General features: G+C 33.2%; 3 protein-coding genes across 3 annotated transcripts; 2 read left to right on the forward strand and 1 right to left on the reverse strand.

Moving 5' to 3' along the window:
* The first annotated feature begins 20416 nt into the window (after window positions 1-20416).
* On the forward strand, window positions 20417-22497 carry LOC139844071 (uncharacterized). The gene is made up of 2 exons (XM_071834285.1): window positions 20417-20786; window positions 21811-22497. The coding sequence occupies exons 1-2, from the start codon at window positions 20482-20484 to the stop codon at window positions 22463-22465; spliced, it is 960 nt and encodes a 319-aa protein (XP_071690386.1). The 5' UTR covers window positions 20417-20481; the 3' UTR covers window positions 22466-22497.
* An 894-nt stretch (window positions 22498-23391) lies between these two features.
* On the forward strand, window positions 23392-25638 carry LOC139840109 (glycine-rich RNA-binding protein RZ1A-like). Its single transcript, XM_071830335.1, has 4 exons — window positions 23392-23485; window positions 24161-24277; window positions 24765-25290; window positions 25384-25638. The coding sequence occupies exons 2-3, from the start codon at window positions 24167-24169 to the stop codon at window positions 25272-25274; spliced, it is 621 nt and encodes a 206-aa protein (XP_071686436.1). The 5' UTR covers window positions 23392-23485; window positions 24161-24166; the 3' UTR covers window positions 25275-25290; window positions 25384-25638.
* Window positions 25639-28274: 2636 nt separating this feature from the next.
* LOC139840049 (26S proteasome non-ATPase regulatory subunit 2 homolog A-like) lies at window positions 28275-35803 on the reverse strand. The gene is made up of 25 exons (XM_071830273.1): window positions 35541-35803; window positions 35355-35455; window positions 35018-35138; window positions 34867-34926; window positions 34679-34746; window positions 34420-34462; window positions 34176-34241; window positions 34035-34073; window positions 33865-33947; window positions 33630-33744; window positions 33350-33424; window positions 33044-33202; window positions 32856-32963; window positions 32666-32770; window positions 32428-32568; window positions 32237-32341; window positions 31904-32125; window positions 31625-31738; window positions 31315-31530; window positions 29946-30005; window positions 29738-29851; window positions 29526-29611; window positions 29322-29430; window positions 28734-28912; window positions 28275-28645 (listed from the first exon to the last, which is right to left on the reverse strand). The coding sequence occupies exons 1-25, from the start codon at window positions 35643-35645 to the stop codon at window positions 28570-28572; spliced, it is 2670 nt and encodes an 889-aa protein (XP_071686374.1). The 5' UTR covers window positions 35646-35803; the 3' UTR covers window positions 28275-28569.
* Between the last annotated feature and the right edge of the window lie 36286 nt (window positions 35804-72089).

Below are 72089 nucleotides of genomic sequence, written 5' to 3' on the forward strand. Positions count from 1 at the left end.
GACCACGACCACGTCCACGCCCATTACCATTACCATAAGGATGGTTTCTACCATAGTTATGGCTTTTGGCATGATGATGGTGATGGTTATTATAACCACGACCTTGCCCGCGTCCTTGTCCCTGTTTATAATTATTTGCAGTATTTGCTTCAGGGATTGCAAGTGTACCAGTAGGACGGGATTGCTGATTTTTCATTAATAGCTCATCATTTTGCTCTGCAACTAAGAGATATGAATTAAGTTCAGGATATGTTTTGAACTTTAGCATTCTCAAATTTCTTTGCACTGTGATGTTTGCAGCATTCATTGTGGAGAAAGTTTTCTCCATCATGTCTGCATCACTAATTTCATGTCCACAGAATTTAAGTTGTGAACATGTATTATACAGAGCTGAGCTGTATTCATTTACTTTCTTAAAGTCTTGGAACCTTAATGTTCTCCATTGTTCCATTGCAGCTGGAAGTAAAATTTCTCTTTGATTATTGAATCTGCTTTTGAGACCTTCCCATAAAACATGGGGATCTTCTACAGTCACATAATTATTTTGTAAGCATTCATCAATATGTTGATGAATAAAGCAACATGCCTTAGCTTGTTCTTTTTCAGAACAAGTGTTGTTTTCATTTATGGTTTCAAGAATGCCCATTGATTTAAGATGCATTTTTACTTTTATAACCCATGGCATGTAGTTGTTTCCAGTTGATTCTAAAGGAGTAAATTTAAGCTTTTCCAGATTCGACATTTTCTATTATCAAAAATTAAAACAAACATCATGATAAATTAGAGTCAATTTATATTCATAAGTATATAAACATTAAACATAAATTTAATATAACATAAATGATAAGTAGGTGACAGTGTCGACCATGTGTAAGCAATCATAAATAAATGTTATATAACAAAAATATAAATATTAGTAAACATAAATGAAAATTTGGCGACAGTGTCGACCATATATTTTTTCAGGTGGTATAACCGACCTATATCATTCTGGTGGTATAACCGACCATATATCATTTTGGTGGTATAACCGACCATATATCATTTTGGTGGTATAACCGACCATATATCATTTTGGTGGCAGAGCCAACCATATTTAGTATTAAGATTATCGTGCTGATAACGTGTTATAATTCAGTAGGCTTATAACTACCTTTAGTGGTTTGATTCTTGATGTTATAATTCAGTAGGCTTATAACTACCTTTAGTGGTTTGATTCTTGATGTTATAATTCAGTAGGCTTATAACTACCTTTAGTGATTTGATTCTTGATTTAGAATACTAATAATGAAGTGTAAGAACAAAGATGATAATGGAGAGAAAGAAAGAAACACTTTGTAAGTGTGAGAAATGGTGCAAGTTTAATGCTTGCATTCATGAGTATTTATAGCCTAAAATCTCAATATAAAAATACATACTTTGTGTACCAAAATTGACTATATGTATACACCAAAATTGACTATCCATATCTATATTATTATTATTATTATAACAAATTAGTATTATTAATATTATTTTCAATATATAACATATAGATATGAAGTTGATATACATAAATTGTTATAATATTATGACAAAATTTCATTCCTCGTCCCTGAACTTTACATCGATTTTGACTCCCTGTCCTTTTTCTTTTTTTTTGTGCATTCCCCGTCCCTAAACTATCAAAAGAGTACATCCCTCGTCCCTCCGTCTATTTTCTGTCAATTTTTCCGTTAAATGAAGTCATGTGCTAAGCATGTGAGGGTATTTTTGTCATTGTTTTGTCTTCTTCAAACTATAGGACGAGGAGCGTAATTATGTGTTCTTCTTCAATATTCAATTTAGTCCCAAAATTATAAATCATAAACCCTAATAAAATCAAATTCAAATTCAGACAGTTCATTTACATCTCAGATTACAGAAACCTCAACAAATATCATAATCATGTCCACATTCTTCTTTCATCACCATGTACCATCAGCTCAAATCACACTTTACAAACTGAGATCAAATTCATGATTCCTATACAAAGCCTAAGTCTCGACAACAATCAAAACAACTTTACATCATCAAAATTCGTTCAGATCTGGAGTTCTTTCTTAAACAAGCATAGAATAACATGACAGCAGTTCTGGAGTTCTTTCTAAATTCGTTCAGATCTGGTACGATTTCGACATGATTATACCAAATTAATCATTGATTCACGTTTGTGTTCATTCATTACAAATATGTGCAGCTTCAATTTGATTTGAATAACATGACAGCAGTTCGAGATTCGAAGTTAACACTTGAACAAATTTGGTCAACATTCCAATTGGAGTGATTTTTCGATTCTCAGCTGTTATAGATGCTTCTCGAGTGAAAGTTGAAGAATTTGGAACATCTTTCATGTATAGATTGAAGCTTGAAAACAACTAGAGCATCACATTCAATTTCATGTTCATATGAAACTTCACGTGACCTGTTCATCATGAATCTGATAGATTTTGAGTTGCTATGGTGATTAATCTTTCACAAATAAGGTTAATCGGTGCATATAGATGCTTCTGGAACTGATTTCTAGCTTCGATTTCGTATTCAGATTCGTTTTTGGTGTTTTAGCTTGAATATGATGAACTATGGTGAGGAACAACCTACTGGATTTAATAACGGATTTAATAACTGATTTGAGTTTGCTTGACGCGGATGTAATTGTTGGATTTATAGGTGGGTTTGAATGGATTCATAGATGATGGTGTTGGATTCATATCAATGAAGATAGGTTTGATCTTGATTAGAGTTTTTAATTTGGGGATGATTAAAATGAGATGATAAGGATGATAGTGAAAATATAAGTTAAATAATAAAGAAAAAAATAAAATAAAAAGACTAAACTACCCTCACATGTTTTGCACATGCTTGACTTAACGGCTGAAATAGACAGGAAGTAGACGGGAGGACGAGAGATGTACTCTTTTGATAGTTTAGGGACAGGGAATGCACAAAAAAAAAAGAAAAAGGACATGGAGTCAAAATCGATCTAAAGTTCAGGGACGAGGAATGAAATTTTGTCTAATATTATTATTACTAATATTATTATTATCATTAATAATATTAGTATTATTTTAATTAATATTATTATTATTGATAATATTATTTTTATAAACTTTATAGTTATTATTATCATCATCATTAATAATAATATTATTATTATTACTATTGAAATAATTAATATTATCATCATCATTAATAATAATATTATTATTATTACTATTGAAATAATTAATATTATTATTATTACAAAATAATACAACTTTTGGTTCATTATTATTATTATTATTATTATTATTATTATTATTATTATTATTATTATTATTATATTATTATTATTTAATCAAATAAATATTTGATACAAATATATATTTATGATACATATCACTACATTTGTATCATTAAAATGATATTATATAAACGTTATACAAATTATAACACTTAATATATAAAAATATATTTTTATCATATATCTTTATCGTTAATACATTATAATAAATGATGAAATAATTTAAGAAATATTTTCTATATAAATAGTAATTACTTAAAATATGTAGAATAAATATAAGTTATTTAATTATTAAAATAACATATAATTCATTAAAATAACATGTAAGTTACAAATAAATATACATAAACTAGTTACATTTGTGATGCCCCGTACTAAATCATCATGTACGGACCATCAACAACAGGATCATTACAAGGTCAAACACTATATGCATTTTCAAAACAAGTTGCATTCATAACAAAAGGAGACGTCATAACTAACATCAATTGTTTTACATCAAAAGTATGCTTCAATGAATAGAAGCAAAGGTAATAGCACGTGACCCTTAGGTCGTTACAATTCTTAGTTCAAAAGTAATTAAGTTTGAATGCAAGATAAAGTAATTCATGCGGAGATAACTCTAGAGCAGCGGGTGTCTACAGCAAGACTAGTACACAGCGGAAGCTAACCTTAAGCACCTGAGAAAGACATGCTTAAAAAATGTCAATACAAAGATTGGTGAGCTATAGTTTAAGTATAACAGTAATATAAGTAGGCCATGAGATTTCAGTGCTACAGAGAGCGTTTCAAATAGTAATCCAAATTAGTATGTTTAAGTATATGCTCAACCGTAGGCACTCGGTAACTAACTTAACGTTTATACCCCCTGAAAGTACACTTGGCAAGTGCGTATGTCTACGAAGTATTAAACACTCGTTAAATGCTAGCGCTACTAGCCCGAGTGGGGATGTCAAACCCTATGGATCCATATCTAAGATTCGCGTTCACCGGTTCAAAAACCAATGAATAAATGTTACCGAGCTAAAGGGAATGTTTTTTTCGTTATATAACCCACACATATATAAGTTTAAGTACTCGTGCCTAGTATCTAAAACATAAAATCTGCATGTATTCTCAGTTCCCAAAATAAGTTAAAGTAAAAAGGGAATGCTATAACTCACCATGATAAGTAGCGGTTAAGTTGAGTCGGGAAAGGTGTGCAAGTAATCGGTCCGAAATTCCTCAACCTAAGTCAAATAGTACTAAGTCAGTAAATCATCTCAAAAGGTTTATAAGTATGTAAATAAGGTCTTAAAGGTCATCATCATTCATCATCAAATAAAAGGTAACAAATAAGTTTCGTTTATGAAAGTAGTTTAAAACAAAGGCTGACTTTGATCAGTCACCACGGCCTCTACACAAACCGAACAGAGGTGAGACCAGTGGCCATGGCTCCGTATATGAGTCATTTAAGTGTGGTAAAAATTTCAGAAGCAAAATCATCTTAGTTTGACCGTGGCGAAGGTCTAAGTGCGAGTAGGTCAGAATTTTCTGCACAACGTTAATGGACATAGCGACGATCGGAGGACCATAAATCCTAACCGTAACTCGGATTAAGACGAGTCTTATATGAAAAATTATCTACACGAACTGAGATATCTGAAAAACAAGGTTACAGTAGCCCAGGTGTACTGGTCTGGTACAGAAACCAGAAAACAGAAACTGTAAACAGGAAACAGAAAAATAAATGGACATAGTGACGTTCGGAGGGCCATAGACTCTAAACCGTAACTCGGATTAAGACGAGTCTTATATGAAAAATTATATAATCGAAAAGATATATTTGAAAATAATAATCATAACATCCCAGGTCTACTGGTCTGTTACAGAAACAGAAAAACAGTAAGCAGGAGACAGAAAACAGGAAAATAATGGATTCCGGTGAGTTTGGTGCTTGATGTTCATCATGGTTCTCATCCTTGATGCCTATAGCTTCAAGTGTACAACTCATTGATGTGTTTACATCATATTGACCATGGTTTGACCATCATAACCCAAGTGCAAATCTAAGTAAAGTTATTAAGTTAAATCATAAGTACTAACACTTGAATCTTTACTTTAGTGAAACCATAAGTTACAAAACTTTGATTATCAACTAGTAAAGTGTATGTAAGCTTTAAAGCTCTTGTTTATGACAAAAATAAGAAGACCATAAGCTATATAACTTAGATCTTACAAAAGTATTTGAAGTTATAACTAGTAAGTTAAACTTCTATGTTCTTGAAGTTATAAAGTTAACTTTTGTTCAAGATAAATGAGATCAAAGTTAACTAGTAACACTTGACCAATCTTAACCAACAAACATGAAATTAAAGTGCATAAAATGAAGTGATAAACTAAGTAAACAAGTAAAAGGTTCATGGTTTGTTCATACTTTTAAAGATTCAACCAAGGTTTGATCTTTAAGTAAAGTAAACTTTAAGTTTACTTCAAGAACTACAAGTATGAGTTACAACACAAGAACTTTCTTTCTTTAACAAGTATTAGAGATCATAAACTAAGAAGTTTATGTCTTGTGTGTTCTTGTTAGAACAAGATAGATAAAGAATCAAACTAATAAGTTTGCTTCATAGAAGGTCATAAGTAAATAACAAAAACAACTAGTAATTACAAGTATTTAAACATTAAGCAAGAACAAGTAAACAACACAACAATTGATGATGATGTTTAAGGGTGTGAATGCCACGGTTTTGGCAAGAAGAAAAGAAGGAAGAGATGCTCAAGTTACTTACCAAAACTAGAGAGAAAAGAGAGAAAATGAAAGCAAGTCTTGTGTGTGTTTTTGAGAGAGGAATGCAAGTGTATGAGTGATGAGAAAAATGAACAAAATCACCCCATATGGAGCCCCCTAGCCCACGGTTCAGCTGCAACAAAAGAGGGAGGGCTTGGTTCATTGGTCACTAGCATGAAAGCCTTACAAAAGTTGGTTAAAAGTGGTGATTACATGGGGATTACATGCAAACTAGATTCCATGAGCCATAACTTAACTAGTTACAATTTAAATACTACTTACAAGTGGAAGGGTGGGCTAGTTGGTCCATAAAAGGTAGGGTGGGCTCATAAGCCCAATATCATGAGTCCATTTCACTAATAAAGCCCAAGTACAAATAATTAACAAATAAATCCAATTAAAGCCCAAGTAATTAACAAGTAACCTTTGTTAATTAAAATGATTATTAAAACTAATAATGAATGCAAATAATATCCTAAAAATATTATTCGTGAAGTTTCGTGTGTCACAAAGACGTTTCGGGCACTTAAAAGTCAAGTACGGGCAATCAAGGTAACATGTAAATGTAATAACATACATTTGTTTAATCACACGTATTAATAATAATAATTATTAATAAATAAATGTTGGAAAATCCATGGTCGTTACATTACCCACCTGTTTAAGAAAATTTCGTCCCGAAATTTTTAAGGAGTGTCCAATAATGGTACCGTATTCGAATAAGAAGGAGCGTATCATAGTTCCGTGAGACCCGTGGGCTCAGAAGTAAGTTATTTACCTTGAAAGGTACTTCGACATATGGAAGTGAGGACAGGTACATGCCGTTAATTAAGTCTCTTATCCTAAGAGATCAACAAATTGATTTCATTTCTGATTAACGTGAGTATGTCATCTGAATGTACATCCACAAAAGGAAAGATGGTGTGTTTAGCCTTACAGGCATCTTCAGTGAGCTGGATGCGTGAAATGCATCATGAATGTTTCTAAACTCATTTAAAACATTGAGCATTTATGTCGTAATAATAATCTGACAGGTAGGATGGAAAACATGGTGATCACAACCACGCATTTTGAAGTCTGGATAGTGTTAGCCACGGATTGTACTAATCCCTTGATTTTGAAAGGAGGCCAGAGGCATAAAGAACTCGATATTTAAGAACGTTTCATTTGAATAAGTGAATTGAAACTTTAGCTGAAAGTGACCAATCGGGCTTGCAAGCCATAATTATTCATAGTGTCTTCAGAACGGTCTGAACGAACAATGAGGGATATCACCTAGTTTACCATACTGCAGGTGAACCTAACCTTGTATGAAATGAAAGCACAGTTCCGTAATGTAACTTCATCTTTTCAGTTATATGTTGAAGTTAGGGTTAATGTTAACTAGAGCAACATACAGTTGCAACCAATGAAGGAAGAAAATATATAGAGTATCCACATCAGTGTCGTAAATATTTTAAGCAGTCCCCTCCCAAGGGGTAACAGGATTCATAGTTTCTCAAAGTTTCTTATGTTACATTTCCGAAAGAAAGTCGCACGTAAGGCGTGGTCGTTGAACGAGGGTGAACTCTTCGAGTGGTTCGTTCTGAATTTATCCGTGTACTTAAGGGGATGTGCGGACGAGAAGATACGTGAACCCTTGGTCCTAACGAATGGTTTACTCCGGGTGAAAAGAATCTCCAAAAATGATTCCTGTGTCTCAACATACTGTTTCATAGAGATGAGGCTTACGAGGGGGTTGTGATTTGTCGTGAAGTATTGAGAAAACTGATTTATCGGCCCGTGTTTTGTCATGTCTAGCTTTAAAAGAACATCTTATGGGTGCAAAAATTTTCTAACAAAATTTTATAAGACCGCCATCCAAAGTAGCTCAAGAGTTTTTAACAAAGATCTTAATAGTAAGTTTCATCTCTAACAGAGGGTGAGAAAAAGTGTGATCCATATATGGTGTAGTCTAATACGAAAACCTTTAATAAAATCAACCAAGGGAGTGTTGAAAATCAAACCTTTGAATGCTAGTTGTGACAACGTAAACGGAACGAAGTTCCTAGTAAATTTAGAAGTAGGTACAACGTGTACCATTTTGCTCAAAACTATATGACTTAAGTTGAATAGCTCGGTAAAGGAGCGGTTTTTAAATAATTTGAAGATATAACTTAGTATCAAAATAAGTAAGTATAAATTTATACATATATGATTTTATAAATCGTTTAAGTGACCGAAAAGTTTTTAGTACCTTCATTGTCTGTAAATCTTGTGAGGACTGTACAAATAAACAACGTGTAATTTTTTTTGATAAACATAGTTTTTCGTATTTCAAAGGTTACGAGTTGAAAAGATTTGAGTGAAAAAGCTTGGAATCCTTGGGTGACCAGTTACTAGGTAATGAAAACTAATGATATAAATGCAGTTTTGGTAATTATCAGGATACAAGTCTTTGGGCCAAAAATATTTACGTGCGAAGCCGTTACTAAAAAGTGAGGTACGAAGGATAGAACACGAGGATGATAAGTTAATCGCTTCTTGAATTTGCAAAATGCCAAACAGGTCGTGACTAATAATGATGTCAGAATACCGATGGTGTTAATGTTACTAAATGAGAGTTTCTTGGAATGAGTTAGGACTTAGAGTTATGTAAGGAAGAGCATTGTTCTAACTGGTGTGGTGAAATAAATCCATGGGGTAACGCAATAGTTTTGAATGGTTTATGTGGATGTCCGAAGGCCTTGCATGACGTGGTAGTCAGTGACTTTATCACATATACATGAATCTCTCGATTTCGACGGTTATAAAGCCTTTATGATGACTTGGATACGGATAAGCAACAAAAATTTTATATAATAAGCAACGAAGATTTTATAAAAATCGTTTATGGTGACAATGTAAGAGAAGGAATGAAGTTCTTAGTAAATTAGGGTTATGTACAACACGTACCGTTCAAAGTATAATATCCTTTGAATAAAATATTTGATTTGTAAAAGTGAAGGTGAAGTTTCATATGTACTTGTCAAAAATAAGTACTCATTTACTTTATTTTATATAACAGATACGATTTCAAAAAAAAATTTGCATGAATGGCAAACAAAATAAATTTATTTTTATAAAGCTTTGAGAGGATAGCACAGTAAAATAATGTGTGTAAAGTTTTGGCAAACAAAATTTCATATTTCGGAGGTTACAAGTTGGAAAAGATTGATGAGAATCGAGTAAAAGACTTTTGAAAATTTCAAGTGATATTTGAGGTAATAAAAACCATTGAGTTTATATGTGTTTGAAGACTATTAGTAGGGCATAAGTCCTTTGACCAAAAATGCTTAAGTGTGAAGTTGTTGCTTATAAGTGAGATACGAATGGGAGGGTATGAGGATAAGAGTTAACCTCTCAATGATTTTAGGAAAATTTCAAACTGGTACGACTAATATCGAAGTAAGAAGGATGATGTTGTGGTTATCATCGAATAAGAAGTTCCTCGTAATAAGTTAGGATTTAGAGTTGCGTAAGAATGAGTTTCAAATGAGATTCTCGGGAAATCTTCAATATAGAATTTGAATTGTTGAAGTGACGGAATACAATTCCTTTAAGTATCGTTGTGCAAGTTTGTCCATTGTATCGGTTTCTTTCATGGCTAGAAGGAGAGCAGTTTTGGCGAGATGGTCAATAATAACCCAGATGATGTCCTAACCGCCTTACCGTCTCTGGTAGTTTAGTGATGAATTTCTTCCCATTTTCATTGTGGGATTTCGGGTCGTTGTCATGTAACTAATAAGGTTCAGTTTTCGAGCTACAACTCTTCCCATAATAGTTTCACCATTCTTGCGAGGTATACGAATAAAATTTCCTCATTATAAATAAATTCCGCTTTCATCCTTGAAAGTTAGTTCGTTCCAACTATTTCGTCAAGCTTCCTAACTTGATGAGTATTAAGTTAATCTTAAAGTTCATCCCAAATCAAATCTTACTGTACTACTGTGAAAAAAAATTCTATCAATCTTCTCAAATAACATATACCTGTACGTAGGTAACTAACCCTTCTCAACTACTACATTAAAACTCCCAAGTTTGGTTAACAGAAGGTCATCTCCAAATGACCCACCTGTTAATCTTAGAGTACCACCTTAAATTATTCCTCTATCTCCGCCAGCTTACCATTTGCTGGTCCTATAGAATACCTAACTCTCATGGTTGTTGATGGCTTATTATTCATAATGCTAAGGTGCTTAGATATAAGGTTTCTATCGTTCTAGTATTAAACAACTCCGAAACAATAAAACATTGTGATGGAACGTACCCTAACTAAAATCAGGATCCATGCGAGTTTCTATAACTGAGATAACGATTGCTCTACCACAAGTTAGTACAAAGTTTTTCCTATTTGAGAACTTTTTCCTTAAATGTCCAGGGTGTCGATCTCTAATACAAATTTTCGGGTTATCAATTCTGCAATCAAGGCCCTTCTTGTACAGTATCTGGGCTACGCGGTTATTCTTTCCCTACCTTTAACAGGATACAATGTGTATGCTCAAATGATTCCTAACAAAATTTTCCTGGGTCACCCCATATTCCTCATGTAGTAACATTGGAACTTCTGCATGATTTACTTCAATATAATCACACTGGCCTGGCATCATTATATTGTAATAAATCGTACGTTCATTCCAATATCAATCCATATGGTCAATGTAACGTGATCACTTCCAATTATACACAATTTCATCTAACGGTGCTTTATCTGTGCCATCAAAATAGAATCGACATAACTAATCTCGCAGTTTCTCGACGTGGGTGCGTAGGTTCCGTAGACCATGTATTAATGCTTAAGTGTCCCGAAGTTTCTTCAAAGGTTTGGATTCAGGTAACGTTGTTAGGTTCCTTCTAAATATTCAATCCGGGTCTCACGTCGGGTTGTACGTGTAGCAAGTAGTAATACGATGTGTTTGAGCATCAGTAGAAGGTACTATGACCTTGTGAAAGGAGATGTCCTCCCGACTTATCCAATGTCTAGGGGTGGTAGGGACTTAAGTGCAGAAGTGTCGTTAGATCGTTGAGCAGTCGTGAAGAATGAAAGAGTTAAGTGACGGTCATGAGAGCGTACAGTGTATGTGTCAACTAAACAATCTTCTCGATTGCATGAAGTAATGTTTCGATCTCTGGAACGGTGGAACAGTAGTAACAGGTAGATTGCACTACTAGTTCTTAGGGTTAGACAAGTGGGAAAGTAGTTCAGGAAAACATCTGAACCGGGAAGGATAAGTTCTCCAAGTCGGTATAACGGATAGTAGATAGGTAGCAAGAGCATAATCAGGCATAACAACTACAGCGACCTAGATCATTTACAGCAGCACGTGGCATGGCAATAGTAACAGTATTATACCGAGGTAACATGCTAAAGGCAGATAGTAGCATGTAGTAATATAACACAGTAGCATGCAATCAAAAGCGAATAATAGCATGCAGTAGTGAAATCACATAGTAGCATACGGCATATAGCAGTAAAAGTAAGCAGCAACATGCAGTAAGTTCAGCGGAAACAAGGAAACTAGCAAGTTGTAGATTAGTCCTATTAGTGAATCCTACTCGGGTCGGTCTTAGACTCACTAATGCAACCTAATTCCCTACAACCAATGCTCTGATACCAAATGTGACGCCCCGTACTAAATCATCATGTACGGACCATCAACAATAGGATCATTACAAGGTCAAACACTATATACGTTTTCAAAACAAGTTGCATTCATAACAAAAGGAGACGTCATAACTAGCGTCAATTGTTTTACATCAAAAGTATGCTTCAATGAACAGAAGCAAAGGTAATAGCACGTGACCCTTAGGTCTTTACAATTCTTAGTTCAAAAGTAATTAAGTTTGAATGCAAGATAAAGTAATTCATGCGGAGATAACTCTAGAGCAGCGGGTGTCTACAGCAAGACTAGTACACAGCGGAAGCTAACCTTAAGCACCTGAGAAAAACATGCTTAAAAAATGTCAACACAAAGGTTGGTGAGCTATAGTTTAAGTATAATAGTAATGTAAGTAGGCCACGAGATTTCAGTGCTACAGAGAGCGTTTCAAATAGTAATCCAAATTAGTATGTTTAAGTATATGCTCAAGCGTGGGCACTCGGTAACTAACTTAACGTTTATACCCCCTGAAAGTACACTTGGCAAGTGCGTATGTCTATGAAGTATTAAACACTCGTTAAATGCTAGCGCTACTAGCCCGAGTGGGGATGTCAAACCCTATGGATCCATATCTAAGATTCGCGTTCACCGGTTCAAAAACCAATGACTAAACGTTACCGAGCTAAAGGGAATGTTTCTGCCGTTATATAACCCACACATATATAAGTTTAAGTACTCGTGCGTAGTATGTAAAACATAAAATCCGCATGTATTCACAGTTCCCAAAATAAGTTAAAGTAAAAAGGGAATGCTATAACTCACCATGATAAGTAGCGGTTAAGTTGAGTCGGGAAAGGTGTGCAAGTAATCGGTTCGAAATTCCTCAACCTAAGTCAAATAGTACTAAGTCAGTAAATCGTCTTAAAAGGTTTATAAGTATGTAAATAAGGTCTTAAAGGTCATCATCATTCATCATCAAACAAAAGGTAACAAATAAGTTTCGTTTATGAAAGTAGTTTAAAACAAAGGCTGACTTTGATCAGTCACCACGGCCTCTACACAAACCGAACAGAGGTGAGACCAGTGGTCATGGCTCCGTATATGAGTCATTTAAGTGTGGTAAAAATTTCAGAAGCAAACTCGTCTTAGTTTGACCGTGGCGACGGTCTAAGTGCGAGTAGGTCAGAATTTTCTGCACAACGTTAATGGACATAGCGACGATCGGAGGGCCATAAATCCTAAACCGTAACTCGGATTAAGACGAGTCTTATATGAAAAATTATATAAACGAACTGAGCTATCTGAAAACCATGGTTACAGTAACCCAGGTGTACTGGTCTGGTACAGAAACCAGAAAACAGAAACTGTAAACAGGAAACAGAAAAATAAATGGACATAGTGACGTTCGGAGGGCCATAGACTCTAAACCGTAACTCGGATTAAGACGAGTCTTATATGAAAAGTTATCTACTTGAAAATATCTATTTGAAAATAATAATCATAACAGCCCAGGTCTACTGGTCTGTTACAGAAACAGAAAAACAGTAAGCAGGAGACAGAAAACAGGAAAATAATGGATTCCGGTGAGTTTGGTGCTTGATGTTCATCATGGTTCTCATCCTTGATGCCTATAGCTTCAAGTGTACAACTCATTGATGTGTTTACATCATCTTGACCATGGTTTGACCATCATAACCCAAGTGCAAGTCTAAGTAAAGTTATTAAGTTAAATCATAAGTACTAACACTTGAATCTTTACTTTAGTGAAACCATAAGTTACAAAACTTTGATTATCAACTAGTAAAGTGTATGTAAGCTTTAAAGCTCTTGTTTATGACAAAAATAAGAAGACCATAAGCTATATAACTTAGATCTTACAAAAGTATTTGAAGTTATAACTAGTAAGTTAAACTTCTATGTTCTTGAAGTTATAAAGTTAACTTTTGTTCAAGATAAATGAGATCAAAGTTAACTAGTAACACTTGACCAATTTTAACCAACAAACATGAAATTAAAGTGCATAAAATGAAGTGATAAACTAAGTAAACAAGTAAAAGGTTCATGGTTTGTTCATACTTTTAAAGATTCAATCAAGGTTTGATCTTTAAGTAAAGTAAACTTTAAGTTTACTTCAAGAACTACAAGTATGAGTTACAACACAAGAACTTTCTTTCTTTAACAAGTATTGGAGATCATAAACTAAGAAGTTTATGTCTTGTGTGTTCTTGTTAGAACAAGATAGATGAAGAATCAAACTAATAAGTTTGCTTCTTAGAAGGTCATAAGTAAATAACAAAAACAACTAGTAATTACAAGTATTTAAACATTAAGCAAGAACAAGTAAACAACACAACCATTGATGATGATGTTTAAGGGTGTGAATGCCACGGTTTTGGCAAGAAGAAAAGAAGGAAGAGATGCTCAAGTTACTTACCAAAACTAGAGAGAAAAGAGAGAAAATGAAAGCAAGTCTTGTGTGTGTTTTTGAGAGATGAATGCAGGTGTATGAGTGATGAGAAAAATGAACAAAATCACTCCATATGGAGCCCCCTAGCCCACGGTTCAGCTGCAACAAAAGAGGGAGGGCTTGGTTCATTGGTCACTAGCATGAAAGCCTTACAAAAGTTGGTTAAAAGTGGTGATTACATGGGGATTACATGCAAACTAGATTCCATGAGCCATAACTTAACTAGTTACAATTTAAATACTACTTACAAGTGGAAGGGTGGGCTAGTTGGTCCACTTAAAAGGTAGGGTGGGCTCATAAGCCCAATATCATGAGTCCATTTCACTAATAAAGTCCAAGTACAAATAATTAACAAATAAATCCAATTAAAGTCCAAGTAATTAACAAGTAACCTTTGTTAATTAAAATGATTATTAAAACTAATCATGAATGCAAATAATATCCTAAAAATATTATTCGTGAAATTTCGTGTGTCACAAAGACGTTTCGGGCACTTAAAAGTCAAGTACGGGCAATCAAGGCAACATGTAAATGTAATAACATACATTTATTTAATCACACGTATTAATAATAATTATTATTAATAAATAAATATTGGAAAATCCAGGGTCGTTACAACATTGATTTATCTAAAATTTCCGAATATGACAATTTAGTAAGTTATGTAATAATTTGAGTTTTATAAATTATCAATTTATTCACCTATCAAGACTTATACGTTGATAATATAATTATATAATAAACAGGTATAGATTTTGAAAGTCATTTTTGGATTAGATGACTTTTGTTGACTCTTGCATGATAATCTCGAGCATTAGGATTGTGATACACTACGACTTGACCTAAATTGTTAGACAGATATTGACCAATATATATATATATATATATATATATATATATATATATATATATATATATATATATATATATATATATATATATATATATATATATATATATATATATATATATATACTTAATATATATATACTTAATATAGGTTCGTGAATTCGAGGCCAACCATACACTTGTTCAATGCCGTCATATGTATTTTTACTACAAAATACAGTATTGTAAGTTTCATTTGCTCCCTTTTTAAATGCTTTTGTAATATATATTTTTGGGCTGAGAATACATGCACTGCTTTTATAAATGTTTTACGAAATAGACACAAGTAATCGAAACTACATTCTATGGTTGGATTATAGAAATCGAATATGCCCCTTTTTAGCTTGGTTGCTTAAGAATTAGGAAAATGACCCCTAATTGACGTGAATCCTAAAGATAGATCTATGGACCTTGACAAGTCCCATTCGGGGTACGAATGCTTTAGTACTTCGATTTATCATATCCGATGAGAGTCCCGGAATGATGAGGATATTCTATATGCATCCTGTTAGTTCGGTTATCAAGCGTTCACCATATGAATGATTTTTATCTCTATGCAGTTTGCGAAATGCCTGATATGAGATGATGTTTATGAGAAATGGAAATAAAAATCTTATGGTCTATTAAATTAATGGAAATGATTGTTTATGTTAAACTAATGAACTCACCAACCTTTTGGTTGACACTTGAAAGCATGTTTATTCTCAGGTTTGAAAGAAATCTTCCGCTGTGCATTTGCTCATTTTAAAGATATTACTTGGAGTCATTCATGGCATATTTCAAAAGACGTTGCATTCAAGTCATTGAGTTCAATCATGATTATTATTAAGTAAATGACAGATTAGGTCACTTATAGTTTGGATATTTTGAAATGGTATGCATGCCTGTCAACTTTCGATGTAATGAAAGTTTGTCTTTTAAAAACGAATGCAATGTTTGTAAAATGTATCATATAGAGGTCAAATACCTCGCAATATAACTATATGTTATTGTATTCGTCCTTGTGGATTAGGACGGGTCATCTCATATAACAATATGAATCAGATAAAATTACTTAAATACGTATAATTATTTAAGACCATTCGGTATGCATAACAACGATGGGGTATTGTTGTTCCACGACAATGACAATAGCCCCTATGGCATCGTTGTCAATGGCATTGTTGTCATTATTGTGGGCAAACCACGATGTGCACAACGATAGTTGTGATTTCTGATTAGTCAACTTTTTTTTTTCTTTTTTTTTCTTTATTTATCCGATACCAATTATTTTACTATATCACCACAACACCACAACAATACAATTTTCCAGAACGCCCTCTCAATTCTATAACAATGTCACATCAGCAAAAATCTCTCCCGCAACACCACAACAGCACAACAGTTTCAATTAGCGTAAAGAATGGACTATTTAAAAATAATCGTAACCTTGCAATAAATCCATTTTATACGATGCACTTCGTGTCTCCACGAAATCAGCCTATAGCCCTGACAAAGTAATAAGTCTCTAGATCGTTAGTAAAGTCACATTTGGAGATTACATGTACATCGTTTTTATCATGGTTCAATTGAATTCTATCTGTAACGACCCAAAATTTGGTATTTGGAACGTCGAGAGTTTGATGTGTAAAAGTTTGATGTATGCTGCTAGGTTATGCGCGCGTTCACCGTTTGGGCCATAACTTACTCATACGAACTCGAATTGAGGCAAATCAAAAGCCAGATGACCGTAATTCGAGCCCGGATGTTTTTAATTTCTAGTGTTGAGCTGAAAGGCTCTAGGAGTGCCGCTTTTGGGCTATGAGCGCAGCTTTTAGTCCTGATTGGGTGTTGTTTGTAATTTTGAAGAGTTAAATGAGGGGCAAATTGGTCCTTTCACTTGGGGACGGGTTTTAAGCCACAAAATGGCAGATGGGAGCTCATTTCAACCTTATCCTCACCCACACAATCCTCTCATCTTTCTAGAGTGAGAAAGCTCCATTTTTAGAGAGATAAAGCTTGGATTGGAGAATAAGGAGGTGAAATCTCTTCAAGGTGCAAGTGTTAATGTTGTTCATCTTCCTTCTAGCTACATTTTGATGGTGATGGTAAGTTCTAACTCCGATTTTCATTGTTTGATTCTTGTTTGGGTTAGGGTTTGAGTTGATGATGATTTATAGAACCCATTTCTTATGAAATTTGGAGGTTTTGGTGTAAGCTTGTGATTATGAACCCTAATATGGTGGGATTAGGGTTTAATGACGAATTTGGGTATATTTGTCTTGATTTTAAGTGATAATCACTAGATTGGAGGAGTATTGGTGATTTTGGTGTTCTTAAGAACAAGTTTGAAGTCATGAACACAAGGTGTTTAATGAAATGCCTCAAAGAGGTGAAGTTGTTGTGATAACTAGGTTTATGATCTAAAATCTACCTTTGATAGTATGATTAATCAATTGGATAATATGGTGGTGATTTGGGTGTGTTTAAGAGTTTGATTTTGGTCAAAATTGGGTGTTGACTTAGATTTAGTGTCAAACTAAGGATTTAGGTCAAGTTTTGTGAAATGGATACTTGAGTACTTGATTAAATTAGATAATAGATGTTTTGGAAACTTAATCACTAGTCATTATTGGCATTGGGTGAACTCAAGTGAATTTGACTTAAGTCAAAGGTGGTCAAGGGCAATATGGGTCGTTATTGCCTAAGTTTGGGTGATTTGGGCAAGTGATATTTGTATGATCATTAACTAACTAGTGATCTAGTGTTGAGACCTAGGTTGGTCTATTTGGGTTTAATTGTGCCTATTGGTGTGGATTTGAATTACCACCCGAAGTGGTAATTGGTTTGTGTCCATTAGATGATTACATGGACGGGTTTTGGTGAGCAAGTTGTAGACCCTAGGCTAAGGGTGTTGGTATTGGATTCTCTTTTAGAGAATTGATGTTTATGTGTTTGTATGTCTATATTTATATAGGTGATTGCTTGCTCGGATGCGAAGGCAATGGTATTGCATATTAACTTATGCATGTGCTCCCAAGGTGAGTGGAATAATTAAACGTGTATGTATATAATGTATTTATTTGCGTAGGATGCGATGTGGGATTAAAGTTCGGGTGTGCGATACCACATCGTGTTGGCATGGGATGAGGGCGTTCGATACCTCATCATCATGTGTGGCATGTGTTATGGGTTTAAAGTTCGGGCGTTCGATACCATATCATATGTGTGCGTGGGCTTGAAGTGTGGGTTTAAAGTTCGCGCGTTCGATACCACATTTCACGTGACGGGTGGGTTTAAAGTTCGGGTGTTCGATACCACCCAGGTGTTAGTGATATATGTCGTTGTACACTAATGGTTGTTGTGAACACCGATGGTCATTCGCGAGTACCATTCCCTTGTATTTATGGTTAACCATGGTTGTGTGAGTTTTGTATTAGCATATTAAATTGTGAACTATATGCTATTAGCGATGTTAGCTTATTGTGAAATGCGAATATTTAGTTTATGCATTGTGATTGCATGGTTGTAGAATTGCTAGCTCGTATGCAGTATTTGTGTAAGTGTCTGCAAGTAAGTATATTATATGTGTATATGTATAATTATTGTATTCACTAAGCTCCATGCTTACTCCCTCGTTGTTTACCTTTTTGTATAGGTACTGTTGGTTGTATTGGAGAATTCTAGTAGCTTGGCTAGGTTGCTAGAAGTTGGCTTATGACGGAGTAGCGTTGGATTTGGATGTGGGTTGGGGTTTGGTAAAATCCCTGGAATCATGCTCATGGTATTGGGTTAGAATGTCGAGTCTTAATCCTTTATTTTGGTGTAATTGGGTCGAAATTGTCACCTTAATTGTAACGGGTCGTTTTGTTGCAACTAATGATTGGTCATGGTTATGTAAGACAAATATGTGTAAACGGTGATATTTTGTGTCATAATGAACTTGGGTTTGGGTTCTTGGAGTGTAAACTTATGTTTGGGTAATTGGGTTGGAATGACACTTAGTCAAATTTCGAATCTGCAACATTAAGGTGCAAGAGCGCCGCTTTTAAGAGTAAAAGCGCCGCTTCTGGTCAGTAACTGGTGGTCTTTTCGAACAGTCGGCAGAAGTGCCGCTTTTTGGCAACAAAAGCGCCGCTCCTGAGTCACAAAAGCGCCGCACCTGTTGGATGGTGCGCCGCTTCTGTTTAAAAAAAAAAAAAAAAATTTAGTCGGTTTTTAATTAAACGGTTTGGAGTCGTTTCACAATCGCACATATGACAAAGAATCGTCAAATGCAATAATAGTACTTTTTGCGAGTTGTTTTGATCGGTTTGGATGTATAGATTTCAAGGTTCCTTCATTTATTGATGGAGATTTTCTAATTTTAATAGTAATATTTATTTTAGCAAAAAAAAAAAAAAAATCAAATGCAATAATATTACTCCGTAATATTTTTTGTGTGCAAAAAGGTTGATAACCGACAACCCGTACCAGTGCACAATCGACTGCCTGTTTTATAATGGGGGCATACTTGACTCGCTCAACGGTTATGGCTATGGGGGCGGCAAAAATCAAATCCCTGGCCTCTGCTTGTTTGTGGCAAAATGCCCCCACACTTACCAACTGAAGTATGTAGCATCGGCAATAATGGTAATAGTAATATTGACGACTGACAATAGAAATTCACATTTTCTTCATTACAATATTTTTTTAAGGACAACTTTACACACTCATTACACGAATATGTACAATAATTCATGAATATGTCCACAACAAGACTTGGGTCACCACGATACCACTACGCTAATGACCTCTCGATTTTCATTACCATATACGTATACGCTATGATTAAACTAAAAAAACAAGCTAAATTACTAACTATACTAATTGTGGACATTGTTTAATTACTCTGTTTTTCCTGTGAAAATTCGCAGTTTCAAGGCCGTATACACATGGGTATATTAGTACAACAACAACAACAACAACAACAGACCCAATCCCACATACGTGAGGAGGGGTATTTTAGTAATAAAGTAATTTTTCTATTTTAGTGTTTTCAAATTCATTCGTTTCTTTTATTGCCCAGTGAAACACTCTCACACCCCTCGTTTGATCTAAGACGATTACTATTAGAATTAAGATACCTTCATCAATAAATGAAGGAACCTTAAAACCGATACATTTAATTCAAACAAAACGGCTCGCTAAACAACTAGATATAGTTAACTCTAACCGAGTCACATTAAATACACAACACAACACAACACAACACAACACCTAAACTAAAAAAAACATAACCAAACGTAACGAATCAAGACATCAAAGGAACTACGAATTTTCGGGTTTTAGATCGCTCCATCTATTTGAAAGAAAAAAAAATAAAAAAATACCAAGACGTGCGTAGTATTTTATGGCTAATGTAATTCTCTCTACACTTTCACTGACTGACTGAATAATAACACAACTGATTATTATGGCTCCAAAAGCCATAGTCATCACCGTTCCGACGTTAATTCTCTCCGTCGCCGGCGCCGGCATCTTTCTATTTTTCCTCATTTCTTCACTTTCAAATTCCCCTCCCACCTGTTCTTGTCCCCCTACTCCAGCCACTCAACAACAACAACAACAGCCACTAAATCATCAGATTTCAGCAACATCTGATGATATAAATTGGGTTAAAACTCAGATCCAATTGAACGGACTTCATATGCAAGATAATGTTCTTCGTAAAGGCATTAATCCTCGTACTCGTGCTCAACAGCTCCAGGATTTAATCCAGTAATTCTCCTTTTTTTATTTATTTATTATTATAATATAATTTTTTTTTTACTAATAGCTACACTTGCAATAGTATTTATGAATTAGGGTTTTAAGATAGGATGAGTTACTACTAAATTAGTTATTATGAACTAACTCTAGCTGATGCCAATTGTCATCCAAATTACACTTAAACTTAGTTATTATGATTACTTCCGCTTCTAGTATTGCTGGATTTAGAAGTTTACTGTTAAAAATGGATTAAATTAAAATATATATAATTAATAGAATGAAAAACTGGGCTAGTTATAGTTTAATGCTAGGGATCTTGATTAAGTATTCAAAATCCCCAAAAAAATGTAACTTTGTAGCTATGATTCTAAAAGTTGGATTCAAATCTTCTACCTTTAGTATGGATCCTATATGTAGGTATGCATCTGTTATAAAAGTTTGATTTTTGTAACTTTATATACAGACGTTTCTTTTACATTCTTCTAGTTGCAGTTATGTCTTCCAATCTTATTAGCAACTTACTATGAAGAAAAATAACTAAATAAATAGAATAATGTAGCAGCTCGTATGTAGTTCGTTTGAAACAATTAGGTCCCGTTTGGCTCACGGAATCCAATGAGATTTTGACAGAATTGGAATTCAATTTTGACATGAGGTGTGTCTAAATTCAATTCCAATTCCGCCGGAATCCCATTGGATTTCGTGATCCAAACAGGGCCTTAGTAAAATCAAGTAAAATAATGAGATGACAGTAGTTAGTTGTATGAAGATTTAGAGTTTAGACTGATATGGGCTCATTAAGTAAAACCAAAAGCTTATCTCTAGGCTTCAAGTTTTGTGTATATTTACCTTTATTGAATGTATGTATATGGATCATGTAATGAGTTTTTTTCTTTTTGTTAGTTTGGTATTGGTGTCTATATAAGTATATATATATATATATATATATATACACTCTTACATATATAATGCACCTCTGTATTCTCAATTTGCATCTACGGACACTAAAAAACATTTAATGTAAATAAACCAGGTACAAAGGTATATCACACTACGAAGAAGATGAAGCAAATAACCATACTTCTTTCCCCTGTCCTGGTGAACTTTTAGTGGAAGAGCACCACAGTAACTACGGTGAGCCGTGGGCCGGTGGACGAGACGTATTTGAATTTCTTGCAGAATCTTCCAAAATTGCCCCTGAATCACGTGTTCTTGAAATTGGTTGTGGGACCCTTCGAGTCGGGTTACATTTCATCAGTTACTTAATGCCACAACACTTTCACTGTTTAGAAAGAGACGAGCTTTCTCTTATGGCTGCGTTTAGGTACGAACTACCTGCACACGGTTTACTTCAAAAACGTCCTATGATTTTGAAAGGTGAAGATATGGATTTTGAAAGATTTGGGTCGGGTTTTACATATGATTTGATATATGCTAGTGCTGTGTTTCTTCATATGCCTGATAAGCTTGTTTGGGTTGGATTAGAAAGATTGGTTGGTAGATTGAAACCTTTGGATGGGCGAATATTCGTTTCGCATAATGTGAAGTTTTGTTCTCGATTGGGTGGTGATGAGTGTAGTAAGAGGCTTAAAAGTTTAGGGCTTGAATATATGGGAAAACATACACATGATAGTTTACTTTTTAATCATTATGAGATTTGGTTTGAGTTTAGAAGGTTTAAAGTGTAATTTCTTTGTATCAAAGATTTTGATTTCTGTAATTTTTTAGCAGGCATTAAATTTGTTATTGAAGAATTGTTCCATGTAAAGTAACGTGATACACTTCTGTTTAAATTCTCCCTACAAAGTATTTACTTTTTTTTTTGCCATTCTTAAATTTATAAAATATTGAACCATATATTTAAAGTTGAATGGTTTATTTTGATAAATTTCTTTTATATAAACATACGTTTAATACTATAGATAATCTTTTATTTATTTTTGATTATTTCATATAGTCATCTAACGTCGTCTATATCATATATTTACAATCAGTAAAATATAAACGTTCCGTTAGTTGGATTAATCAGAACTGGCGGCGTATAACTAGGTTTTAATGGTTATCTTATACATAATCAATAAAATCTTTCTTGCTTTTCAAAACTGTAGTTTTTAATAGTGTGAACTTTTTCAGTTTAGGAGTGTGTTTGGCGTAAAAGCTTATGAGAGCTGGAGCTTATGATTTTAATAAGCTCCAAGTAATAAGCTTTGTTTGGTAGACATAAAAAGTAGAGCTTATGAAAATCATAAGCTCTAGAAAAATAAGCTACTTCTAGTAGCTTATGAAAAAAATAGAGCTTATGAATTGCAAAATAAGCTCCAACTTGTTTACCAAACACTTATAAAATATAATAAGCTCCAGCTACCAACTTTAAAAATAAGCTCCAGCTCCAGCTCTAGCCTATAAGCTACAACTATAAGTTTCAGCTCCAGCTAGCTTTATCCAAACACACCCCCTATGAAGTAAGGAAGCTACTGAGTAGTAGTATCACATTGAAAACTCACTTGGATATATAAAGGGACCATAAAACGAAAAATACAAAACTACAGGGGTATAAATTGCAATATTTTACAACTAATTTTTTAACTTTCTCCACCAAAAATTGAGCTGTACACCTTAAATCAAAATTAGGGTTAGGGTTTGGGTGAAACGAACTACAACACTCTTTCTCGCTTCAGTACACACAATAGTGTGTGTGAAAAAAGCTTGTAAGCTCTTCAATTTGTTTACTTTACAATCATATCTACATATCCTCATAGTGTATTATTTGATCTATGATATTACGATTAGCATTTTTTTATGGTCTAAATTTTCAATATTTGGTAATCTGCTGCTATGTCTGTACTTCTGTTTCATATAATCATTAACGTATATATACTGGATTTATGGATTTAAGGATTTAATCCGGCTTGTGTTCAACTCGATATTAACCCAAAAAAAAAAAAATGAAATCTCTTGAGCCTATGAGTTATATCGTATTCAAGTTATGTGCTAGGTGTTCTACGAACTATTTATCCGTATATGTGATGTAATTCTTAATATACACTGGTATATATCCTTGCATTTTCGCCTAGTGTATAGGATGTTTATTGATTATTTTCTTTTTAATTTTTGAAAGTAGGGGGTGTTTTAGTGGGCTAATTTCTCTGAGCTTATTATTAGCTTATTTTTATATAATAAGCTCCGATTATAGTGTTCGGATGAGCTTACTTAGTAAGCTTATATTAGACGAGGACTAAAATTAGCCAAAAATTTCTAGCTTATTAATGTAATACCTCCCAAACACACATTTAATTCTCTTAATCAGCATCTGGCCTTTTTCTAATCAAACATGTATTTTATAAGTTGGTGTAGTTTTACTAATGTAATATCTGTTTGTTCAGTTGAAAATGATTGAACAGGACGAGTATCGTTGTTTTGTTGGCAATCTTTCATGGTCAACATCTGACAGAGATCTGAAAGATGCTTTTAAGAAGTTTGACCATCTTCTAGATGCAAAGGTATTCAGAGATGAAATTTGCTTTATATTTGGTAAACTCTATCCACACGCACACGTACTTGGTATGATAGAATCTACATGCTTGTATTTTAGTTACTTTTCCTGCACAACAGTTAATAGAAATTTTAATGAAGATGTATATTATTAATAGTGGATTTACTCTTTTAAAACTGAACCTGATTATAGATGACGTAGAATTATTAAACTAAACCATCCAAAGATAGCCCAGTGGGGTCTTGATATCCTCACAAGAGGTCTTAGGTTCAAACCTCAAGGAAAGGGTCAGAAACAGACACGGGATAACCTGGTTAGTCCACGTAAATCATAGTACAAATACTCCCCCAACTGAGAAAATATCCGTTTACCCGTTTATCCGTTTATAGAATTATCGACTAGTTAGAAGTGGTAACTGTCACCAATCTAATATGAGCAACTTTGCAAAAAGCAATTTGTCCAACAATGGGGTTCACATTTATTTTTCATTTCAGGTTGTTATGGACAGATTTTCTGGACGATCACGTGGGTTCGGATTCGTTACTTTTGATGACGAAAAATCTATGGAAGATGCAATTGAAAAAATGAACGGAATAGATTTAGACGGACGTAATATCTCAGTAGATAAAGCTCAAGCAAATCAAGGTTCTAGCAGAGACCGTGATGGTGGTGGGGACAGATACAGGGGTAGGGACCGAGGTAGAGACCGTGATTATGGTGGCGGCGGTGGGCGGGGATCAGGCGGTGGTGGCGGTGGTGACTGCTATAAATGTGGGAAACCTGGTCATTTTGCTAGAGAATGTACATCTGGAGATGATTCAAGAGGAGGTGGTAGCAGGTATGGTGGTAGAGATGATAGATATGGTGGCGGCAGCCGCCATGGTCCTGACCGGAGTGGTGACCGGTCAAGTGGGCGGAACAGGGATTCTGGCAGCCGTGGAGGATCGGGAAGCGATAGATATAACCGTGATCGTGATCGTTCGGGTCCCTATGAACGTTATTGATAGAGACGTATTTCAGGTATTACTCTTTTACTTACTAGAAAAAAACATTTGCTTATTATGAAAAAATAAATGTAGTTATTAAACTTTTTGATACTTTTTCGAATTTCAGCCATGAAAGGAGGTGGGACCTAGTGGCATGAAGATTGTAAAACAATCTCCAGGGTTTTCATAATTACGTCAGCCTGTTTTCAGTTGAGATAAAAACTGGGATGTGCTTTGTTATCTTGTTTTCAAGTTCTAGTATCCATTTCTGTTTCTTTTCATATGTAACGGATAAATTCTTCAAGTGTCGAACGGATTGGTGTTGGTATTTTGAAGTTGTAACTGCCTCTTGTTTGAGTGTGATTTTTTCTTATTACTCTGATATGTTCTTCTTGGATTTGATCAAAAATTGGAGAACAACCAAAAATTCAACCTGAAAACTAAATGAAAAGAATGAGTATTGGAGTTGAATTCAATGGAATTGACTTTGATTAATAGTCAAATGATTTACAGAGATAAAAGGGAGAAGGAAGTTTCTAAACACACAAATTATAAGCTACCTATAATTACAATTGAAACTAGTACTTATACTAGCTAACGACTATTACTGGTTCAGTTATTTGGTTAGATCAGTTTATGTATATTCTGTATTGCCATGTACTAGCGTGGTTGCCACATGCCATATATGAGCACATAACAATCTTCCCCGCTTAGAAAACATGTCATAAAGAATGTGAAGAAAAAAAAAAAAGTCACAGCATCTCATGATGCAGAGCCTCGCATTATTATTAAAGCAATAACCTTTTTAATGTGATTCTGAATCATTTGCAATCAAAGCAACCCCAATGAAGCTCATGAAGAGATCAGCAACATAATCATATGCAACTTATTTTCCATTAAACTTGCCAAATATATAAGTTCTGGTTTCCATTCGATTGTATCTACAACCTTAGCATTTTCTTTTTTCAAAAGCAGTCCAAATCTATTCACTCGCTAAAACGTATGGGCAAAATGTGTGAGCAGGAGGCTTCCTTGTTCTGCTGCAGCAACCTGCACATTGTGGCTTCCTTGTTGTGACTGAATATTTGCACCATTGACATTATAGATATGCTCATGTTCTTGCACTTGATGATGATCAATTTATATTTTACAACTATTGCTTACAATTGAACAACAACAACAACAATACCCAATCCCATATGAGTGGGGTATGGGGGAGGCGGTATGTAGACAATCCTTCCTCTATCCTAGAATAAAGAGAAATCATTTCTCCACCCCGAGTTAAACACTCCCAAGAGCGGAGAAAGTCCTCCCTCTCTCTATTCGTCGGGTAAAGAGATTGCTTTCAAGGGGACCTCCGGCCATGAAGAATGAGAAAAAACAATTAAAAAAAAGAAAAAAGAAAAAAAGCATGAGATAAATAAATAAATATATAAAAAATAGTAATAATACATAAGAAAATATAAAATAAAATAAACAGATACGCCATGAGAATGGTAGAATCAAATTTTCATAGGTGTTACATCGTGCCTGGAGTTCAATTTAGGCTCTAAGCGGTAGTCAAGTCGCCAATAAATCGACGCTTGCTAAGCCTCGCTTAACAGAACCGTGTATGAAAAAAAAAAGTATATATATATATATATATATATATATATATATATATATATATATATATATATATATATATAAGGGAAAAAGAAAACGTACCTTAGACAGTAGGGCGAAGCTCAGGACAAATAGGTAGCAATTTTATATATATATATATATATATATATATATATATATATATATATATATATATATATATATATATATATATATATATATATATAATTGAAGATTTACCATTATTCAATTCCCTTGAAACTCTATGACTAGGAATAGGTAGCAATGGTGAACTGGCCTTTTTATTTCATGAGCTTGTTACTCGTTTCTTGCAAATTAGGCACACACAAAAAAAGACATCCGAAAGATTTTTGGGTTGATACACCTTAACCCACTTTTTGATTTCCGGTTGCAATCGCCAAATAAAAAGACGAACAACATACCCTTCTTCAAAACAAATCTCACTATACAAAGAACGAAAAGCATCATAATATTGTTCGATTGTGTCCTCTTGTTTGAAGCATTTTCTTTTGTGCATTTCATAAAACATCTTATGTGCATACTTCTTATTTTCAATTTCATATGCACCATCATTATTGTTTACCAACGGAAATTCTAATCCAGCAGCAAAATCTGAACTCCCTCTTGAATGCTTAGGATCATAACTTGAAAAATGTAAAGCTCGTTCCTTACCTTGGTTCACTTTAGTCAATTTCTGCATTTCTTCTTTTGGCATGTCCTGAGATGGCAGTAATCTTTTGTTTTTACCTCCATCTTCTAAATTGATTATGCTACGTACTTCCCCGATCAAGAATTCTTGATTCTTTTCCACCTAATCTAGTTTCATGTTCAGATTCTTGTCAAAATTGTGGATAGAATTGCCAAGTTCCTGAATTTGTTGTTTGGTTCAGTTATTTGGTTAGAACACTTTCTGTATATTGTATATTCTGTTATTTCTCGCCATGTACTCGTGTTGGCTACATGCCGTATATGAGCAAATAAGATACTTTCAGTTTCACAATTGATTCTTTTCATTGTGTTCCTTGAGTTTGTCATTTTTATTGTGGTTATCAGCCTTTCAAATGGATAAACTTGACTAGCAATACAGAAAATTGTGATTACCAGAGTAATCAATTTGAACGACACGCTCGTAGATCTCTTATAAGAGTATCAGATACCAAAGAATGTCTTTGAGATGTGAATACAAGATGATCAAGAACATAACACTCTTTACAAAATGCATATACCAGTAGCAGTAAATTGGCATGCATCTTTATCAAAATTAAATAAAATTTTTGACAAATATTTTTAATAGAAGTGGGATAACTTTGGACTCTAATGGTGCAAATACAAATGCTTCCACCATCAGGAAGAAATACTTTAGTTGTTGACTTGTTCCATTAAAAATTAACCAGCAAAGCAGAGCAGAAAAAAATACAAACATTTAGAGAATGATCTACCTTGTTGGAAGAAAACATAGTCAAACAGAGTGTATACATGTTTATGATGCCAAATAGCTTTACCGCTCAGTTCATGAACAAATTTGTAAATCTATTTTGACATCATCGGGCATAATTTGAACATCAACATAAACAACAAAAATCCACAAGCTACATAACCAATAAGATACAACTTTAACATCAGGCGTGTCTGTGTCCCACTGGGAGTATCTTAATTTAGATTTTTCATTAAAACCCACTTGGTGTGTCTAGGCTTCTTCCCTGTAATCTGGGTTCTCCTTCAAAATAACAAATCCTTCCAGAATAGGAGACAGAGGAATATACCTGCATACACAACAAATCATAATCATAAGAATACATAAATATTCAAATTCAAAAGGATAAAGCAATTAAAAGATGTGGGTGTACTTACTTCTCTGTAGCAAGTTCAGCCCTATCCCCAGCAGCCAAAAGGACTGGGGTCGAATGGGTCTGAAACCCAGTGATGGTCTTGGGCCGACCCGCCTGACCCACAACATCAACGGCTTGTCCTACCCTAACTGGTACGGATAAAGGTTTCAGATTTTCATCCACGGTCAACAACATCCTAGGCTGTTGAATAATCACAAATATTAGTAGACCATAATAATTTTATAAGAATAAAAACGAAAAGGAAGGTGAACTTATCTTATCTATACACAAGTTAATTATGGTTAAAGTTTGCCATTTAGATGTCAGACACGTCAACTTAAAGAGATTGGCTAAAGTGGAAAAATGACAAACCAACCAAGCAGGTAAAGTCGGATGTATTTAAACACATTTTCGATGTTCATTTTTTTTTAACTTAAAACCTTTATGACCGGTTATAACTTATATGCAACTTGTCTGACACATCACACATGTAGCCACCTAAAGAATAATGGTCTCGACACAACGCATTCGACCCATTTAGAAACTGGCCTGTTTTGACCCAACCCAAGTTGATCTTTGACTCGACCCGTGGTCAAGGTATAGAACAAACCTGCATAGCCAAAACGACGAAGTAGAGAACATAGTGATATTTTCCCAAGATGATAGCTTTCATATCAAGAGATGCATGAAGTAGCACTACAAGTCCAGCCAAGGCCGTCCTGCAACAAAATATGACAATACGAGTCTGAATACCGTACAAACGAATTTTGCCAATCAAAAAGGAAAAAAAAAAAGTTATGTAAGGTCAACTTACGGGGAAAGTAAGAATCGTTCCGAGTGGTAGGGAGCAAGAGTCATTAAACCCTTCCCCATATGTACAAAACCTTGTGCAATTCGAACCTACAACAACAATAATAATAAATAAATCTCTTAAATATTGCATTAATTGATGATCTGAAAGTTCACACAAACACAGTAGATAAACTTTTGTAGTTTAGTTGGCATTTAGAGATGAGAGATGTTTACACAAAAAAGAAGACTGGCTTCTTTGTAGTAATAGCTTGAAAGATTACGAAGCATGCCGGCAATTCTAGCGTTATTGGTTCCTGCGCCTATCAACCCCAAAGATATCACTGCTGCCTGTAAAACCATTTAATAAATTCAGAGTGTTATTCACATATATTGAATGAAATTTATTTAAGTAATAATAGTAATTACAATAATTAAACCCTACCATAGCAACTTCCGTATCAGCATCATGACTGAGTCGACTCAACGTATCCATAACGTGAACCTAAATGAACAAAAAGTAAGAAAATAAGATTAGTATTGGTATTCACATCAAGGGTGTATGATATGATCATGGGTCAAAGAAAGCAGAAAAAAAGTAGCAGTTAAAACAAGTATGATTGTGCTTGGGTCTACCCAAGTTTGCCATGTTATCACCCTTGCACGTTTGTATGTTTTCAGCATATTAATTAAGTCATTTGGAGTAATTAGTAGTTTATTAATATTTATTGTAGCATGTTTATTTGTAGCATTTAATAGTAATAGTAGTTGGATAGCTGGTAAAAATTCTACGTGTGAAACAGTTAACCATGTTTGCTAATTTAGTGCATATAATAGTTGTAGTAAGTAGTATTAACCGTATTATTTCAGTAGCATAAATAGGTAACTTTTGTTATATGAAACGGATATGAATGAAAAGGTTGCTTTAAGCATAAGTCTATTTCTTAATCTTGTTTCTTGGGAAGATTGACCATCTCGAATCGGTCTTTCTCATTGGAGATCGCAGTTGACTCAAATAAACTGTATCATTTGGTGCTTTCATTGAGTCAACCGCGAACTCCAATGATAAAACTGACCGAGATGGTCAATCTCTCAAGAAACAAGATTAAGAAATAGACTTTTGCTTAAAGCAACCTTTTCATTCATATAACAGATGTTACCTATTTATGCTACTGAAATAATACGGTTACTACTACTTACTACTACTACTACATGCACTAATTGGCAAACATGGTTAACTGTTTCCAACTTAGAATTCTTACTGCTATCCAACTACTACTAAATGCTACAAATAAACATGCTAAAATAAATATTACTAAGCTACTAATTACTCATGCAAATGGCTTAATTAATATGCTAAATAAAAGCAAACATGCAAGAGTGATAACATGGCAAACGTGGGCAGACTCAAGCACAATCATACTTGTTTTAACTGCTACTTTATTTCTGATTTCTTTGACCCATGATCATATCAGTGTAAAAGTCGTGAGTCGGGAATTGACCAATGTTGACTTTCAGTTACTAATAAATTAATCACATATATTACACGTAAATATATTAAACATAAGGCATAAATATATTTCAAACATAGATATGGGACACAATGTCATTGTAAATAATATTAAATTTTGACCAACTTTGACTATAGTTGACTGACGTGGCCCGACTTTGACCCCACTTTTTAGCGTTAACAGACTTTTTAGGCGTTTTTGGGCGAAATGGGGTGGGTACCCAAACCGACGTGTGAGCCAACTTTTACGACAGTAATTCACATATAACCAAAAATAAGCTGATGTACAAGCAGTTATTGTCACCTTTGGGTTTGAAATGCATAAGAGACCAAGAGCCAACGGAACGGCTTTTCGGATATTCTGTTCCCCGTATTGCAAAAGATGCTCTAAAGAACGGATTGCCATATCGAGACCTAGTTCTTCAGCCATTGCAACCATAGCTATACCCAACACAGCTGGACCCTGAAAAGTTTCACCCTTTTCAAGGTGCTGGGCACATTGACCAAGAAAGTGCTGTACCTATATGGGAAAAACACTTAAACGGGTCAACCCAATCATACCTTAACGGGTCAAAGTTTACACCTTTATTCAAAAAATCTTGAGAGCATATTACCTTTAGAACGTTTCCGGTACCAGCGTATGCACAAGAAAGCAGGGTCATATCGCAATACTTTCTGATCTTGTCGTTGAATGTTTTTGACACCTCAGCAGTAGCCTCTACACTATCCTGTTAAGTAATGATAAATAAATGTCAACTACAGCTTGCTAAAACATTTTAAGCATACATTGAAAGTCAATAATTGGGTGAGTGCTAAAAGATAATACATTTGTTCTCAAAAAAGAATTTTTATTTTTATTTTTATTTTTATTTTTTTTTTTTTTTTTTGGTTACCTGTTTCCCAAGGTATAGAAGACCTAAACCAAGAATCAATAATCGAGTGAGGGGCTCTCCCAAGTCCGACTCACTTTTGTCCATAAGAGCGAAAATTATTGCCTGTGCAACCTCCTCGTTACACGAACCCACGTATACTAAACCTAGAGAAATTGCGGTGAATGCAATAACATCTAGTGGCGCTTTTGGGTCTCCAAGAATCGGTGTAAGTTTGTCCCGAATCTGAAATATAGTGACATCTAGTTATATATACTCAAAAAAGAACAAACGCTACAGATTATTATTATATAATATAAAATTGGAAAAGAAAAAAAAAACAGGAAGATAGCAGACCTGTTCATTCTGAGTGCCCGCGTACGCAAGGCCAAGACCAGTTATGGCACCAATCCTAATAGAAGAATCTTCTTTATCCAGATAATCAGCCAAAAGTGCCAGGGCCTGCGTGAAACACCAATATTATATTACAAAGAAAGAAAAATAAAAGAAGAATCTGCTTAAATTGAAGAAGGATGAGGAAAACGCACAGGATCACAGTCATTCTTGATACCACAGTTTACAACACCAACTCCTAACAATGCACCAGCTATCACATGATTATCGTTGCTATGAAAGTACTTGTCAAGTTGAGCAAGACCCGTGTCGACATCCCAAAGATTGATCATTCCCTGAAATCGTATACACATGTTACAATTAATACCCAATCAATGTTTTTATTTAGTTATACAACAATTAAATATAAAAAATAGAACAGCTTTTACATACCAAACTTGCAGCAGCACTTGCTTTCCCATGTTCTTTGTTTTTAAAAAGCCAATTTCCAGAAGATCCTCCACTCGATGCCTCCGATGCAACCGTCATTAATTTATCCTTAAATATAAAAATAAACATTAGTGGCAAAAGCATTACATCATCATTAAATATAAACATTCTAATGTCCAAATAAACAATCTACCTGACCGAAACCAGCATTCACAAACGCATTTACAAACGTTGCTGCCAGATTTTGCCTAGCCGAATCAACATTTGCACTAGCACTTGCTCGCCCGTCAAGTAAATGTGCCTAAAGAATGAAACACAAAGTTAAAACACTCTTAGATATAAAACTAAGATTGATATGAACACGGTTTAATAGGTCCAAACCTTATATATATCCTCTGGGGATTTGGGCTCCATAACTTCAATATCACGAGCAAGAGTAAGATAGCCTTCACTTAGTTTAGTACTGTTGACGATTTCTTGCAACGCCTCCCTATCGTCATCATCGTCACAGATTTCATCATCAATCTCGAAACTTATTCCCTGCAAAAAACTTGAGAATGTTATACCAATGTGACTTAAGAAAACAAGTCTCATTTTCACCTTTGTAAATAAAAAACAGAAAACCGTTTAACTCATCAAATCCAAATAAGAGAACTCGAAACACAGCTTAAACAGATTAAAACTTACTTGTCGGGCAAGAATGTAACAAAATTGCTTCTTCCGTAGGAGATCGGGACAAGAAGTGAAAACCTGCCTCACATACTGCCAAAAAAACATATAATCAAGTATCATAAGACAAACCATCAAACAAAAAAAAAAATCTTAATCGTGGCCAACACTTAATCCAAAGAATATGTTTTTACTTGTGTCGGTTTTAAATCAAAATAAAGTAAAAATATATCTTCCTTCAACAGGTTATAGATAACAGATCAAATAGAAAGTATCCACATAACCAATAATTGCAAACCTGCATGTTGTCGAGGTACAGTGCAATCTGAAGTGCCCTAGGAAATTCTTCAAATTTTGTGTATAATGTGTAAGCAATGTCCAAAACAGACACATCATCTGGTCCAGGGAGGTACCTGCAACAACAAAAAAAACACACACACACAAAAAAAAAAGGATAACTAATAAATTTAGATAAACTTAAGAAAATTTAAAGTCACACATAAATGAAAATTGATCTGAACTCAATAGTATACCTTGCTGAACTGGTTAGGTACAAACAAGTTCTTCTGAAATTTGTCTTGTCAACATGCTTTACTAGTAAATCAAGAAACTCAACCTGAATATATTCAACTTGAAATCAATATTCATCTTCATAAGCAGGTATATCAACATATGAAAACAATCGTAGAAGAAAAAAAAATACCTCCATTAAGAGATCTACAGCTTCAGGTTCAGCATTATGCTGCAATGGCAAAGTAATATAAGAAAATATAAAAACAAATAATATTACAAATGACAAAATAAAGTCAAAAATATAGTCAGTCAGTCAGTCAAAGGCTATTACCTTCATGTGAAAAGCAACAATTTGTTCCACGAGCTCTATTACATCATCTGTGGTTACTTCCTCATTCTGAATAGGCACAAGTTGAATATAAGCATACGTAATGTGTAAAGAAATAAAAAATAAAAAAAAATAAAAATAAAACCGGTAAACAACAGAGCTAAGAATAACACGAATATAGAAAAGAGCAATTAAATAAATGAAATAGGGTAATAATAAAATGATAAAGCCGAGATAGATAAAGTACCACTCTTTTTGAATACTCTTGTGCAATTTCACCAGCCAAATTCCTGTATAGATGACACAACAAATGTTCAGAGCAAGTAATCAAGTAACAGAAATATCCCAAAAATCTATCTATTAATTGCAAATTACAAAACATATAAGATATAAGATGAATGAAAAGTTGCATTAGTATGTCACATACAAGCTTACATAGCCTTATATGATTCATTTTGTCAGTTGTAGCTAACGAAGCATATGTTAAGGTTTAACAAAACAATTACCTAACATACTCGTGACCCCATGAACCAATATCACCTTCAGAACCCAATAACCGATACTTCAAACTCTCCTGAAATATAAAAAAATATAAAAAATAATAAGAAATATGTCAGTAGCAAACAACTAAACCAATCAACATATTGTAAAACAAGCTTTAACACAAACTAATATATTCGCATCGTTGTCTTACCCGTTCACCCTCTGCAGACATTGTCAAAGCCAAAACCGAAAGAATATCTGCAAGCAGTTTCTGCATCAAAAGATTCAATTTAAGTCTATACTCTATCGAATCGTAGAGACCAAAAATGGTAACGTACGATGCTACAAACTAAAAGAAATACCTTTAAGTCCGACTCTGGCATCGTCTCATAATGCGCTTTCAGTGTTGGATAATGCGGCCTCAAAAACTTCAATGGCTTAGGAACTGAAGTCATAGAGCTGGTTGACGTGCGAATTTCTTGCCTATAAACAAATAACAAATCTTATTAGTATCATACATAACCTAAATTCCTTAACTTGATATCAATACACAAATATACATACATGTAGTTAAATAGACAGTCTAATAATGAAAAGTTCCCTTTTTTGCGTAACGGATCTCGATAAAGCAAACCCTAAATCATCGATTTCAAATTCAGCACACAAATTAAAAAATAAAAAAAATCATTGATTTAGTACCTCATGCTCTCAAGGGCAACTTTTTGTAACCCTAAATCAGGGTCGCTAACTCGTTCAACATACAGCTCCAATTGTTGTTTCAAAGCCAAATCCTCTTCAGACTATGTTAATTGAAGAAAAATTAGTGACAATAATTACAATCAATCAAATGAAAGAACTGGTAAACTAATTGAAATGAATACTTACGAGATCTTCGTCTTTCTTTTCGTCTTTCTTTTTTTGATCTTTCTTCAAAGCGGCTTCTTCTTTAGCGCTAGCGGGAGGATTAGTGTTGTTTGATTCAGGATTCATTGTGGATAGGTCAAAATTGAAACCCTAATTAGCCGAATTTGATGCTGAAATTGTTGTGTGATGATTTTATGTGTGAGATGAAGTGACGGATTGAAAGAAGAATGAGAGCTAAGTAGTCGAATGCTTTTTCCCCAAGAAAGTTCGATACTTTATTTTTGATGTTTGGATATGTTTTTGCTAGTAAACATCCTGTTAATCTTTTTAAGAAGACAAAATTTTCAAAATTGTCTCTGTGTTTATTCATTTTTACCATTTTAATCCCTGTATTTTAAAAACTGCAATTTCATTCTTAATGGCATAAATGTGTCCCAATTTAGTCTCTAATGACAATTTTCAGTCTCAATTTCGTCCCCGTGTTAAGTAAGAAATCCCCGTAGTATGCCAAAGTTTCGGGGACAGTCCTAATCATTAACGGATATTAAAAACTTAGTTAAAATTCGTCACCCCGGACTTTACTCTTTTGTTCTCTCCGTCAATTGTCCAGGTACATTTTATTTACTATTTGTCCTAATTTCTGTATATCTTGTATATTTGTCTTAGTTTTGTGTACGTGATTGGATATATGTCGATATTAAATTTCATAACTACGAACATGAATTTGAATCTATAGAATACCTGCATAGTGTGATCTATGGCTCCTGCCGTTCCAAGATCTGGTGATGCAATTTTAGGTAACGTATAGCGCGTAGTAATTTCTGTACATTGGAAGCTAGTTATTTTTTGATTGATTGTATGTCATTTATTCGTATTCATATTGTAAATTTGTGTCATAATCAGTGAATTTTTGTTCGTTGTAGAATGTTCAGCTATTTACGTTGACATATGGAGCGATTGTTCGTCAATTGCTTACGAATCTGGAAGATGTTGAGGAAGTTAATAAGCAGCTGGATCAAACGTTAATATATTGTATTTTGTGAAATGTTTTATCTTTAGATTTAATTAATTTTACAGATGAGTGTTAGGTGATGCACGTAATTGCTAGGCAGCTGTTGTAATGATTGTGTGTTGGTGTTTTCTGTCTGATTAGGGGTTACAATATTGGAATCCGGCTAAATGACAAGTTCCTTGCGAAATCTAATGTCACAAGATGTGTCGATTTTAGAGAAACATATGAAGTCATTGAAAAGGTTTACCTATCTTCTCATCTTACTTGTTTATTTGTTCTTGTCTGTTTTGTGGTTACACATTAATCTACCAACATTGCTAGTCTAAATAATCTTTAAGTAGTTTGTTTAAGACTCCTAGTGCCTTTTACAATTGTTTACTCGTCATGAAGGAAATACTGATGTGAACTTTTGATTCTGAGGTTAGGTGGTGCTATGTTCTAGGGGGAGTTGGCATCTTAATATCTAGAAATAATAGACTAAAATAAAATCTAATTTTTGTCTCTTTAGTAAGCTTGAAGTTCACTTAGTTAAGACTTAAGAAAAAATTCTTTAACATATTCAAGCAGTAGAAATTCAAGGGTTATTTGTTTTTGTCTGTTTAGGAATTTTGGCTTCCTTTAGTAAAAGTCGTAACAAGAGAGTATAACACTTTGAATCTGTTATGTTAAGGAAAGAACTGCCAATGCAACTGTGTGTTACATTTACATTAGAGTGTTGATATTGATAATATTCTTTATCTTTTTATTTTATTTTACTTGGTAATGGAAGATCTTGCAAGTTTTCTATCATTATAAAGACTGTAGCATAAGAGTATTTGACTCTCCTTGAAACTTTGTGTAACGACCTAACCCGTTATCCAACCGAAACACGCTTTTTTTTTTTTTGAAATCAAGTTTTGGGTAAATGGAGCGCCGCTCCAATATGGGGCGCGCCGCTCCATATCCTGCTGTCCGAAGTGTCATTTCACGTGCTCAGAAATCCCGCTTCCTGACACTTTTAAACGAAACGAATCATAGTAATATATCATGACATGTATAAATATGAGATTTTCACAGTAAAACAAGTTTTATGACACCGGGCCCACATCGTCCCGAATTACGAATTTCGTACAAAATACAAGTTTCGACCACAAAAGTTTAATTTCCAAACGACACTTAGAGCATGGTGTTTGGGGTTAAACTACACATATCTTGGTCGAACTTCCAAAAGCAAATCCCTCGAGAGCCACTAATCCGAACGAATACTTTTGCCCTTATCCTCGTTGGAGCCTAAAAAGGTAAACAACGAGAGGGTAAGCTAAAGTTTAGTGAGTAGAATAAATATATACATGCATATACAACTTACCTACTCGCATCCACGACATCATATAATGCAAATAATCGCATATCATCACATAACAAAAGCTAGTATCGTCAAATCGTACAACTAGCAACATCATTAGCATAATAATCATAATAATAATGAAATGCTAAACCACAACAAGTATAAACCATGGTTAACCAATATCGCAAGGGAATGACCTCGCGAACAAGTCATCGGTGTTCATAACAACCGTTAGCGCCCAAAAAAGGCTATGGTATGCTAACCCCCGAGGTGTTCCAAAACGGCTATGGCATCACCCCCAAGTGTTCCAAAATGGCTATGGCATCACTTGATCATCGTGTGAGTAGGTGTGATGACCCGAAAATTTCCGATCAAATTTAAACTTTAATCTTTATAAGTTTTCGACACGATAAGCAAAGTCTGTTGTGACGATCCTTCCAAATCCCTTTGGACGAATACATCATTCATTGATTTCATAGTGAGGTTTTGACCTCTATATGATACGTTTTGTAAACATTGCATTCTTTTGAAAAGGCACACCATAAATGAATATATAAATCCAAGGTTTTCGATGTCTGATGATTTCTACGTATAGACAATCACCGTATATAATAGTTTACAATACTACATCCGTTGACAATGCAGTCAAAATAAGATACATGGTGATGATTTTGTGAATGCAAAGTTTTCTTGAATAAAGCATCTATGACTCCATGCACATAGCTTGTATAACGTATAAGCAAACAGCGGAAGACTTCTAGAAACCTGAGAATAAACATGTTTGAAAGTGTCAACACAAAGGTTGGTGAGTTCATAGTTTTAATGTTGCGCATAATCTGTATATAAAGGTGGATCACAAGATTTCAGTTGTTCCATCCAGAAACATTTATCAAAATATTCTACGAAATTGAGCACCTTGGTAACTAAACTTAACGTATATATAATTTGTACCCTTTGTATAATCATCTTAATAATACACGCAAACCAACGTGTACGCTTCTCAGATAGCATACGTCCATTAAAAGGCTAGTGCTCTAGCTCGAACGGGGATATCAAGCCCTATGGATCCATATACTACTACTCGCGCCCACCAGTTCTTATAACCGGCAGTTACTAGTTACCAAAGCTAAGGGATTTTTGGTTCAAACTCAGTATAGAATTTAGTATGTACTTGTGTCCATTGTTTAAAATAAAGTGCATGTATTCTCAGCCCAAAAATATACATTGCAAAAGCATTTAAAAAGGGAGCAAATGAAACTCACCTTAACAGCACATAAGGTCATTCATCAAAAAGTGACCGTAACTAGGAATGCAAGATTAACCATAGATCTCAACCTAGAGAACATATGTTGGTCAATACATGTCTAATAAACTAGGTTGGGTCATAGTGTATCACAATCCTAATGCTCGAGACCGACGTGTAGAAGTTTAACAAAAGTCATCTCAAAAGTCAACCTGACCCAATATGATCTTTAAATCTATACATGTTTATTAACATAGTATAAGTCTTGATAATTGAACGAATTTATAGTTTATCAAACTCAAAATATTATTTATTTCAGGGGCTATATTATATTTGAATTATCATGGCAATCGAACATGATTTTCATATAGTTTTCCAATACTTGAAAAATCAGATTATAGTGTTTATAAAGCTTTAAAACATGATAGGACAGTCAACTTTGACAATTGTTCAACAAGACGAGACGTGCCTTATATAGAAATTCATTTACTCGATTAGTAATATTTGAAAATCCAATTTATCAATCTTATAAACAAGTTGTTTAAATATCAATTACAGATTCAAAAGCAATTTCAATTAATGTTAATTATAATTCAGTTGACCATAACTTTTAATCCGTTCATCGAAAACATACGATTTCTAAATGAAAAGTTATTAATTTTCCGACAGCTTTTCAATGACATGCATATCATATACCTTTAATCAATAATATATGTATCAAATTCGTGATTCATCATAAACTATCTAACGACAAAATTAAAGCATACAAGTATGCATAAACATATATACTCGAGCACTAGACATGGATATACTATTAATATATAAAAGATAAGATATAAATGCTTACGTATCAATATTGTGATTCAATATTGTAGAAAAGTACGTAGACGCAACGGAGATGATAAATACTAGTTTGACTTGCGAACAATACTCACGAACATTACCCATAACCTCCATAGTTATAACCCATAGTTTCCCTAGCTCTATCCCGTTCGGAAGGCTTGTTTGAAAATAATTCGCTCATGACCTCGTCGTAGTATTTTATATATAATAATACTAATAATAATAATACTCCTAACTATAAGATTAATAATAATATTAATCTTAATAATAATAATAATAATATAAATAATAAATATAAATAATAAATATAAAATATAATACGGAGTAATATAGATATTAATATGTGTGTTGCGTTGAGCAAACTGGCCAATTTATAGAATGTTTCTGAATTCTGACTGTCATGCGATCGCATGGGTTTTATGCCTATTTCTCATGCGGTCGCATGGCCCCAAAATCCAGCTCACAATTTTTTTGTTTTCTTGTTTGTCGACATATTATTATATATATATATATATATATATATATAATATATAATTTATATTAATTATATATATATTATATTATATTCATGTACATAGTTGACTTGTAATTTTAGGTCCATTGACTCGTACGTTGATACTCGACTCGTGTACCACTTTCGGTTTTTCGAACGTACTTTCGTACGTTTAGAAAACTAGCCTTTTACGTTACGCGGCGTGTACCCTTATTAATAATTTGACTTACTCATCAATAAATTACCTTATAAAAAATGTAACTTATAAAATTGAGCGTTGTGGTCATTTGCTTCTATAAATCAGTGACTCGTTGTTTATCAAAATATATTATTTTAAATCAGGACGTTTTTTTGACTAAGTTAATATTATATTTTTATAAAATATATATATATATATATGTATATATATATATATATATATATATATATATATATATATATATGTATATATATATATATATATATATATATATATATATATATATATATATATATATATATATATATACATATATATAACATACGAGGATCTAACCTCGACCAACGAGAGCGTAGCTGCTCGACCTCAGACATAGGGATTCTCGGACCGGAATAATGGGATTCGCTCGACCGAAGGGAACGATGCGTAGCGCCATATACGAAGTCACTTAGTCGAACTATAAAGAAAGGGAGGCTAAGGTTACGAAGTAAGGTCAACTGGTTAAGGAAAGCTCAGGTTATGAAAAAGTGTGGTTCGGCTTGCTTCTCTGTTGGCATTTCCTAGACCCAAGACCGACTAATATTATAATACTGCATGCAGAATGGATAGCACAGGTCGGAGGGGAAGAAGAAGGGAAGAGTACGATGGGAGGGGCCTAGGAAGATACATACATATACACACACACACACACACACACACACACACATATATATATATATATATATATATATATATATATATATATATATATATATACATACGTATATTTTCCAATCCAATTATAATGGTTCGTGAATCGTCAGGGTTTGGTCAAGGTTAAATGAATGTATGAATACAGGTTAAACTTCTTGAGATTCAACTTAACAAACTTTGTTTATCGTGTCGGAATAATATAAAGATAAAGTTTAAATTTGGTCAGAAATTGCCGGGTTGTCACAGTACCTACCCGTTAAAGAAATGAGATGGTCATGGCTGACAATAAATACGTTTTCATGATGCATGCGAGCTTGATGTGCGTAGAGGTGTATATAAAATAGTTATAATTTTTACAAGAAAATACTATTAAATATGATACAATTTTACACAAGATATTTATTTATTTATAGAATGGATATACCTAAACCTTACTACAACACTTATAGGCAGTGTACCTAATCGTACAGTAGTGTAGTTTTTAGTAAGTCCGGTTCGTTCCACAGGGAAAATTAAACAAGCTTAACGCTATATTAGTTTTAAATTTATAAAAATACAAATATATATATAAGTAATATTATTATTATAAAAGGGGGGTTTTAACCGTTTAATGACCGGTTTATCGATTTTAAAACTTTAATCGCAGTTAAAACCTAATGTAAAATATTAAAAATAAATACAACTTAATTTAAAACGTAAAGTAAATAACGATAATGAAATTGCGATAAATAAAAGTGCAATAATTAAAAGTGCAATTAAATACAATGACAATAAATAAAAATGCGATAATTAGAAGTGCAATTAAATATGAAATAAAAGGATTATGCTTATTTAAACTTCCATAATCATGGTGTTTGACGTGTTGATTTTTAGTTTATTCCCATGGGTTAATTGTCCTTTGTCCTGGATTATTTAATATGTCCGTCTGGTTTTTGTCCATAACAGTCCATCGGTCATAAATTTAAAATGCGAGTGTCCTCATCAAATCATCATTATATCCGAAGTCAAATATTCCAACTAATTGGGGATTTAAACTATAATTACACCAATTTTCCTTGTATATAATTCACCCCTGTTTTAATAAGTTCATTGACTATTAATCCATTCCCGTGTCCGGTTAAATGAACAATTATTAGTACTTATAAATATCCCGCCCATCGTGTTCGATCGAGTGTATATGGTTATTTATAGGTACGTCCAATTGTAAATCTTTATATTAAATTAATAAACTATCATTTAATTAAACAAATATAAAGCCCATTAATAGCCCATAGTCTAATTTCCACAAGTGTCGTTCTTTTGTCCAAACCCCAATTATGGTACAAAGCCCAATTACCCAATTTTAGTATTTTGCCCAACATCACGATTACTTCGGCATTAAATAAGCATAATAATAACTTAGCTACGAGACATTAAATTAAAAATAACATTAATCATAACTTACAGTGATTAAAAATAGCGTAGCGTTACACGGACAGAATTTTGACTTACACCCTTACAACATTCGCTAACATACCCTTATTATTAGAATTTATAATTAAAATTAAAATTAAAATATAAATATATATATATATATATATATATATATATATATATATATATATATACACACGTGAGTGAATGAGAAGAGAAAAAGATGTGTAAAAGATCGCTCAAAACTGCGAAATTTATAGGACCAGACCTGTCACCTACTGCCATGCGATCGCATGGCTTTTTGCCTTCCAGGCCATGCGATCGCATGGCCCCTTTTTCCAGCTCACATGTTGTTGTTTGCATTCTGCAGACGGATTTAATAAATAAATATAATATATAAATAATTATTAGAATTATTTAAATATTATATTATATTTATGTGCATAGTTGACTTGTAATTTTTAGTCCGTTGCATCGAGCGTTGAGAGTTGACTTTGGTCCCGGTTTCGGTTTTTCGAACGTCCTTACGTACAATTTAATATCTTGTATTTTGCGTTTCGCGTCTTGTACTCTTGTAATTTTAAGACGTTTCTTATCAATAATTGGAACCACTTTGATTGTACTTTGTACTTTTGAGCTTTTTGGTCATTTGCGTCTTCAATTTGTCGAATCTGTATTTTGTCTTCACCTTTTATTATTTAAACAAATATCACTTGTAAATAGAACAATTGCAACTAATAGCTTGTCTTTCTTGAGGGATAATGCTATGAAATATATGTTCGTTTTTAGCATTATCAAATATTCCCACACTTGAGCGTTGCTTGTCCTCAAGCAATATAGTCTTGAAATGCAAATACTAGAATCACTTCTTTATTCTTCACACTTTGTACATTAGTGATTTCTATATGGCGGTATAAACAATGGTAGTAACGATGTGGTTTACAGTCCCACATGACTATAAAATTTAGATCCTTTAAGGAAATTGGATCTTTATGAAAACATTTGATCTTTTGAAAATTTAATCTAGCTTTTACCCTAGATAAGTTTTCCGGAATAACCCTTCACCGGTGTTTGCAAATTATTTTTGTGGGTTTGGTGGGTTTCAGATTTGAAAATTTTTGGCTCAAAACTTGCGGTTTTGTGTCACCCACTTGCTAACCGTGTATTAGGAAAGCAACACGTCCAGTATACTTGCTCCGTATATTACCTTTCGGTAAACTACCGTCCGGTTGTAAAGGAAAGCGTTGAACAAGCAACTGTTAAGGCAATGTCCCCTGACATGCTTTTAATTATGGTCTATAACATGTCGGATGCAATTACTATCCTTTGTAGGAGCAATAGTAAAGCTCACCCTTATAATTTTTCTTCGGTCTGGCATTAGGTCCTGTCTTTGACCATGCTATGCAACCACCGTTCTTACGGTTGACACCCAATTTGGTCTAGGTGACCTAATGAACTCCAGGTGAATTCCTAGGATTTTACGTTCAATGGTAATGAACACATTGAAAATGGATTTTCAGAAAACAAATCGGTTTGTAATTTTGATCAAAATATTTTCTCGTTCAAGCTCGAGTTTAGATACCATTGAATTCCATGAGTTTGAATTCTCAATCTTTCAAGTCAATCTCAAGGATTGAGTAATATCAGGCTTAAAAGCTGATTTTTGATCTTTTAAGGAGATTATCCTTTCTGGGGATCTGATTCATTAGTCTTATCCAGCTAATTTGCACGGCGTCCTCCCCATTTTACAAGACAGATCCTCTCATGGTTAGGATAAGTCTGACCACTTGGCGACCCTGTTTGATGCTGAGGTCCGTGGATTTCCTGCTGATTTTAGAGATGACTTTTCTAGGTTTTTCGTCAACCTACAGCTGGTCTGGATGACAACTTCATGACCTAAATCAAGAAGCGCGTTTCTTTTTCGGAAGACTTTACTTCCTTTTAATGATGGAATTGATTCATCGTGTAGATCCATTTTTCTTTCAAATATATTACAGTAAATTGGGTAAAACTGTTTAGATTAGTCTAAAGCAAAAGTATTTTCAGTTATTTGTACAAAAATATGTGATATATGTTCAAAATAACTTGGTAAATTTTTCTCACACTTGGCTTTTATTTTCTTTTATTTGCCTTTTTATTGTCCTCTATTCCATTTTAAATGAATTCTTAACATTTTAGTTTGTTTCTCAATTTATGTCCTTTCCAAGGTAACAATAATTTCGGTGTTAACACCTAGTTTTATCGTTCATAAATATGTATAAACATTATTTTGAGTTCATTTAATTGAAAATTTTGAAAATTTTTACTAGAATTGGGTAGTCAGTATATAAGACTAGGGCTGTTCTTTATTATCAGAGAGCACTAGATTCTAATACAACTACTGCTTTACTAGTATTTTTAATGGTAACCAAGTGTATAAGTCAAAAAATTTTAAAATTCCTAAAGAATATAACCCCTTCCCACACTTAAGATCTTGCAATGCCCTCATTTGCAAGAAATCAGTAACAATTTAAATTATTGAGGGTAATTAGCGTAGACAAATGATTAAATTTTATCAAAGTTTTCAAACATATTGGCGTTTGTTTGTTGAATGATAAATGGTGCACATCATTTGTTCATTCCGTCTTGTTGTTACATCACATTTGTTTTTCGTTTTGTCGTCAAAAGTATTAGCTTTTGCTGAACTTAATGCCAGTCTTTGAAAATGCGCTGTTTTACCCTGTTTTGTACAATCGACAATATACATACAATAAAAATATAAACATGCATGGTAATTTGAAATGGGACTTAAAATCTCACTTTCAAATCAAATATGAAACATTAGTACAACATAATAAAAATATTAAATATTACAATAAAAGAATCATAATATAATGTGTTTAAATATAAATAAACAGAAATAATAAAAATTAAAAATCATATAAATTACCAACCGGAACTAAATCAATCTGGATAGGGGTTCCAGTTCATGTCATCATCCGGGTTCCATGGTTGGTGATAGGTGTATTGGTATGCCTGGTTAGGGTCGTAGAGAGTAAATGACGATCTCATCTCGGGCTGGTGTAGAGGATAGTAAGCGGGTCGGGTCGGAATGTAGTGATCCTGAGGTAACAGCCGGCTCATAATCTGACGCTAATGATAGTCCCATCTATCATGCTGTCGTTGCCTGGAATGCTCGTAATCATTCCGGGCTTGCCACTGCTCTATCCGACGAAATCTCTCCGCGTTTGTCATATCTACCTCCTCTACACGCTGGTAGACATCAGTCATAGCCTCCCGAATGACATCCCTAATGTCATCCGCTTCCTCCATTTCCTCGTCTGAGCCTCTCTCTACCTGAGGATGACTACCTTCATAGGGTATTGCCTGGTTGCGTCTACTCTTTAATACCTTAGCACCCGCATAAACCCTCAATCCTAAAAGCTCAACATGTTCCCTACATTCCAAAAGTGAACCCCCTTGGTCCTTATCTACACCTAAATACTCTCCAATGAGAGTAATAAAAATACCTCATCCAATTATCCCCCTTCCTGTATTCCTTCAACCATCTTAGATAAATAAAAACCAACACAGTAGGGGATATTAACAAAGCCTCTTGGGTCTCGAATACACTTTAAGTAAAATAAATCATGTAAGGTCAATTTTTCCTTGTTGTGACCTCTCTGTGTAATCGAGTTAGCCAAAAATCTATGAATTATACGAAGCTCGGCTCTGTTAATATGTAAGTAGGTATGTGTTCCTCCCCGCCCAAAAACATTATAATCGAACATACGCCTCCAGACGGCGTTCGCATCAAAATTCCTATATACCCTTTCACCACGATAAATCAAATTCATACAATCGGGTAGTAGTAATTCAGCGGGCGTATATATCTGCAAAGCCCTGGCCATGTCCAGCATGGACATTCTGTACATCCTACGGCCAAGTATAAATCTAAGAAAACTTCTATCATCTAATCTATTTACATCTACATTTAATGCTATAGTACTCATCATCTCAACACACCATTCCTTATATATAGGTCTACGAATGGTGAATAAGCGTTCCCAATCAGTAAAAGAAGAACTGCCATACCTTTGGATCAAATGCTCCCTAACACGGCCAGCAAGTTGGACCCTTTCCAAAGGATTCCAATCAATTACCCTAGGCACCTTTACATCTTTCGTTACTAATTTGAATTTATTACTTTGATATGCCGGGTAATCTCTCCAGCTTCTATCGAATCTCAGATTAGGATGCAATGTATGTTCAGGAATCGTTGGGTATTCTACTGGCGGATGCATCGGAATTACTATGAATTCATTAGCAAACTGTAGCGGATCATAATAAGGTACATGTTGGTCAGGCTGATGTTGTTGTTCCTGTTGTGGTTCTTGTTCGGGTTCTTGCTCGTATTGCGGTTCATATTCTGGTTCAGGTTCTTGTTGTGGTTGTCTAGATGACGATGAAGCACCAACAGTATCAGTTTTCTGCAAAACACATTAAATACAAAATTTGTACATCCAAATATGCATTAGTGTTAGCAAAATAACAACTTAAATTAACCACAATAACATGTTCAATCAAAATTAAACTTATACACATTTTCACATTTTTTACAATTCTACATTTTTTCAAATAAGCACATATGAAAATGTATACAAAATTCATAAGCATTTAACTCAAATAACATGTCAAAATAGTCATTACTAGTAATTAAACAAGTCTCAAATGGCAATTATATCAAATTAATCAAGTTCATGAATTTTAGACTTAAAAAGTCTACTTTAATCTCCAAAAATCATGTTTAGGATCAATGTTTGGATCATTTAGCTACTTAAACATGTTGCACTACTTAATCTAGCAATAATTCATGACAAAAATCGGTCATAACCTGTTTATATCAAAAAGCCCCAAATTGCTCAAGAACACAAACCCTAGATTTCTAAAAATTTTGAAGTTTTTTGCTTCAAATAATGTTAAATAGCATCAATCTAGGTTATACATGTATAAAATACTAACAATTTAACACTAATTACACTAGAAATTAATAAAATTGCATTAGGTAAAATATTGGTAATTATCACAAAAACTAGAAAATTTTAGAGTTTAGGGGTGTAATTTTTACCTTTTTGTTGAGGGAACCGAACCTAGGCATGATTAGAGCAAGAAATTTGACGAATTACGGTGAAAAAATGCGAATTTTTGAGAGGGTTTTGAGTGAATTTCGGGTGTTTTGTGTGTGTGTTTGTGGTGAAGACAGACTGCTCAACTGCCTTTTGTTCCTGAGCAATTTTTCAGCTCCATGCGATCTCATGGGGTTGAAGTTCAAAACCCATGCGATCGCATGGGTCTGATATTTTTTTTTATTTTTTTTATAAAAACCTTATACTTTAATGAAACATAAAATTAATAAAATTTTAAAAATTTGTTTCTTTTTAGGATGAGGGTGTTTCGGATCGTTGTCCTAGTCTGTCTCTCGACAAAATTTTAAAATTTGTCAATTCAAAGCGCGGTTTTAAAAGTAAAGTTTTTTGGGTTTTTTAGATGTTTTTGGCATACTTTAGTTCAATAAGATTAAAAATAATGATAATAAAAGTTCTCGTCTCTCCCTTGGGTAGAGCAATTTCGGTTCAACGACCTAGTCTTCAACTCACGACGAATTTTAAAAATCAAATTTTTAACTTAACGAATTAATGTAAATTTTTGTTTTTAAATTCACACCAAACTTAAATTTAAAATGCATAAAATTAAAAATTCATATTATTAAAATTTTAAAAAAATCACACCAAATTTATATTATAATTTTGTTTTTATACATACAAACCTATATTAAAAAAAATATTAATTTTTCAAATATTTACAAACTTAAATATATTGATTTTAAAAAGTTTACAATAATATTTTAATATTAATTTTAAAAACAAAGTAAAAATAAAATTAAAAATCTTTTTGGTCTTTTATCCCACTTTAATAAATCAAATATTATCAAAAATATACGCCCCTCTTTTCGGTAAAGTAATTTCGGCTATATTACATAGTTTTACTCCTGACGAATTTTTGAAATATTTTGGGTTGATTGATTAAAGATATTTATACCTTAAGAATAAACGGTAAATTTCGCAGTGATGTAATAAATTTTTGTATGATATCAATAATTTCGGTCGCAAAACCTAATTTTATTGAGTACCAATTTAATACTTTATAGCGAACGATTTAGCGTTTATTATCAAAAGGTTAAAAATAATAAAAATAAAAATAAAAACTGTACATACTTACATGTGAAATAGAATTCTTAGTGACCTGCTTTAGCCCACTCATAAGATGTTCGGACTAATTGGTTTTCCATAGCTACATAGGCGTAACCTCGAGCATTCAATGTTTTTTTTTCGAAACATATGAACGGCCCATCTCTGCATAAAGTAACAAACTCGGTATTGGAATATGTTTGATTATTTGAACATTTACCTTCGTGTGACCATTTTCCGCATTTGTGACATCTTTCAAGGTGTCGTACTCTTCTTTTTGCTGTGGATTTTGATTTTCCTTTACCAAACTGTAGCTTATTATTTTCGTTCCTGGATTCTTTTCTTACTCCGTCCAATTTACCTCTGATTAATGATACTATTTCACTTGGAAGGGTGTCATTATTTCGTTTAGTGATTAAAGCGTGTAGCATTAGACCATGGTTTAATTCATAGGAAGTCTTCATCTCATAAAACCTAAAAAAATAAAAATTCAGAATGGGGGAGAAGACTAGTTCCTTAGGGTTCGCTAGGGAAAGACCATTCGGATTCCATTCTCGGAAACTACACGAAAACAGAACATCTAACTCTAACAGAAATATATATTATCCTTTAAAAACTTGATTCTCCCCACACTTAGTTAGCCGTGGTGTTGAAATTGTGATTAACTTCGTTGTCAACTTCCATTGGACTATCTATGTAATGTTTAACTCTGTGACCATTAACCTTAAATGCAATTCCATTTGAATTTATTAATTCTACTGTTCCGTATGGGAAAACTCTTTTGACTATAAATGGTTCAGACCATCTTGATTTCAATTTTCCAGGAAATAGCTTGAATCGTGAATTGAAAAGAAGAACTATGTCTCCTTCTTTAAATTCTTTTGAACTTCTGATTCTTTTATCATGCAATTTCTTCGTTCTTTCCTTATAGATTAACGAATTTTCGTATGCTTCGTGTCTTAATTCTTCTAATTCGTTTAATTAACTTAACCGTAGACGTCCAGCTTCATGTAAATCAAGATTACATGTCTTCAAAGCCCAAAATGCTTTCTGTTCAATTTCTACTGGAAGATGACATGCTTTTCCGTAGACGAGTCTAAAAGGTGTGGTTCCAATTGGAGTTTTGTAGGCTGTTCTAAAAGCCCAGAGTGCATCCTCCAATTTCATGGACCATTCCTTCGGATTTGATCCTACGGTTTTCTCTAGAATACGTTTTAATGCACGGTTGGTATTTTCAACTTGTCCACTTGTTTGTGGATGATAAGCAGTGGAGATTTTATGAGTTACTCCATATCTTTTGAGAACTTTTTCAAGTTGATTATTACAAAAATGAGTACCCCGATCACTTATTAAAGCTTTCGGTGTTCTAAACCTAGCAAAAAGGCATTTTAAAAAGTTGACTACAACTCGTACATCATTAGTTGGGAGAGCTTGTGCTTCCGCCCATTTAGATACATAATTAATGGCAACAAGAATGTAGAGATTATTATGAGATTTTGGAAATGGACCCATAAATTCAATACCCCAAATGTCAAATACTTCTCATACTTGAATGACATTTTATGGCATTTCATCACGTTGACTTATTTTTCCGGCCCTTTGACAAGCATCACAGGATTTGTAAAGAAGGTGTGCGTCTTTGAAAATTGTAGGCCAATAGAATCCAGTATCATAAACTTTTCTTGCTGTTAGTTGAGGCCCATAATGCCCTCCTGTTGGTCATGTGTGACAATGGTTTAAGATTTGACTAGCTTCGTCTCCGAATACACATCGGCGTATTATTCCATCGGGACAACTTTTAAACAAATGTGGATCTTCCCAGAAATAGTGTTTTATATCACTAAAGAATTTCTTTCGTTTTTGGTACGACAACCCCTTTTCAAGGAATCCACATACTAAGTAGTTTGCATAGTCTGCAAACCATGGAATTTCATTATAATCTATCTTCAATAGATATTCATCAGGAAAGTTGTCTTGTATGGCCGATTCATTTAGAACTTCTAATTCGGGATTTTCAAGACGAGAAAGATGATCAGCGGCGAGATTTTCTGCTCCCTTTTTGTCTCGGATTTCAATATTGAACTCTTGTAAGAGTAAGATCCAACAGATTAATCGTGGTTTGGCATCTTGTTTTGAAAATAGGTATCTAAGAGCAGAATGGTCGGTATAGACCACCGTTTTAGCCAGAATGAGATATGAACGAAATTTGTCAAAAGTAAAGACAATAGCAAGGAGTTCTTTTTCAGTAGTTGTGTAATTCGTTTGTGCTCCTTGTAACGTCTTACTAGCATAATATATAGGTTGAAATCGTTTTTCAATTCTTTGTCCTAAAACGGCTCCCATTGCAAAATCACTTGCATCGCACATAAGTTCAAATGGTAGATTCTAATTTGGAGTTATCATGATTGGCGCATTAGTGAGTTTTTCTTTAAGAATATTAAAAGATTTGATACATTCATCTGAAAAGATGAATGGAGCATCCTTTTCTAGGAGTTTATTCATAGGAGTGGCAATTTTAGAAAAATCTTTTACGAAACGTCGGTAAAAACCGGCATGCCCTAGAAAACTCCTAACTCCTCTAACATTGGTGGGATGTGAAAGTTTAACAATTACATCTACTTTAGCTCTATCTACTTCAATTCCTTCCTTTGAAATTTTATGTCCAAGAACGATGCCTTCTTTAACCATGAAATGGCATTTCTCCCAATTAAGTACTAGATTTGATTGTTCGCATCTAATAAGCATTCGTTCAAGATTAACTAGACATGATTCAAATGTATCACCGAAGACTGAAAAGTCATCCATGAAAACTTCCATGCATTCTTCTATCATGTCGTGAAAAATCGCCATCATGCACCTTTGAAAGGTTGCAGGGGCATTACAAAGTCCAAATGGCATGCGTTTTTAAGCAAAAGTACCATAAGGGCACGTGAATGTGGTTTTCTCTTGGTCCTCGGGTGCTATTGGAATTTGAAAATATCCGGAAAAACCATCAAGAAAATAATAGTAACTATTTCCGGCTAATCTTTCCAACATTTGATCAATGAAAGGTAAGGGAAAGTGATTTTTTCTGGTGGCGTCATTTAATTTTCTATAATCAATACAAACACGCCATCCTGTTACAGTCCTAGTAGGAATAAGCTCATTTTTTTCATTTGTGATGACAGTCATGCCACCCTTCTTAGATACGCATTGAACTGGGCTTACCCATGGACTATCAGAGATTGGATATATTAAACCTGCATCCAGCAGTTTAATAATTTCTTTCTTAACAACATCTTGCATATTAGGATTTAGTCTTCTTTGGCGTTGCACATACGTTTTATGACCTTCTTCCATAAGGATTTTATGTGTGCAATACGAAGGACTTATTCCTTTAATATCATGAATTTTCCATGCAATGGCTGGTTTATGAGCTTTTAGCACAGAAATGAGTTGAGATTTTTCATTTTCAGTAAGAGAAGACGATATTATTACAGATAATTCAGACTCACCATGTAAATAAGCGTATTCCAAATGGTTTGGAAGTGGCTTTAGCTCTAATGTCGGTGGTTCTTTTATCGATGATTTGTATCGATATCTGTCTTCCTCTTTTAGCATTTGAATTTCTTCTGTTGTTGGTTCATATCCATTAGCCATAAGTGTAGCTATTATTTCAGTTTTATCAATTGGTTCAGTTCCTTCTCCTAAAGAACATTCTCCTGTTCCTTGTAATTCTGGAAATTCTTCTAACAATTCTGCATGTGATTCTATAGTTTGAATATAATAACATGTATCATCTGCAGATTGCGGTTGTTGCATGGCTCTATCAACTGAAAAGGTAACACTCTCGTCCTCTATACTTAGGGTCAGTTTCTTACCGAACACGTCTATTATTGCTTTAGCCGTGTTTAAGAATGGTCTTCCTAATATGAGAGGAACTCGAGAATCTTCTTCCATGTCCAGAATAACAAAATCTATTGGAAATACTAAAGTACCAACTTTAACTAGCATGTTCTCCATTATCCCTCTAGGATATTTTACTGATCTATCGGCTAGTTGTATGCTTATTCTTGTTGGTTTCAATTCTCCAAGGTCTAGTTTAGCGTATAGTGAATATGGCATTAAATTTATACTAGCACCTAAGTCTGCCAATGCTTCTATTGAACTAAGACTACCCAGAAAACATGGAATTGTGAAACTTCCTGGATCAGATAATTTTTCTGGTATCTTATTCAACAGCACTGCAGAACAATTAACATTCATTGTAACAGCCGAGAGTTCTTCCATTTTCTTTCTATTCGTGATTAGATCTTTCAGAAATTTAGCATATCTAGGCATTCCTGAAATCACATCAATGAAAGGAAGATTTACATTTATTTGTTTAAACATATCCAAGAATTTGGATTGCTCGGCTTCAAGTCTATCTTTTCTCATTTTACTCGGGTAAGGAAGTGGTGGTTGGTATGGTTTAACATAAGGTTTAGCCTTAACTGTGTTATCTTCATTAACCTTTTCAACTACCGGTTCTTTTTCCTTATCTTGCTCAGGTTGTGGTTCTTGCGGAGTAGGAATAGCTTCATCAGAAATTACAGGTATTTCAGGTGGTTTAAGTGTAATACCACTTCTTGTGGTAATGGATTTAGCTGTTTCATTTCGGGGGTTAGCATTTGTATCACTAGGTAGACTTCCCGATTTTCTTTCACCTATCAACCTTGCTAGATTGCTCACTTCTTGTTCCAAATTTTGAATAGAAGCTTGTTGATTTCTAAATGCTTGAGCATTTTGTTCATTGGTTTGTTTATGAGATGTGAAAAATTGTGTTTGAGAATCAACTAGCTTTGACATCATATCTTCTAAATTTGGCTTTTTATCATCAGTTTGTGGTGGTTTATTTTGAAAAATAGGTCTTTGCTGGTTGTAAGTATTGTTGGATACTTGTTGATTGCTAGGACCTTGTTGGTTGTTGTATGGAACATTTCGGTTATAATTCTGATTTTGATTATAGATCGGTCTTGGCGGTTGATAATTATTCTGATAATTATTTCCAGGCCTTTGGTTTATGTATGAAACATTCTCTCTTTGTTCCATTGTTAGTTCAATACTGAGACAATCTTTTGTTAAATGTGGTCCTCCACACTGCTCACAACTAATTCGTATTGAGTGAATATCTTTAGTCATCTTTTCCATTCGTCTCTCGAAAGCATCTATCTTTGCGAAAATGGAATCAAAGTCATGGCTAGAATCGGCTCTAGCTGCTTTTGATGATCTAACGATATCTTTTTCTTGGTGCCACTCATGTGAGTGGGAAGCAGTGTTATCAATAATTTTGTAAGCGTCAGTTGCGGTTTTCTTCATAATTGAACCACCGGCTGCTATATCGATGTCTTTTCGTGTAGTGATGTCGCATCCTTGGTAGAATATTTGTACTATTTAACAGGTGTCTAAACCATGTTGCGGACATCCTCTTAATAACTTTCCAAATCTTGTCCAAGCCTCATATAGAGTTTCATTTGGCTTCTGTGTGAACGTAACAATTTCTCCTTGAAGTCTCACGGCTTTAGATGCCGGAAAGAATTATTTGAGAAATTTTTCAACTAAAACGTCCCATGTATCAATCGCCCCTTCAGGTAACGATTCTAACCAATCTTTGGCTTCTCCCTTTAAAGTCCAGGGAAACAACATGAGATATATCTGTTCATCCTCCACTTCTCTTATTTTAAATAGAGTACAGATCCTATTAAAAGTACGAAGATGTTCATTTGGATCTTCCTTCGGCGCACCACTAAATTGGCATTGATTAGTTACCATGTGTAGGATTTGTCCTTTGATTTCATAATCTGGCGCATTAATGTCTGGTTGAGTAATTGCATGACCTTGGCCAGTGCGTTTAGCTCGCATTCGGTCTTCCATACTTAGAGGTTAAAGATTTTTCATGATTGAATTTGTTGAATCTGAATCACTATAGGATTCTGATTTAATGGTTGGTTCCTCGGCAATCTCCGTTTGAATGATTGGTGGTTCCGGAGGAAAGATTAATGGTTCAGGATCTATGAATTGTCCCTGAATATTTTCCGGATTATCAATTGTGAGGTCGGGTTCAAAAAATGGATTATCGAAAATTTGAATTGGAGTACCTGGTCGACTAGATGACGATTCTAAAGAAAAATCAACGGCGACAATATTTGCTAGATGTCTTGATCGAGTTACAGGTGGTGAACGTACAAAAGGTGGTGAACGTTTTGCTCGGTGCATTCACTAAATATCCTATTAGTTATAAAAATAAGAAAAATTATATAAGTTATCAAATTAATAGACTTTTCTGATTTTGCCCACGTTTCGAATAGCCAAAAGATGCAGCAGAGGGGCAGGATTCGTTTGGTCTCAATATAATTGAGTACTGTTTGGCTCCAATAACCTGGTCCACGTACAAATCCAACTATTACTACGAACCAGAAAATTTTGATGTCTATCAATTTAACCACTTAAAATAATTTTTCGTTTTGAAATTTTAGAGAAGAAATAGGAAAAAAAAATTCTATGTCATAAAAACTAGAATGTCAAAAAATAAGAAAGAAAAAGAGCGTGTCGAAAAACGTCGAAAAATAAAAGGGTCGAAAAATAAAAATAAGAAAGTAGCGCGTCGAAACTTAAAGAGGAACTAAAAACTAAGAATTAAAAGTTGCGTCTAAAAATATTAAAGCTTAAAAAAAATACTATATCCCAAAACGACAATAACTTAAAAAGGTACTAAAATATAAAAAAGGCGTCGCAAAATTTTAAAGCACCTAAATCTTAGTCTAAAGAAAAAGCACTTAAGGGATTTTACGGCAAAGCCTAAAAATCTAGAAATAAAAATAACTATGGCAAAAACTATAACTTAGAATTAAATACGAGTGAAAAATACAAATATTACGCTAAAACAAATAAAAAGAAACAAAAATATAAAAATAAACTTAAAGTTGTAAAAAGTACAATTTTTATAAAAATATTATTTTTATATTATTTATTTTATAAAACTATTAATTTTATAATTTATTAAAACTTATTAAACTTAATAATACAAATTAAATAAAAACTAAACTAAATAATTAAATAACTTAAAACCTAATTAGGGTTTAATGAAATAATAATAATAATAATAATTATGTAATGATTGCTGTTTTTAGTCAATTAGGGCGTGTCAGACAGGGCCATGCGATCGCATGGTCCTCACGTTGAAAATCCCTGCGATCGCATGGAGTATGGTTTTGGGCCAGGTTCTGGGCTGTAACAGTACTAGGCCTCGAGTGTTTTTTTTTTTTTTGTTTTTTTTTTAATTTTCTGTTTTATATTTATACAAAATATTTAAATAAAACATATATTTTTTTAAACTAAAATAAAAATAAAGAAACTTTATAAAACTTATATGTTTAACAAACTCTTAAAAATACTTAAATTTTGTTTTTCTTTATATATATTTGTACAAAAACGTATTTTTATAAAAGGAAACTTAAAAATCTTTTTTTTTATATAGCGTTGCGCTTCCGGCATTTAAGCAAGAAAGTCCCCGGCAGCGGCGCCAAAAATACTTGATGTTATGCGTAGAGGTGTATATAAAATAGTTATAATTTTTACAAGAAAATACTATTAAATATGATACAATTTTACACAAGATATTTATTTATTTATAGAATGGATATACCTAAACCTTGCTACAACACTTATAGGCAGTGTACCTAATCGTACAGTAGTGTAGTTTTTAGTAAGTCCGATTTGTTCCACAGGGAAAATTAAACAAGCTTAACGCTATATTAGTTTTAAATTTATAAAAATACAAATATATATATAAGTAATATTATTATTATAAAAGGGGGGTTTAAACCGTTTAATGACCGGTTTGTCGATTTTAAAACTTTAGTCGCAGTTAAAACCTAATGTAAAATATTAAAAATAAATACAACTTAATTTAAAACGTAAAGTAAATAACGATAATGAAATTGCGGTAAATAAAAGTGCGATAATTAAAAAGTACGATAATTAAAAGTGCAATTAAATACAATGACAATAAATAAAAATGCGATAATTAGAAGTGCAATTAAATATGAAATAAAAGGATTATGCTTATTTAAACTTCCATAATCATGATGTTTGACGTGTTGATTTTTAGTTTATTCCCATGGGTTAATTGTCCTTTGTCCTGGATTATTTAATATGTCCGTCTGGTTTTTGTCCATAACAGTCCATCGGTCATAAATTTAAAATGCGAGTGTCCTCGTCAAATCATCATTATATCCGAAGTCAAATATTCCAACTAATTGGGGATTTAAACTATAATTACACCAATTTTCCTTGTATATAATTCACCCCTGTTTTAATAAGTTCATTGACTATTAATCCATTCCCGTGTCCGGTTAAATGAACGATTATTAGTACTTATAAATATCCCGCCCATCGTGTCCGATCGAGTGTATATGGTTATTTATAGGTACGTCCAATTGTAAATCTTTATATCAAATTAACAAACTATCATTTAATTAAACAAATATAAAGCCCATTAATAGCCCATAGTCTAATTTCCACAAGTGTCGTTCTTTTGTCCAAACTCCAATTATGGTACAAAGCCCAATTACCCAATTTTAGTATTTAGCCCAACATCACGATTACTTCGGCATTAAATAAGCATAATAATAACTTAGCTACGAGACATTAAATTAAAAATAACATTAATCATAACTTACAGTGATTAAAAATAGCGTAGCGTTACACGGACAGAATTTTGACTTACACCCTTACAACATTCGCTAACATACCCTTATTATTAGAATTTAAAATTAAAATTAAAATTAAAATTAAAATATAAATATATATATATATATATATATATATATATATATATATATATATATATATATATATATATATATATATATATATATATATATATATATATATATATATACGTGAGTGAATGAGAAGAGAAAAAGATGTGTAAAAGATCGCTCAAAACTGCGAAATTTATAGGACCAGACCTGTCACCTACTGCCATGCGATCGCATGGCTTTTTGCCTTCCAGGCCATGCGATCGCATGGCCCCTTTTTCCAGCTCACATGTTGTTGTTTGCATTCTGCCGACGGATTTAATAAATAAATATAATATATAAATAATTATTAGAATTATTTAAATATTATATTATATTTATGTGCATAGTTGACTTGTAATTTTTAGTCCGTTGCGTCAAGCGTTGAGAGTTGACTTTGGTCCCGGTCCCGGTTTTTCGAACGTCCTTACGTACAATTTAATATCTTGTATTTTGCGTTTCACGTCTTGTACTCTTGTAATTTTAAGACGTTTCTTATCAATAATTGGAACCACTTTGATTGTACTTTGTACTTTTGATCTTTTTGGTCGTTTGCGTCTTTAATTTTTCGAATCTGTCTTTTGTCTTCACCTTTTATTATTTAAACGAATATCACTTGTAAATAGAACAATTGCAACTAAAAGCTTGTCTTTCTTGAGGGATAATGCTATGAAATATATGTTCATTTTTAGCATTATCAGAGCTGAAAATTAAAGTTTTATCATCAGCGAGTAATATAGATAAAATAATTTGGTTACGCGAAGAGTATAAATGAAGTTATCACAAAGGAGTGAAATAAGTAGGTAAAGTTTCGTCATATCTTTTGACGTAGACAGGTTGATTTCCAGAGTTCAAGTGATTTGGAGAAGGTCTTAGTAATAAGATTTGATTCTTCGGAAATCAAGGAAATTAGGATCCGCTTTAAATGCGATCATCTGTTTTGATTACTCTGTCGAATATTTCACTATAAATCCACCCCCTTCGTTTCCTTACTTTTACCATTCCTATACTCAATTCCCAAATTCAAAAGATTGTGAAAATGCTTTATCCAGTTCTGATAATTATCCTTATCCTTACTATCGCAACAATTATTCTCCTTTTCCAACTTCCGCTAGAGGAATCTGCTTACTTCTACTTTGCCCTTGGGGTTATAGTGCTTTTAATTCTCCCGTGTCTTTATGTTGCGATAAACATTGATATACACGGTTTGTAATTTATGTGTTGTTATCAGGCTTTATATTCTCCCTTATATTTCAAAGTTCCTGCTTCTGTCTTCTATAATTATTGTCATTTCCAGTTAATGCTCTCTTTTATTTGCTGCGATTTATACCCCAATTTCTATTTCGGAGTTTTGTCCCTTCGTTTCTTCTTCTTGTGACTAAGCATTGATTGTAATGGTCCAGAATTCGCAGATATGAATTTCGGAATGAACATTGTTAATGTTCTAAGAAGAAAATGGTAATGGCACGATCTTGATTTGTTAAATTACCAGAATACCCTGGAAAAGACCGAATCATCAAGAAATATTTTCTTGATATTTTAGAGATTAAATAGAATACAAGAGTCATATGACATAGCACATGGTGTCGTTATGATCTGTGAATCATCACGTTCCATTTAGAACTCAGCATGAATTACTGTAATATAATCACGTTGATCAAGTGTTATTATATTATATTAACTCATGCTTCAGTTCTCAACACTGCTTCAATAACATTTAAGTTCAAACTTTTCAGATTTTAGAAACTAAAACAATTTCCTTTCTGATGTAACAATGATATCGTGAAGAGATAAATGATTTCAGATAAGAATAATTATGAAAATATCTTCAGAAATATCGAGGATATTTATAATGAAAGATACGATGATATCTTAGAATTTCTAATATCGAAAGATGATAAAGAAGATTTGTCTGTAAAGGTTTAGAGTCAGGAGCAAGGTATTCGTTAATGACTTCAGCAGATACTGAATCATTTGGATTCTTTGAAGGCAGGTTTAGTCTTTGTGATTTGTCTACAGCCTCCTTCATGGTTTTCTCAATCCGTTTTCCAGTTCCAAACCTTCTCTTTTTCTGAGCTTTGCCAACACACTATTCTTTATCATCAAACTTTTCGCTGTTAAGGTCGGTTACAGTTTTTGCTGCTTCATCAGCATTCAAAGTTATCATAACCGAATCGTCGGTTATCAATCCGAGGTATTTTTAAAAGTTTGAAGGGTTTGCATGAAGATTGTACTTGTCAAGATACAAATGATGTTCTAGAAATTTTGAATGACACAAATATTTTTCTGGGTTTTATGAATAAAAGTGATGTTTTAGCACAGTTTTGAAGTCAAAGTATAGCTTCGAAAGATGTAGGAATCTAAGAATGATGTCTTTTGTTAAATCTTGACTTTGGATTTTGATTTGTCAAAATCAAAATATGTAATCAAATTTGGATGAGGATGGTTGTTTTGATTTTTATAAAAGAATATATATTGTTGTGAAAGTAGTGAGTATAGTTGATGATTTGTTGAATCAGAATCGAAGAATGTAACATATTAATAGTGAATTTATATATCTCTCGGGTATTACCTACCCGTTAAAATATTCTCACCATTAACAGTTTGTACAAAAGAGTTTTCTTAATTACATTCTTTATGAAAATACACCTACATATATATTTTCTTTAGATGTAATCATGATTTTAATGAGTTAACATAATATTAATCTCATCTGGTTTTCGACTAGGACTAGAATATATAATCTCTAAAACTTTTAGAAACTACATATTCTCTGCAGAATATTTCTTCGATGAAGTTATTAATCAATACTTCATCGTTTGTTGTTGTTGGTATTCCTTGGTATCTATGGTGCGTATGACGTTGATGTTCGAGGTACAGATTGTGATGTTGAGGTGTGGGATGCGGATGTTGTTGTTGTTGGTGGTGATGGTACTGTTGGTGTTGTTGATGGTGGTATTGTTGCTGCCAGTGCTGCTGCTGGTGCTTGTAACCTTTGCACCACATTCTACAAAGCCACTACCCGAGCGCGAAGCTCGTTGACTTCTTCTATTACACCGGGATGATTGTTGGTTCGAACGAGTGGATGAATAAGATCCAGAATCTGAGATAGTATATAATCATGACGAGATACTCTGGAAATGAGAGAGATAATGGTGCTTCGGATAGGTTCACCGGTAAGTGCTTCAGGTTCTTCGCCAAGAGGGCAATGTGGTGGATGGAAGGGATCACCTTCTTCTTGTATCCAATGACTAAGTAGGCTACGAACCCATCCCCAATTCATCCAGAATAGATTATGGCTAATTAGTTGATCCATTCCGGTTACACTGTCTTCGGAGTTCAGGTGAATATCCATATCGGAATAGCTGTCGGAGTTTAAGGAATTTGAACTTGATATGTGATCTATCTTGTATAATTAGAGGGATGATTTTTTTATATGAAATAGATTATAGAATTTAGATTGGTACTCTTCAACACATAATTTACATATTTACATATGTATATATAATACCAAAATCTCGTAAATTACGGAGAAATTTTCGGAAGATGTCAGGAAAAGTTTACAGTAACAGATATACTAAGATATGAATTTTGTTGGTACACTATCTATACAGTAAATGCATTAAGACGTGTCTAGACTTAGGAATGATAAGCATGTAATTTCTGACAAGAAATAATAAGCGAAAATTGGTAAGAACAAATACGATCATAGTCCAGACTCACTAATGCATCCTAACAATTACCAGTTAAACACACTAATGCAAATTCTGGTTCCCTATGACCTCAAGCTCTGATACCAACTGTGACGATCCTTCCAAATCCCTTTGGACGAATACATCATTAATTGATTTCATAGTGAGGTTTTGACCTCTATATGATACGTTTTGTAAACATTGCATTCTTTTGAAAAGGCACACCATAAATGAATATATAAATCCAAGGTTTTCGATGTCTGATGATTTCTACGTATAGACAATCACCGTATATAATAGTTTACAATACTACATTCGTTGACAATGCAGTCAAAATAAGATACATGGTGATGATTTTGTGAATGCAAAGTTTTCTTGAATAAAGCATCTATGACTCCATGCACATAGCTTGTATAACGTATAAGCAAACAGCGGAAGACTTCTAGAAACCTGAGAATAAACATGTTTGAAAGTGTCAACACAAAGGTTGGTGAGTTCATAGTTTTAATGTTATGCATAATATTTATATAAAGGTGGATCACAAGATTTCAGTCGTTCCATCCAGAAACGTTTATCAAAATATTCTACGAAATTGAGCACCCTGGTAACTAAACTTAACGTATATATAATTTGTACCCTTTGTATAATCATCTTAATAATACACGCAAACCAACGTGTACGCTTCTCAACTAGCATACGTCCGTTAAAAGGCTAGTGCTCTAGCTCTGACGGGGATATCAAGCCCTATGGATCCATATACTACTACTCGCGCCCACCAGTTCTTATAACCGGCAGTTACTAGTTACCAAAGCTAAGGGATTTTCGGTTCAAACTCAGTATAGAATTTAGTATGTACTTGTGTCCATTGTTTAAAATAAAGTGCATCTATTCTCAGCCCAAAAATATATATTGCAAAAGCATTTAAAAAGGAAGCAAATGAAACTCACCTTAGCAGCACATAAGGTCATTCATCAAAAAGTGACCGTAACTCGGAATGCAAGATTAACTGTAGATCTCAACCTAGAGAACATATGTTGGTCAATACATGTCTAATAAACTAGGTTGGGTCATAGTGTATCACAATCCTAATGCTCGAGACCGACATGTAGAAGTTTAACAAAAGTCATCTCAAAAGTCAACCTGACCCAATATGATCTTTAAATCTATACATGTTTATTAACATAGTATAAGTCTTGATAATTGAACGAATTTATAGTTTATCAAACTCAAAATATTATTTATTTCAGGGGCTATATTATATTTGAATTATCATGGCAATCGAACATGATTTTCATATAGTTTTCCAATACTTGAAAAATTAGATTATAGTGTTTATAAAGATTTAAAACATAATAGGACAGTCAACTTTGACAATTGTTCAACAAGACGAGACGTGCTTATATAGAAATTCATTTACTCGATTAGTAATATTTGAAAATTCAATTGATCAATCTTATAAACAAGTTGTTTAAATATCAATTACATATTCAAAAGCAATTTCAATTAATGTTAATTATAATTCAGTTGACCATAACTTTTAATCCGTTCATCGAAAACATACGATTTCTAAATGAAAAGTTATTAATTTTCCGACAGCTTTTCAATGACATGCATATCATATACCTTTTATCAATAATATATGTATCAAATTCGTGATTCATCATAAACTATCTAACGATAAAATTAAAGCATACAAGTATGCATAAACATATATACTCGAGCACTAGACATGGATATACTATTAATATTTAAAAGATAAGATATAAATGCTTACGTATCAATATTGTGATTCATTATTGTAGAAAAGTACGTAGACGCAATGGAGATGATAAATACTAGTTTGACTAGCGAACAATACTCACGAACATTACCCATAACCTCCATAGTTATAACCCATAGTTTCCCTAGCTCTATCCCGCTCGGAAGGCTTGTTTGAAAATAATTTGCTCATGACCTCGTCGTAGTATTTTATGTATAATAATACTAATAATAATAATACTCCTAACTATAAGATTGATAATAATATTAATCTTAATAATAATAATAATATAAATAATAAATATAAATAATAAATATAAAATATAATACGGAGTAATATAGATATTAATATGTGTGTTGTGTTGAGCAAACTGGCCAATTTATAGAATGTTTCTGAATTCTGACTGCCATGCGATCGCATGGGTTTTATGCCTATTTCTCATGCGGTCGCATGGCCCCAAAATCCAGCTCACAATTTTTTTGTTTTCTTGTTTGTCGACATATTATTATATATATATAATATATATAATTTATATTAATTATATATATATTATATTATATTATATTCATGTACATAGTTGACTTGTAATTTTAGGTCCGTTGACTCGTACATTGATACCCGACTCGTGTACCACTTTTGGTTTTTCGAACGCACTTTCGTACGTTTAGAAAACTAGCCTTTTACGTTACGCGACGTGTACCCTTATTAATAATTTGACTTACTTATCAATAAATTACCTTATAAAAAATGTAACTTATAAAATTGAGCGTTGTGTTCATTTGCTTCTATAAATCAGTGACTCGTTGTTTATCAAAATATATTATATTAAATCAGGACGTTTTTTTACTAAGTTAATATTATATTTTTGTAATATATATATATATATATATATATATATATATATATATATATATATATATATATATATATATATATATATATATATATATATATATATATATATATATATATATATATATATACGTATATTTTCCAATCCAATTATAATGGTTCGTAAATCGTCAGGGTTTGGTCAAGGTTAAATGAATGTATGAATACAGTTTACACTTCTTGAGATTCAACTTAACAAACTTTGCTTATCGTGTCGGAATAATATAAAGATAAAGTTTAAATTTGGTCAGAAATTTCCGGGTTATCACAGTACCTACCCGTTAAAGAAATGAGATGGTCATGGCTGACAATAAATACGTTTTCATGATGCATGCGAGCTGAAAATTAAAGTTTTATCATCAGCGAGTAATATAGATAAAACAATTTGGTTACGCGAAGAGTATAAATGAAGTTATCATAAAGGAGTGAAATGAGTAGGTAAAGTTTCGTCATATCTTTTGACGTAGACATGTTGATTTCCAGAGTTCAAGAGATTTGGAGAAAGTCTTAGTAATAAGATTTGATTCTTCGGAAATATGCTTTGTTAAATAACGAGGCTATGATTTATAGAAGTAAATGACCAAAACACTCAAAAGATTAAGTTACACTTTGAGTGGGTTAGTTTTCCATTAATTTAATTCTAATTATTAATAAAGGTACGAGTCGCGTAACGTAAAGTACTAGTATTCTAAGCGTACGAAAATGCGTTCGAGAAACCGGAACCGGGACATAAGTCGAGTGACAACGCACGAGTCATCGGAACAAAAATTATGAATTAACTATGCACTTAAATATAATATAATATTTAATTAATTATATAAAGTAATTATATATATTATTATTTTTAAAAACCGTCGGCAGCCATCAAATAATTGGGAGTGAGCTGGATTTTAGGGATCCGCACTCGCGGAGTTATTTACCTTCAAACCACTGCACTCGCGGAGCTGAGGGACTAGAAACGGGACTATAAAGCTCGATCATCTTTCAGCGCAATTCATTTTCATTTTCATCTTCTTATTACTCCGTAATACTTATTTTATTTTTTTTTTATTATTATTATTATTATTATTATTATTATTATTATTATTATTATTATTATTATTATTATTATTATTATTATTAATTAAGATTATTATTATTAATCCTATTAATAGCATTAGTATTATTATTATGTATACATAAAATACTACGACGAGGTTCTGCTCGCGTGTTTTTCAAAACGGGTTTATGAGCGGGATAGAGCTAAGGAAATTATGGGTTATAGCTACGGAAGTTATGGGTATTGTTCGGGGGTTTTGCTCGTGAGTCAAACTTATGTTTATCATCTCCGTTGCGTCTACGTATCTTTCCTGCAATATTGAATCTCAATATTGATACGTGAGGACTCATAATTTAACTTTTATATATTATTAGTGTATCCCTGACTAGTGCTTGAGTATATAGGATTATGCATGCTTGTATTTTTTGTTATTGGCATTAGATAGGTTATGTTGAACCCTGAGTTAGTTACATATGCGATTGAGATAAGGTATAAGATATGCATGTCGTTGGAAAGCTAGTGAAAAATTAAGAACTTTTCATTTAGATATCGAATGGTTTCGATGAACGGATTAGAAGTCATAGTCAATTGAAATATTGTATTATTATTAAAAATGATTATTATTATCGTCGTTATTATCGTCGTTCTAGTTTTATCTTATTATTATTATTATTATTATTATTATTATTATTATTATTATTATTATTATTATTATTATTATTATTATTATTATTATTATTATTATCTTTATCAATAAAAGGATTTATCATTAAAAATTGTTATTTTTTTTATTATTACTATCGTTATTATCGTTAAAGTTATAATTAGTATTATTATTATTATTATCATTATTATTATTATCATTATTAATATATATATCATTATTTAAAAATGGTTATTGTTATTGTTGTTATTATTATTATATTAATTATTAGTATTATCGTTAATAATGTCATAGTAATTATCATTATTAGTATTATTGTAATTAAAACTAATATTAGTAACACCTAATTATTTTGATTACTATTATTATCATTATTATGAACACGATATAAAAGACGATTAAAAACTATTAAACGAAACGATTAGGAAATAATGAGTAAGAGTATCATGATGAAATTAAAATATTATAAGATATTGATTTAGATAAAATTATCGTTCTTATTATTTTTATTATTACTATTATTATTAAAAGTATCGTTAGTATTAAAACTATCATTTTAACAAAAAATATTATTTTAATAGAAATGTCATTGTTACTATAAAATATCATTATTATTATCATTTTAAATAGAATTATTATTTTATAAATAATGTTAAAAAGTATCGTAAATATTAAAGTTATCATAATTAGAATTATCGCTTTATCATAATGTCATCTTAGTAATTATAAATATTGATATTTTTATAATAATAATTATTATTACAAAATAATACAACTTTTACTTACTATTATTATAGATATTATTTTATCAAATAAATATTTGATACAAACATATTTTACTACGTGTAATAAATTACTTTAATATTACCTATCATATTATCTTTATGATATTAAATGAACTCTATAAATTTTATTACTTAATATATATAAAAGTATATTTTATTATATAAATTTTAATATAAAATTTTATTTATTAATAAATGAATTATATTATTTACTCTAATAAATCTTTTAAAAATATTTAAAAAATATAAAATGACGATATTTAAAATATATTATAATCATGTATAAATTTTGGAAATCATTTTGAGTCAAATTGACTTTTGTTGACTTTTGCATATTAGTCTCGAGCATTAGGATTGTGATACACTACAGTTTAAACCTAAATTGTTAGACAAATATTGACCAACATATAATTATATATAATTAATTTAAGTTCGTGAATCCGAGGCCAACCTTGCACTTGTTCAATGACGTCATATGTATTTTTACTACGGAATACAGTATTGTGAGTTTCATTACTCCCTTTTTTTTAAATGCTTTTGCAATATATATTTTTGGGACTGAGAATACTTGCACTTTTATAAATGCTTTACGAAATAGACACAAGTAATCGAAACTACATTCTATGGTTGAATTGTTATACCGGATATCGCCCTTGTTGAACTTGGTAACCTAAGAATCGATGTTTATTATAATTGCCACCAATTGACGCGAATCCTAAAGATAGATCTATGGGCCATTGACAAGCCCCAGTCAGAGAATTTGAACTGCTTTAGTACTTCGATATTTATATATGGGGATATTCTAGATGCATTTTGTTAATGTCGGTTACCAGGTGTTCAATCAATATGAATGAATTTTAAACACTTGCGAGTGTATGATTATTGAATAAATGAAATCGTGTGGTCTATTAAAATGATGAAAATGATCGTTTATGATAAACTAATGAACTCGCCAACCTTTTGGTTGACACTTGAAAGCATATTTATTCGCAGGTATTAAAGAAATCTTCCGCTGTGCATTAGCTCATTTTAAGGATATTATTGAGAGTCATTCATGGCATATTTCAAAAGTTGTTGCCTTGAAGTTGTTGAGTTCAGTAAAGATTATGATTAAGTAAATGACAGATTAGATCATTTATAGATGGTTATTATGAAATGGTATGCATGCATGTCAACTTTCGATGTAATAAAAGTTTGTCTTTTAAAACGAATGCAATGTTTGTAAAATGTATCATATAGAGGTCAAATACCTCGCGATGTAATCATATGTTATTGTATTCGTTCTTATGGATTAGGACGGGTCGTCCCAGTAGGAACCGACTATTCGGTTAGCGCCCAAAACGGCTTTGGTATGCTAACTCCGAGGTATCCCAAAACGGCTATGGTATTACCCCAAAGTATTCCAAAATGGCTATGGCATCACTTAATAACGGCTATTACCTACAACCATGTGCACAAAACGGCTATGTGCACAATTAATACGGGCAAATAAATCATATACATACATACATAAATATTCCACTCACCTTATCGTCTTGGTGAGATTTCCAACAATAACTTGTAACCTTCAAAGCGAGTCACTTAATACAATTAATGCCCAATTAATTCACATAACAAGTTGGACTATCCACCAACTAACCTTACTAGTGCATTTATGACCCAAAAGGGGTATTTATGACCCAATTGCACTAGAATCACTCAATCAAGGTCAAAATCCACAACTAATCACTAAAAGCTAGTGATTAAGGTTCTAAGACTCCCATCAATGCAAGTCTAGGGTATTTTCATACCCACTTTATTCCACTAGGTTAAACTTACCCATTAGACCCATTTCAAGTCAACCATGAACCCCAATAACACTTTTTCACTAACAACCCAAGTGAGCTAGTGATTAACTAATCATTTAAGACCCATAAGCACCAATTATTACTTTGAAACCCTAGGTTAGTCATTCTTGAGTCCTCATGACTCAATCTTACCCAAAATCTCAATTTACCAACAAATGGGTCTTATGCTCACTATTAACCCAAACCCCAACCCTTTAACACTAATTAAAGTAAGGAAATTAAGATTATGGCTTACCACCACAATCAAAACGTAGCCAATGGCTAGATGAAAACTTTAATACTTGCGGTTTGACCTGAAACAAACTTCTTCCTCCTTGATTTGAGCTTTCTCTCACTCAAATGGGTTTCTCACTCTAGGACTTAATTGGAGAGAAGATGATAAGGTTGGTGGTTGTGTTGAATGTGTTTCAACCACCACAAAACTGGCCATAAATGACCTAAACTCGGCTCCATGCAAAAAGACTTAATTGCCCTTCATTTAACTCTAATTAAAAGAAACAGAATCTGCCACCTGGTAACGTGCGCGGCGCGCGCCCCTAAACTTGCACGACGCACACAGAGCTCAGCTCAGTCTGTGACTTTTTAATTTACAGCACACGTTATACACTTTATGTACACCATTTTTAACATATGTACAATAATTATCCGGGTCTTACAACTCTCCCCCACTTGAATCGGAGCGCGTCCTCGCGATCCAAGCCGCATGACAAGCTGGAAGATACACCAACACAAACTCTCCGAGTTCCCACGTAAACTCGGAACCCTTACGATGTCGCCGTTGCACTTTGTAAGTTCTAATTTCTTTTTTTCACAACATCTTCACTTTCTCGTCTAATATTGAAATCGGCTCTTCAACATATTCCAACTTGTTGTTCAACACAATCTCGTCTAAAAGAACCCACGCTGAGTCATCCGCTATACACTTACGAAGATGGGAAACATGAAATGTGTTGAACAAATGATACGCCACTTCACCAACTCGAGCTAAAACTCGGAAAGGTCCAATAAACTGGGGAGCAAGTTTCCCTCATTTTCGGAACCGTATAATACCCTTCCGTGGTGAAACCTTAAGCATCACCATATCACCTTTTTCAAATTCGATCGGTCACCTACGTTTATCCGCGTAAGACTTTTTTCTATCTTGCACCGCTTTCAAACGAGCTCGAATCATTTCGATCTTACCATTAGTCTCTAATACCAAGTCGGTGCTCCCAACTTCCCTTTGACCCACTTCACCCCAACAAATCAGGGTTTGACACCTTCTACCATATAACATCTCATATGGTAGCATTCCAATACTAGTATGAAAACTATTATTGTACGAGAATTCCAACAATGGTAAATGTTCGTCCCAACTACCTCCAAAATCAATCACGCACGCCCGTAACATTTCTTCCAATGTTTGATTAGTACGTTCGGTTTGACCATCTGTTTGAGGATGATACGCCGTGCTTATGTTCAACCTCGTACCCATATCTTCATGAAACTTTTTCCAAAATCGGGATGTAAAACGGGTGTCCTGATCCGAAATAATAGACACGGAAACTCCATGTCTCGCTACCACTTCTCTGAGGAACAACTTTGAAAGTGCCTCCGACGTAATCACTTGACGAATCGGAAGGAACAAAGCACTTTTCATCAATGGATCGACAATCACCCAAATAGTATCATATTGGGTCCTCGCCGTCTTTGGCAACTTTGTAATAAAGTCCATGGTAATATGCTCCCACTTCCACTTCGGGATTTCTAAAGGTTGTAATTTACCATAAGGTTTTTGATGTTTGGCTTTTACTTGCAAACACGTAACGCATTGTTCAACATACTTAACCACATCACGTTTCATTTCGGGCCACCAATACTCTTTCTTCAATCAAGGTACATTTTCGTTGCACCCGGATGAATGAAATACTTTGACTTGTGCGCTTCATCAAGAAGCACCTTTCAGTAATCCCCCATCTTTGGCACCTACACTCTATTTTGAAAGGACAACAACCCGTGAGGGCCTAATTGTATAGACTCTGTTTGTCCCGTGATTCGTTCTTCATGTTTGTTATTAACAAAAGCTTCAATTTGAATCTCACCGAGCTTTACAAGAAAATCGTTAGTAATTGTCATGCGTAACGATCCTACTCGTATCGCCAGGTGTTGACTCTTTCGGCTCAACGCTTCCGCGACCACATTCGCCTTACCCGGTTGGTAAAGTATCTCACAATCATAATCCTTTACCACATCCATCCATCTACGTTGACGATATTTCAAATCTCGTTGATCAAAAAGATGTTTCAAACTCTTGTGATCCGAATAAACCGTACACTTGACATCATACAAGTAGCCAAATTTTCAAAGCATGGACCACCGCCGCTAATTCGAGATCATGCGTCGGGTAATTCTTTTCATGTTCCTTTAATTTCCTAGAGGCGTAAGCAATCACTTTACCCCGTTGCATTAGAACACATTCGATGCCATTTAATGAGGCGTCACAATAAACCGTCATATGTGACGCCCCGGGAATTTCCGACCAAATTTAAACTTAATCTTTATATGTTTCCGACACGATAAGCAAAGTATGTAATGTTGAGTCTAGAAAATTTTGAAACGATGTTCATATATTCAATTGACCTTCGACTGCTCTCGACGATTCACGAATAATTAATTGTAAATAGATATGTGTGAATGTATATATAAATAATAATTCGAAATATAATTTGAAGTATTATATGTTGTTGTTATTAAAAATTTATAAAATAAAAATAGGATATTATAATAATTATTATTTAAAATATATCTCTATATATAAATAAAGTATATTAAAAATAAATATTAAATGCTTGTAATACTCGTTTGATGTTCCGAAAATGAGTTCTATAAATTTTAGGCTTACTAAAAATGTATTTAGGATCTAGTTATTAAATTTTAACACTTTTTATATTTTACCCATAAATGAGAGGGACAGTTGATGTAATTTTTATTTATTAAATTAATGACTGAATTTTATACCATAATGACCAAAATAAATAAATATAGTTAATCTAAAAATTTGGGATTTTTTAGTAGACTTATATCCGCCACTGAGTATTAACAGAGTACGATTTAATATTTCTATTAAATGTGTCGGTAGAAAGAATCTAGAATTCAGATTACTAACTATTGCCTTTAAGTCTATGATTGCATGATATTTATTATTATATACATATACATTATAGTATATAAATATAAACAAATATAGATGCATGTATATATGCCCACTTGGCCAACCTTGGTTCACCGCACAAGCACCACCACTTGCATTTTCTAAACCTTTCTTTTTATTTGTCTGATACACCCAACAAAAGATACCTTACATTCACCTTTCTTATCCCCTTGATCAATCAACTCCATCACCATAGATTAAACACAACCCATCAAATATGAACTAACCTTCTCATTGTCCGTCTCCCCTTCAGCTCAATCTTCACCCTCACCACCTTGAATCTCTCTCCCTTTCTTCTTCTTCAACAAACCGCCTTCATAACCAATCACCACAGAAACCACCTTCATGCTTGTAACAACCAATCACTATCGCCTTCCACGACCCCATAACCCTACTATCCGAAACTATCTCGCTTTTTGTTTTTGTTATCAAGAATA

Source organism: Rutidosis leptorrhynchoides, chromosome 4, assembly GCF_046630445.1.
Source record: "Rutidosis leptorrhynchoides isolate AG116_Rl617_1_P2 chromosome 4, CSIRO_AGI_Rlap_v1, whole genome shotgun sequence".
NCBI classification, from domain to species: domain Eukaryota; kingdom Viridiplantae; phylum Streptophyta; class Magnoliopsida; order Asterales; family Asteraceae; genus Rutidosis; species Rutidosis leptorrhynchoides.

Excerpts from the sequence above, each read along its gene's own strand:
- LOC139844071 (XM_071834285.1), top strand. The coding sequence starts at position 20,482 with ATGGCTCCAAAAGCCATAGTCATCACCGTTCCGACGTTAATTCTCTCC. Across the intron at positions 20,787-21,810 it reads CAGCTCCAGGATTTAATCCA|GTACAAAGGTATATCACACT; the intron begins GTAATTCTCCTT and ends TAAATAAACCAG.
- LOC139840109 (XM_071830335.1), top strand. The coding sequence starts at position 24,167 with ATGATTGAACAGGACGAGTATCGTTGTTTTGTTGGCAATCTTTCATGG. Across the intron at positions 24,278-24,764 it reads ACCATCTTCTAGATGCAAAG|GTTGTTATGGACAGATTTTC; the intron begins GTATTCAGAGAT and ends TTTTCATTTCAG.
- LOC139840049 (XM_071830273.1), bottom strand. The coding sequence starts at position 35,645 with ATGAATCCTGAATCAAACAACACTAATCCTCCCGCTAGCGCTAAAGAA. Across the intron at positions 31,531-31,624 it reads GTACCGGAAACGTTCTAAAG|GTACAGCACTTTCTTGGTCA; the intron begins GTAATATGCTCT and ends TTTCCCATATAG. Across the intron at positions 29,852-29,945 it reads CTGATACGGAAGTTGCTATG|GCAGCAGTGATATCTTTGGG; the intron begins GTAGGGTTTAAT and ends ATGGTTTTACAG.